Source organism: Pholis gunnellus, assembly GCF_910591455.1.
Source record: "Pholis gunnellus genome assembly, chromosome: 3".
Classification (NCBI taxonomy): Eukaryota; Metazoa; Chordata; class Actinopteri; order Perciformes; family Pholidae; genus Pholis; species Pholis gunnellus.
Genome location: NC_136529.1, coordinates 11,068,473 through 11,139,765, shown reverse-complemented (window position 1 = coordinate 11,139,765; position 71,293 = coordinate 11,068,473). Strand labels below are relative to the sequence as shown.

Here is a 71,293-nt window from a genome sequence, read left to right as displayed (position 1 = left end):
GTGTCAACGACAACCAAAAAATGAGAACGACAATTAAAATGACTATTTATGTAAACCCTCTAACTATTGTATTAAAACAGCAGCCACAGCCATTTTGGCAATGTCCCAGAAGTCTTTCTAGTCTCAGCTTGTGCATCACTTTGTCTTTATTGGGGACTTTCTGCCTCTCTGACCAACATGTAGCCTTCCAAATCTTTGAACTCTATAGAGCAGAGGACCGTGACCGCAATAAAGCAAAACCTCTATCTATTCTGAAATGATCATGTCTCATTTCAAACTAAATTAATGTTGAAGGATGACGCTGCGATCCTAATAAGGGATGTATTGTTTTCAAAACCCAGCTGCAACAAGGGGCGCTCCCTGAAATCACAGAGGAATGTTTAAAACTGTTTGAAATGTAATGCTGTTTTAATCAGCCATAGAGATAGAGACACGCGATGACGTTACAGACAGAGATTTCATGAGAACAAAACATTGTGTTGTGTGTATATGTGTTGTGTGCGTGTATGTGTGTGAGTGAGTGCTATAAGAAGACGTCCGCAGACTGTTTGCGTCTCCGGGTGTTTTGCTGTAGGCTCCAACATATCGATAGAGGAATAAGAGGAAAAACTGTTGTACATTTGTTTCCAGGTGTGTGCAGCGCAAACTATTTGTAAATCCAAGTTTGTGTGTACCTATAGCTATCAAACTGGTGATTGACAAAAGCTGACTGAAACTAAAGGCCTTTAAATAGAGAGCTGCAGGAATGAGTCCTAAAACCAAATGGTTCCCACGTCTCAAAGGCAACGTGTTTTTTTAATGTATTTTTGATTAGATGCCTGAAGCTGAAGATATTAAATCTTGCTCAACTCTTGGCGGTGAAAAGCTGATGATCAACTTCTGTGCTGTGTGTGTGGACATAAAACGATTCATTCGCACATGAAAGGCAATTAAAGGTAAATGCTGGAAAAATGGGCAGAGAAACTTAATGAATGCAAGTGCTTCCATACAGGTGATGAGGGGTCACTGAATGGTTTCATGTAAATGAAAATGAAATATTGGCTGATACCATTCACAATCATTTCAACTCAACCCAACAATTTTAGAACAACGTGTTAGACGGCTCAATATTCTTATCTTGAAGAGTAAAGGTCATCCCTTTAGAAGAGTTTAGAGACTCTGTGGCAAAAAAAGCACTGAAGCTGATCTGGTAGGTCATAGTGATGCTGCGAAGACATGTTGTTTTTGCCTTTCAATTCTCACCCATTTGGGATCTATACGGGTCAAAATGACACTCTAGATACAACTGTAATATGTATGTATATCTTCATTTTCTACATTGTGAAATATGTACATTTTACATTCTATACACTGACATGTACATCTTATATTTGTGCAACATGAGACAATCATGCTTGTGCTTATGCAGTGATGTAGTGACTCCCCCTCAACGTGTTTCGGTGTGTGATGACCTGGTTTGTGTATCAAGTATAACGAGGAGTCAACTCAAAAGTGGAAGTCTCTTTATTTAGAAAAGGTCAGTGGCAACATCAGTTCTGTGGAACAGCTGCAAATATTTCTCACTTCCATTTTCAGAGCAATCCGTCGTCTTGTGACACAACAGTGGCTTTTACAACACCCGACCACTGGATGATTGGAGTAATGTAGGCTCACATTTATCCAAACAAAAGAACTGCCGTGGGTTTGATGGGTGCCCGGAAAATCACAACATTTACAAATGAAGTTGTCAGCACTCACAAATAAGTCTGTCCACTTTTTATGATGTACAGCAGCAGAAGTAACCTGAAGCGTTTCAGCCTTCCTCAGTGCTCACACTCAACCCATCAGGTTTCAATTAGAGTACAGTTGATTAAGAGAGGAGCGATAAAAGACTGATCCAAATCATTTCACAAGACCACAAGAACATGAGCCATCCATGACGGGCCCTGGGGCTTATGTGGATCTTGAGGATAAACGCGGTTATGGTTTTGAACCATTGTGACCTGTTGAATTTTGTGAATCTGGGTCACCTCGAGTTTCACAGCAACATTTATGTCATCCCCGTCTGAATTTACAGGGACAGATAGGTCCCCCTCAGACACACACACACACACACACACACACACACACACACACACACACACACACACACACACACACACACACACACTATGCAGGACTCACCTAACACCTGGAGGACATTATATAACATCTGAAATCCTCCTCCTGCCACTCAGGCTTTTCGAAAACAAATGTCAAATTGCATGACCTCGTACGATCTTTTACAAAAAAAATGTGTCCATGTATTTATCTTCTGTAGCCTTGACTACTGTAACAGTGTCTTTACATGTCTTCTGAAAAACATCGACCAGAGAGCTGCAGCTCATTCAGAACTCTGCAGCTCAAGTCCTCACATAAGACCAAAGAGAGTGGATCACAAATCTTCAGTTCTGAGGTCTTTACACTGGCTTCCTGTCTGTCAAAGATTTGATTTTCAATATATTACAAGCACTGAATGGTTTAGAGCCAAAATACATTTCTGATCTGCTGCCATTATGAATCATCCAGACCATTCCGTTTATCTGGGACAGTTCTGCTTTCTTTCCCCGGAATAAAAACACGGAGGAGCAGCGTTCACTGTTTATGCACCACATATCTGGAAGAAACTCACAGGTGCGCTGCGACTTTAAAAGATCAAGGCTGAAGACTTTAGTTTACCGCTTTTAATATATAAAATAACTATGAATTTATTCCACTGTAATGTAACTTTCATTCTTGTATTTCATACTTGTCTTATTCTATTATAGCTTGTTTTAATCTGTTGATTCTTTAGTGTTTGTTTTAAATTGTATTTGAATGTCCTTTTGTGGTGCGTTACTTTTGCAAATGGTCACCATGTTTCTAATGTTTTAAGTTAAGCACTTTGAATACCCTTGTTGCTTTGACGTGCTACATAAATAAACTCGTCAAAATCATTTGCTGAGCCAGACCAATTGTTGTGACCCAGTTTCTCTGAGCGGCAGAAGCAGGTGACCAAATGTTACTGAAGGTGTCAGTTCACCCACTTTATCCAATGAACACAATCTGCTCTTCATTAACCCATTTGAGGTTGTGTAGTTATTATAGTCGTCAGCAGTACGACAATCTGAACACACATTATAATTACCCGTCCTGTAGGGCAACTGTTGGGCACACAAAGAATCAGAAGTGCTGAATAAAATATAGTCCAAAGATTTATATGCATGGAAGTGCATCTTCTTCTCCATTCATGTATAAATCGAAAGAAGAAAAAAGAAAAGCCACACAAACACACGCTTTCTTTCCATCTCGTATTTTATTCTGAGCATATAGAACATCTGACCATAGAATATATTAAGCAATATGTGTAGGAGGACTTATCAAAGGTAATACATTCTATGACAGTGATAGGTGGAATGGGTGTTGAGTATATGTATGTGCCATCTCCAGCCGGCGGTAGAGAGCAGCGTTATGCGCAGGCTGAGATTAGGTGGCTGAGGCCGTTGAAGTAAGACTTTTCACGATCGCTCATCACGTCAAAGTGCAGCGGCTGCTGGCAGAAGGTGCACTCTGCTGACGAGTGGGGCTTCAGCTCCAGGCCCACCTCCTTCCAAGTGTGCACCAGCTTCTCTGTGGAGGAAAAAACAAGTCAATGGTTAGTACGGAGAGAACGCCAATGTCAGCTCCCACATGCATGACAATCCGGTAACGCAAACCAACGCAAATGAGGCCAAGTATCATGTCCGACGGGGTGAACTTACATTTTAACTGTAATACATTAACAAGATTACTGTATGCTCTTACCAACAAAGTATTTCATCATCTCAGGGGTGTGGTGAGGCGTTGGGGCGATACGCAGGAGCTCTTCCCCCCTGGCAACGGTGGGATAGTTGATGGCCTGGACGTAGATGTTGTGGCGACTCATCATGATGTCACACACCTCCGTGTTTTTCTCTGCGTCGGATACCTACAAAAGAGACCCACGTGATGATTAGAATGGAGCTATATCTGAGACACACTGAGGACTACTTAAGTGTGTTTTTTTATTTTAACGTGTCAAAACGTTTTAATGCTACATTACCCGGACTGGGATGATGTGGCTGGGGCAGTGCACCACCGGCAGCCCGGTGTCCATCAGCATTTGTCTGAGCAGCTTGACGTTGCGCTGGTGTTTACGTCTCAGAGTGCGGCCCTCCTCCCCTTTAAGGACCTGGATGGAGTTCCTGGCTCCGTGCAGCAGCATTGGCGGCAGAGAGGTGGTGAAGATGAAACCCGCCGCGTAGGAACGCACCGTGTCCACCAGTGCGGCGGTGCTCGCGATGTAGCCGCCCACACAGCCGAAAGCCTTGCCTGGAAGAGGACATGGCACATTGGGGGGGGGGGGGTATTCGTTAATCTAGGTCGTTGCCACAGTTTTGGAGACATCATTTAGCTTTCTTTAATAAAAAGTCACAACATTATGCTCAGTGGTCTATGCGACCTCCTCCCACTGTAATCTCACAAAGTAGATCACTCTGAAAGGGCAGCTGCAGCCGTACAGGGGCTGAAAAGCTCCGAGTTAGAAATAATTGTCCTCTCAGCTTGACAGCGACACACAGACGCAGGGAGTAATTCAATGAGAGCCCACAGTCTCCTAGCAACAACAGAGCTGCTCCGGCTCCTTTAAGCCCTCTGGCATATTGTGTGACACAGATGAGGCCTGATCGTCAGAACAACAACAAAACAGATAGTGACACAACTCGCCATTCATTTAATGGCTCAGGAACATGTTGGCATGACTTCAAAAAATCAAGATGCTCAGTTAGATCGTCAGTATTTTGTTCTACTAGAGATTACATGCTGACCTAATGTCCCCGTGACGATATCGATCTTGTGCATGATCCCATCCCTGTCTCCGATGCCCCCTCCTCTGGCGCCGTACAGGCCCACAGCGTGAACCTCGTCCACGAAGGTGATGGCACCGAACTCGTGGGCCAAGTCGCACATCTCCTCCAGCGGACACACGGCACCTGCGTCACACAAAGACAAGTTTAGCCGTTAGCCAAACCACGGCCACAAAGTACCTCATTTTAGTCTGACACCACATTATAGACTACATTCATGATGCTAGACAACTTTTAAACGTTCTTGTGCGAGTAAATGTGGAGCTGTAATCAACATTCATGTCAACTTAGTGATCCCTAACATTTATGTCACTATAAATGAGCAAGCCGATGTAAAGACAAATGAATCCCAAACTAACCATCCATGGAATGGACGGTCTCAAAGGCCACGATCTTCGGCTTTGTGGGGTCTCCCTTCTGAAGGACCTCTCGGAGATGGGCGACATCGTTGTGGCGGAACACAAACTTCTTAGCCCCACTGTTCCTGATACCCATGATCATTGAGGCGTGGTTGCCCGCATCAGAGTAGATCTCACAACCTAAAATAGTTCAGGAGAAAGTGAGAATGAGAGTTTGCATCACACATTTATTAATGACAAAAAATGTACATAAACGGTGGATTTATCGTAAACATATATATATATTTTTTAAAATGTTGTACCAGGTAGCATCTTGGCGAGGGTGAAGAGGGTGGAGTCATTGGCGACAAAGCAGGAGGTGAAGAGCAGTGCAGCGTCCTTCTTGTGAAGGTCAGCCAGTTCTTGTTCAAGTTCCACGTGGAACTTACTGGTCCCAGCGATGTTCCTGGTGCCTCCCGCCCCTGACCCATGCTTTTGTAAAGTTTCCCTAGAAACAGAGAAAAAAAATAACGTTTTATCCTGTTATGTTTTTTTTAAGCTTCATAGCAAAAATGTTACACATATATTTGCCAGGTGGACGCTTAAGGAACGGTAAGACTAAAAGAAATGGAAAGCTGTAAATCATTAAAGCAGAAGAGTTGCTTAGTAGTAAGTCACACCTTGTTTCAAGGTGTGACTGCTACACAGGGGATAATTGAGCTGGGCAAACTCAAACAAGCTGAAAAGGAAAACACCCCATCTCTTTGGTCTCCATGAGTTTCACGTGTAAACTATAGCCAACTAACACCTGCACAATCAATGGACTGGAACGCCCATGTGTCAGGTAAGGTGTTGATGGGCCGCGTCTCACCTTTTTCTTTCTCTCGCCAACTAAAGCGTCAACATGAGACGTGAACAGGCAAGAAAAATATTTGTCTAATTACATGTGAAACACATCTAGACCCAATGGACTGAGTGTTTTGTTTTTCCTACACCACACACACACACACACACACATACACAAACTCCTCCAGTACTCACATAATGGACTGCACGACCCGTGGGTGTCGACTCATGCCCAGGTAGTCGTTGCTGCACCAAACGGACACATCCCTCTTTTCATCCAAAGAGCTGGTGAAGTTGTCGGCCATCGGGAACTCCTTGGCCAGACGATTCACAGTCTTGAACACACGATATGTGTGGTCACTCTTCTTCTCTTCGATCTTCTTCTCGAAAAACTCATCGTATTGGTAGCGGGACACTGCAACAGAACAGGAAGGCAACACTTGCTCAATGTGGCTTGCATTGTGACGGGTGAAGCAATGCCTAACGTGATGAAAGTCTACGCTCACCTTACTCAAAAACACACAGACTTCAACATGCAAATTAGTATGTAAACTACAATATGAGAGTGAAACTGTTGCTAGCATGATACTAATGTGGGAGGACAATGTGGAGCTAAACAACTCTGCAGTTCTGCATCAGTACGTTTCCTTATAAATAGGTTGTCAGAGCACCCAAATAAAACTTACAACTGCCTGGCATGTTGTCCTGCAGCAAGTGGGAGACGCTTTTAGGTCTCTGCTTCAGGAGGGTCTTCATTAGGTTAGTTTTCTCCCCTCCGCTTCCCTTGATGATGCTGACCAGGGACGGCATCAGCTGGGCAGGGGACACTTCTGCAAAGAAATGGTATCAACATATGAACTATAAGAGATGGGGCCCAATCAGGCTCACCAAAAGCCTAATCGATTTCTTAACGCTTCTTACCTTTCTTGACTGTGCGGACTTCCTGAACATCCTCTTGGGACTCCATGCTGACCTGGCGGACCACACTGCTGTTCTTTTGGCCCATCTCAGCAGCCAGGAAAGGGCATTTGGAGGTCGACGCCTGGCCTGAGGATGGCATAGGGTGGCCACACGGCAGCTTGGGCTCCCCTTCCTGCTTAGGGGCTACAGGTGGACAAAAGAGGTTTTAAAAACGTTAGATATATATATCATTACTAAGCACCTTTAAAACAATACCACACACACCGCAATGATTCAGTCAGTCATCGCATCAACTGGTTCACTTGATATAATGTAATTACTGCATTAACTAGACTAAAAATCGAGCATCTACTCCTCCTTTGGCACCCTCACCTTCGCTAGCAGACATGATGTCCTCACTCTTCTGGTGGGAAGAGGAGGAGGAGCAGAGGGCCCGAGCCATTGATGGAGCCATTGGTTTAGCGGCCAGCTCCATCATGATGGGGCACCGCTGGGCGTACACCACCATAGACTTTTTGGGCTGCTGGAAGAAGGCCTGAGGCACACGAGCCAGGAATGGACAGCGACGCACGATCACATCCATGTCAGCAGTGTTGATGATTGTCCAGAGGTCTAAAGGAGACAGTAGAAACTGAATTGAAACGTATGCTGTGGACCGTTCAGATTCTCCTATGTACTGCAAAAACCTGTTTAGAAAGGTGTTAGCTGAAAAGGCAGTACACACAAGTACATACAAGTACACACACAAAAAACAAAGGATTTTCCCCCCTCTTATTTACCTAAAATTCACACCGTTTCAGTGTAATTTACAGAAATGCACTCAATAATAAGCACACATTGAAGTTAAAGGTTCCTTCTCTCTGTGCAGGAAAGACAGTTGTTGGTAGTAAATAGTTCCCTATGAAAGTATCCACCACAAGGTCTGTGGATTAGTAGAACTGTCATTTCATTGCTGAGGAGATGTTGCCTTTTCTCTTTTGGAGCGCAGAGCAAATGTCATTGGGCTCAAATGTTTTCAGACCAAAACTATTCGAAAGGAATAGATTTGGGGAAATGAGGGCGGGAATAATCAACTTTCAGTGTCACTGCAACAGGTGTCCGATCATGGCATTAAAGAGTGTTTTTGTTTTATTTTAAGTCCCATTGCGTAAAAGTGGAAAGTATACGCGTCATGACCGTTCCCCGAGTTGAAGTCAGGTCTACACATTCCTCGACAGAGTAATCACTCCCAGACTCTCTCCGCCCACTTCAAGTTCGAGGGAAAGAGATACGAGCCGGTAAAAAAGCGCACACTAAATTAAGTGCAACTAATTTAACTTTAGAAAAGCAATACACTACCAAAATAGCTCGTGTTGATGATGATTTTTGATCACAGTCCGTGTTTTTACACGTCTGCACTGTCTGTGTAACACTGCAGACTGTATTCCGGCAGCCACTGTAACCGGATTCCCGGTGTCCTTACTTGCACCGCATGCATTCACCGATAAGATGACAACATTGCCATTGACACGAGCCTCAGCTCAAACTACTATTATTATGAGCGGGATAATTTTACAAACATTGAATCGTTTCCAAGTGTCCTCAAGCCCTTTAAAGTGGTGTTACGTGGTGACTCCCAAGGCGTTATAACACATGAAGAGAGCTAGAGTCACGACTTGTCTGTCAATAACGTTACTATTACAATTGTCAATTTCGATTACAGCGTTGTTATAACCCGTAGCTAATGTCAGATAGACTAAGTCTTAACATTAGCCCGTCCGCTCGTGATCCCTGCCGGTTGACCGTGCTTTACGTTAGCTATGCTACTAACATTAGCCAAGAGGCTACATCCAGAAGTCAAGATGGTGACAGGCAAATAAGAAACTTACCTCCTGAAAACTTTGCGCTTAATGGCGTAGTCCTGTTCAACGGTCGCGTAGTGGTCAGGATGACAGCAGCGGAGCCGATCTAAAGTTAGACTGACTAAAACGCCTGGTTTTAGGATACGGTAGAGAGGAGACAGCTTCGTTATCCTACACTGAGGACGAACGAAAAGGACGTGGTTGTGCAAGTGCTTATAAGAGCTTACGCTATGGCGGAAGTCTCGCGAGATCTAATTCGTTTTACGTCAAAGGTCATTCCAGTAAATCAGCTGTGTGACTCGTGCATGGGATCAAACTGTCACCTCGCCAGGGTACTTTACATCTGTGGATGTTTGAAGTTATAAATATACTTGATATGCTTTTTACTACACACGTTGTATCATTATTATAATCACACAATTTCTAAGGACTGCAGATTCAGAAAAGACATTGATTCAAGTCTGTCAACTTTTTGTCAACAGTGCCGTCTCAAACTGCTCCTTCAAATGTTGTGTGCCTAACTCTGATACACAGCAGTGTTTTTGAATAAACATACAGGACATGAATTATATATTTCAGCTCAAGATTTACATGGATTAGTTGAAGTGGTGGTATTGAGCGATTTTCTGTGCACAAGTGACCTCTGGTGTTCAAAAAGAGAACCTGGACTACAGGCTATCTAGCTTAAGGTCTACAGTGAACAGGTGAAGTTGTGTTGTTGAGAAATGTTTGCGGAACTAAATAGAGGAACTAAACGTGAAGTTCACACCTACATTGCGTCTAAAACATTTGAACAATAGGATACAAACGGAAGTTAAACTCAACATGCATAAACAGTTTGCACCCAGTTGCAAGTTTATTAGGTACAATGATATCAGCTATCAACCCTGCAATAATTCCTTCCTTTATGATCAGTTATTGTTATAAGTGTTATTGATTTGTATTTTCATACTGGCTTGTGGTCTACCCTTACTGATATAATTGGTGGGGGCAATATATAACAAATATGAACAAAGACAACACCAATTAACCAATTTAAATCTCACACCCTTAGAGAGTGTTTCCTAATTTATTTGTTATCTTTTAGTAAAGAAGCAAATAACTTTGACTGCAAACTTCATGTATAAAATGTATTTCTGTGGTATCTTAGTTTTAATGTTTGCTCCTCAGCAAAGGCAGTCACGGTGTTTTGCTGCCCCCTACTGATTGATTTAGGCTTTGACACTGGCTGTTATAAAGTTTTACCCGCTGGACTTTCAAGGATGGAGGTTGCAGGCTCGAGAACATTTTTTTTCTTCTCTGAAAAGAGCTACAGATAAAGATCAATTCATATATATATATATATATATATACAAAAAATGATCAAGACCTTGATCAGCTAGAAAATATATTTTTTACTTTTGATCCTTTGCTGTTAAGGCTTACTTTTAACTCAAGTAACATTTTAAAATCAGGGTTTTGACTGAAATCTGAATACTCCTTCCACCACTGTACCCTAGAGGTCAGACAAACTCTAGACAAACTCTAACAGAATGAGAGTGGGGGTGCTTTTGATCTCTCAACCACAAATACAGCAGACTGCCAAATCTTGCTTTCAGCAGCCAGATGCACATCCGGTCTATCTATTGCACACACTTCAGAGGGTGCAGCTCACCAACCACAAAAGGCATAATGGATGTGGTGGGCGAGTCTTATACGGAGTCTACATGAGACATTAAAAAAACTAAGATGTACTCTCATTATTTCCTGAATATCATACTGCAGTTTGACTGTGCTCTTTCCCGTATTGCCATTTTGTTTTCACTTTGTCATGTTAAATTAATAAGTCAATCCACAGGAAATGTATTTTTGATAACCAATTAGTTAATTTCCAAACATAATTGGTTAATCCGGCTAATAAAGCTGATTCTGATTCTGATTCTGAATCTGGCTCTTGGAAATATGATGGACATTTCTGTTATACAGGCTAAATGATTAGTTGATCAACAGAAAAGTAAATAGAGACTAAAGATTCATCTATAATAGCATTGCAGGGAATGTGGGAATATGCATTTCTAAAGCACAGCTTTTTACAACATTGTAAGTGCCATATGGTGGGTCCCAGACCTGATTTGAAGACGTGTCTTGACGAGGGGCCCTGCATCAGAATAAGACCATGATTATATCTGCTGATACTGTAATTGTGGATATTGCTCCACATTGACAAACTAAAACATTAACATGATCTTATATTTAAAACTGAATAAAGAGATATTGTATATTCTAGGAGCCATTAGCATGATAAGAAGGGGTACGCGCAATAATTTGCTGTAAATTACAAAATTGTGCTGTATCATTAAAAAGTGCATATCTACAGATAGGGCCCATTTGTGCCAATAAAACAAGCCTATTGTGTCCATTACTCATACATTAGCTAACTCTGATATGATTGTGTCACACAGCAATAAGTTCATTATTTCTAAGTTGAAGTGCTTACTGAAAGTCAGCTTTAGACGGGTACGTTTAAATATCTGGATTTATTAGGACTATGCCTCGCTACTGCTCATTTGAGAGCTTAAGATCAATTAATAAAATGTCGGCTATGCTGTTTAATCCTAATGCAATTTGAATAAAATCACCATCTGTTTGAAGGTATACGGTATGAACATGAAATAACATTGGAATTTACAACGCAAAAAAGAACAACCCACATACCCTGTCCTACTATGCCAAGTCCCTAATCCTCCAGCTCATATCAATTCAATATGCTGTCTTTAGAATCAAAACAGTTTATTTACCAGAGTATGTTGCACATACAAGGAATTTGACATGGTGGATAGTACATAACATTAAACAATCAACACAGTGCAAAAAATAGAAACACATTAAAATTCACAATAAACTATCAAATATAGTGCACAGACAAACAGATAACAGTACTTTAAACAAGTATAATGTAAGTGTAATGTAAATGTGTCAAGTGTATTTAAATACAGAAACATAGAAGGGATGTGCAGGGGAGTGTATCGGTAGGACATTTTCCTGGGGATGTCAGAGTCAGCGGGGGTCCCGGGCTTTGTTGATGAGCCCGACTGCAAGAGGGAAAAAACTGTTCATGTGGCGTGAGGTCTTGGTCCTGATGGACCGCAGCCTCCTGCCAGATGGAAGGGGCACTAACAGTTTGTGTCCAGGGTGAGCGGGGTCGGCTACAATCCTTCTTGCTCGCTTCAGGGTCCTTGAAGTGAACAAGTCCTGGAGGCACGGCAGATTGCAGCCAATCACCCTCTTGGCAGAGCGAATGATGCGCTGCAGCCTGCCCTTGTCAGTGGCTGCAGCTCACCAAACTGTGATGGAGGAGCAGAGGATGGACTCAACGATGGCTGTGTAGAAGTGCACCATCATTGTCTTTGGCAGGTTGAATCTCTTCAGCTGCCTCAGGAAGTACATCCTCTGCTGAGCCTTCTTAGTGATCCAGGACCACTTGAGGTCCTGGATTACGGTGGAGCCCAGGAAGCGGAAGGACTCCACAGCGTCGACGGGGAAGTCACACAGGGGTGATAGAGACAGGTGCGTTCTTGCGGGAAATCCACAACCATCTCCACTGTCTTTAGAGCGTTGAGCTCTAGGTTGTTCAGATGGTCAACCTCCCACCTGTAGGTGGACTCATCCCCGCCAGAGATGAGTCCAATGAGGGTGGTGTCACCCGCGTACTTCAAGAGCTTGACAGACTAGTGACTGGAGGTGCAGCTGTTGGTGTACAGGGAGAAGAGCAGAGGGGAAAGAACGCAGCCTTGGGGGGAACCGGTGCTGATGGTCCGGGAGGCTGAGATGTGGTTTCCCAGCTTCACATGCTGCTTCCTGTCAGACAGGAAGTCTGATATCCACTTGCAGGTGGAGTCGAGCACGTGCAGCTGAGAGAGCTTGTCATGCACCAATGATGGTGTTGAAAGCAGAGCTGAAGTCCACAAACCTGAGGAGTCCAGATGCTGGAGGATGAAATAAAGGGCCATGTTGAGCCAACAGGCTCTGTAATATGTTGATGGAGCCATGGGGGATGGGGTTCAGGACTGTCCCATTGTCTTTCAAAATGACAGTAGAACTCGTTCAGCTCGTCTGCCAGGCGTAGCTCATTCATGGGCTGGGGGGCTTTAGGCTTGTAGTTGTTTGTTATCTGTCTGAGACCTCTCCAGACAGAAGGCAGAGTCACTTGCGGAGAGCTGATGTTGCAGTTTCTCAGAGTACTGTCGTTTAGCGTCTCTCACCGCCTTACTAAACCTGTATTTTGCCTCTTTATACATGTCCTTGTCCCACTCCTAAATGCCTGATCCTTGTTTACAAACTCATCTAAACCAGTCAAAGTGTCTACATGTTTTCCTTTCCTCCACAAACTAGGCTAACTCCTTTGACTGCAGTACAATTACATTTTCCATTAGTCCTATAACTGTTTTTTTGGAACAAACAAAATTCCTCTCAGATGATATTGACGCTCTCTTTACCTACATTACATTCCACCACTGTGGGCCTTCTTCACTCAGATTAGTCTGCTTTCCCGGCACAATGTTTATTATCGAGTTTAAACCTTCATAAAACATCTACTAACATACAGTAAATGACACAAAGGCACGAGGGATAAAAGCATTGCCCAGGAACAGGGGCGGAACCTCGACTGAGTGACGCAACCGTGTGCACAGACGATCTCTGCGGCGGCCGCTGGGTTCAGTCTGTCGGAGAGGAGCCCGCACGGAGTCCTTCCTCAATCCGGGAGTCTTGAAGCAGCCATGGCGTCAGGCCTGTTCGGTGTTGTTGTGTTGGCTTTAACAGTGGTGCTGGCACCGCCTGTGTCTGGTGAGTTTTCATTGTTTCAACTTTAAATGGTCGTTATTTTGTCTTCTTTGTCTCTCGCGTTGTTTTCATGTTGTACACGTTATTGCAACGGTCGCTAGAAACCGGGGCTCAACCGACCGAAGATCCGGGGCGATGTCAGCGACCGATAAGCTGGGTTGTGTGTTAAAGTTACCGTCTGTTGTTCAAACACTGGTTAAACAATGGGACGTTAGTGTCGCTACTTCCAACTGGCTATTTAACCGGATCTGATCCATCTTATATTAGGATTTGAGGGTCAGTACACCGATAGATGTAAAACGTTAATCAACCGGTTGATTTTATTTTTTGTGTGTGTGCTATTTCCTATAACGTTATCCTAGCTGCTGCTGCTTCTGTCTAATATAATATGATTATTTTAAATACTATAAATATATATAATGTTCTGTCTTACCATTACAAATCCATTATTTACAGCAGTATTTGTGAAGATGAATAAATAAAGGTGGACCACCTGTCTAACCTACACAGTTTCAACAAAGACATGAGCATTGTAACGTTCATGAATGTAGGATTCGTTACAGAACTGTTGTATTACACTGCATCACCAATATTAAATAGATTGTAAAGCTGTATTCTCCTCATTACCAAATGATTATGTCTATAAAATGGTGTAAAAACGGCCATTAAAATGATCACAAGGCCGAAGACAACGTATTGACATTTCCTTTTCTGTTTTGTTTGAGCAACAGTCCAAAACCAAAAGACATTCAGCTCACAACATAAGAGAGATAAACAGAAAATAGAAAAGATAGAAGTAGAGAATATTTGACAATTTTGCTTGAAAAATTAACAAAACAATTAGTCAGTTGGAAAAAAAAAGCTTACACTAAAAGTTTCTTTCCATTAATTAATCGATTAATGGAGTCACTGTTTCAGTTGTTTTGGGACTGTTCTGGTCCCAGACCACCAAAACCAATATATGAACTCTGGTTTGAGACATGCATGCGTTTCATTACATTACCACGATTTACCATTCTCGTTCAGTTCATCTCCACTACAGATTTGTTTTCAGTTGTATTGAGGCTAACCTTTCCTGCCCCTCTCTGCTTTCTGTCTCTCTGCTGTTGCAGGAGGGAGCGGAGACTGCCTGTCCTACTATGACCAACCATTCAAAAGTTGCGCTGGGAAAGGATTTTGCTGTGGTTCCTGCATGGACAGAACATGCTGTAGGAACAGTTTCGATCGGTTTTCTGAGGATGACCAAGAAGACTGGTATTGTGTTTTATTCTGTAATAGATGATAAATGGCCTCTGACTTAAGTTTCCTTTTTTCCCTGTGTAACTTCAGCGGAGATGTGTCATTGCACTGCAGCCTAATATGCAATGATTATTCAGGCAAGCAACAGGAAGTAGCGTCTTCCTGTGCGCGACCACCAGCATGAAAGTAAAGTTACAGCAACATACATACTGTTTTGCTTGATGTTTTCTTTGTTTCTCTTTTAGTATTCATCGCTTTGGCTATCATACCTCACCATTGCCCATGATCCTTGGTATTGGATGCGTCGTCGTCACTTTCCTCATCTTCATCTGCTGCTGTGTCTGTCCCTGCTGCTGCCTGTACAAGATGTGCCGCAAGCCAAGACGTAAGTAGCCCTTTACCACTAGCAATTCAATCTAATAAATCTATTGTTCAGGGATTCACCGATCTGACCTTTTCAGTCCTGATACCGATACCACGGCTTTGGTTGTCTGCCGATGGCAAGTACTGATCTGATACCAGTGACTGAATTATAAACTGTAGGCCTCACTGTCTGGGAGAGACTGGGATCGTTCTTATAGTGTAAGGCAACATCAGGCTTGACTTGGCCAAAGATTTTGACTGCCAACGTCGCTGCTGAAGGAACTACCAGGTTACAAAAGCAATCTTAAAGAGGAAGCTTTTTTTTAATGTTTAGTTCAAGATTCAATAATGTACCACCATGCCAATGAAACATTGATTGGGATTAGTCTCGGTCTGTGCTACACATCAACACTACAAGACAAGCGCACGTCAGCATAGGTGGCACGAGGTACTCACTGGTTGCAGCATTGTGCGATATTACAATATAAGAGCAGACGATATAAATTTTGTATTGTTTACTTGAAGTTCACTTCCTGAAACTACCCGGTCAGGGGAACATAGGTGCAAAAGGAACGTGAATGTGATTGCATCGGTGCTCTGAAGTACCTTGATCTGTAAGGCATTTAACTCCCCCCATCAGCCAAAACACAGATGTTCCCATCTGGTTATTTTAACCATAAACAGTTTCTCTTTTGATTTAACAGACAATGTACCATAGGACGCTTTTAGGACACTAAATAAATGTTAAATAATTTTGACGGTATTATGCAAATCACCCTAAACTTAGTTGCACTTCGTCTTTTTAGTTAGTAATTCGTGGTATCTTCATCATTCTAAAGCTGTGAGCTGAACAGCAATCAGGTGTTAGTATAAGTTAGGAAATATTTCATTTAAAGGACAGAGTAACAAGTAACACACACAGTTAGTATTGTATTCGCAGCATGTGGCCATGTGCTGCTGCTGCTTCTGCAACATGTTGCTGCATGTTTCCTGCACACAGCCAACAAGGAGCACATTGTTGCGCTTCTCATTCTAGGTAAAATGCAGTGTCAGATTGTTTGGGGTTTGTTTTAATGAAGAAGCCAGACTCTTAGTTTCCAGTGTGTTGGAGTATTTACCAGAGTACTTTTGAAAACGGATCAGGGGACTCTTCTGAGGTCTGTTTGCCCACCCACCACTTGACTTTCATTACTGGAGTGACTTAGTCTTACTAATAGCCACGGACGTTGAGAGACAGAACATTCCCAAAATCACATGACACCGCCAACAGTTACAAAGAGGTACTTTTATCTGTGTTTGTCATCATTCGGCATGCTGTGCAGGGATCTTCTGTTGTGAGCCGTGTTGATGACCCAGATGTGCCAGACTTGAACACTACTGTCGTTCCACTAAGGAAAGATCACGCCCTCATTTAATTTACACTTTTTAAACATCTTAATTTACACAAGTTAGGGCCCGTTCATTTTCAGTGCTCCAAATTGGGGCAAACTATCTTTGATGAATACCAGCTGTTCAAAAACAGCTTTATAGGAATCTATGGTTGAGTAAAATGTTTATTAAAGGATAAGTCTAATGACATTCTATATGTTTGTTATTGTCAACAAATCCTATGAAAAGAGTAAGTCCAAAACCAACAATGGAGTCTGTTTAGCCAGAGCCTGATGTATCTTACTCCTGTGTGATAAACACACATGCATGCACCACAGCATTGCAAGAACATGGACACCACAGTTTATTTTGAGTCAGGAAACAATTATAATTATAATTGATGATAACGGAAATACAGAGTGTAATCAGCCTCATTCCTAAAATCGTAATAGAATTGACCTTAATTTATCTTTTTGTTGTTGTCTCTACTGTTACCACAATAACTCTTTAAGTACTTTGTATTCCTTCATTTACCTAACTTCCACTACAGTAATCAGCATCACAGACACATTGCTGCAGTTGTGTTGTTCCCACAATTCCACAAGGTTTTTGAGACACAACGTCATAATCATACTCAACCAGTCTTCATGTGCAAAAGCCCCCCATCATTAACTTCTCAAACGTAAGTCAGCTTACAGTACATTTTAACACCTTGGAAACACTCCAACAGAGGTTGCAACCCAGTCTCTGTCTTGCATAGTTTCATCTACATCTCAAATCAAGATCAAAACAAAATGTAATGAATTCTCTCTTTGCCTCTGTCCATCAAATGTCCTTCATTACTAGGAGTCTGTGTATTCTCGCCGATAGACAGACAGACAAACGAAGACAGTGGGCCTCATGCATGAACATTTTCGTATCCGAAACCTTTCCTACAGTTTTCTATGAGGTGTGCACGTACAATTATCCAGAGTCGGACTAACTAATCTTTCTTAACTGGACAAACTTGTCGTAAATCGCTCATTTCAGCGTAAGTGGTGCCATTTGTTCATAAAGAGATGCGCATCTGTGAGATTGAATCATTAGGAAAATCTGCGCCCCTAAAATCTCCATATAAATTTTGTTTTAAGTTTCATTGACAAAAATGTTAGTAAAGAGTAAAAACAAAGTTTTGACACTGCAGACTTTTCAGGTCCTGCTGTTGGAAATTAGCAGACACAAAGTTAACAAGTTCAGCAGAGTCATTGGGGGTGTAAAGAATTACAAAATATAAATAGTGCATCTGTTAAACATGAGGTGTCACCAGAGCAGAGCTGTACTGTGACAGAAATAAAGTCGGAATGGTTGAACATGAAGTTAAATTATTTTTTTAAAGAAAAAGCAGGCAGGCATTAATATGAGAGGGGGATGTGTCATGACGATGTAACGAGACAATACTTTAGTCTACTATCGGTGATGTTTCTCTGTCGGTCTGGACAGCGGCCTGCACACCGAATCGTATTGTTGCTGTGTGAAAATACGCAAACTAAAATCTGATAAACTATAATCTAAATTGGCAAGCTGTGATGATGATTATATGATACACAGAATATTATTTTTGCAAAACCTTTGTCTTGGTTGTATATTTTATTTTAGTAAGTTTTGGTATGACATTTTAACTCTAGATTCCTTCAGAATATGGGTTATGATTTCAGGTCAAGTCAGTGTTTTTTTTCCCTCGTTGGTCACGAGTCATACGACACTAATTTATAGCTTTTTATAAGTACAAGAAAATGTGTTCATACTGAGACAACCATATTGGGGGAAAAAAAGGAAATGGAACTCCGATCCAAATATAAATTGGGCTGAATATTTTTGATATTTTCAGGACAGACATCTCTACACACTGTTGGCATGTGAATTTCCACACCTTATTTTTTTTACGGGCTTTGTGCCTTCACAGACATCCTGCATCCTCTGTTGTTTTCCATTACAACAGGGTGTTTTTTTTTATCTCCTGTCTCTTTTGTCCGCCAACTCAACATTTTTGCTGCTAGATTTCTTCTTTTCTCCTCTTCCCAGTGCTTAGACTGGATTTTTACTACACATACTTGTCTTTAACTCGTGGAGGAAAGTACCTGAGTACTGTGTGTATTTGTGCTGGCACTCGAGCTCGTGCAACGTTCAAAGTACACACTCTTGCGCTGCCTGTCAGTTTGGTCTCTTCAGCCAGCGTGTTCAGGTTTTGCCATGCAGCAGCGAAGCTCTGGCACGGAGAGAGCGGGAGGCTGAAACACAAGTGAGAATGTGGACTCCCAGACTCGGGCTGTTGCATGTCGGGATCACATTCAGGAATGTCAGAGCTCCACCCCGTGTGACTCATTGTTTCCACGACAACCACAGCGGGGAAAACTCAAGACCATCCCACGTCATTTACAGGAAGTGGTCATGATGACTCCCCACTCTGTTAGGCGAAAATGATCATGGTGGGGGAGTGACTGACACACACACACACAGCTATCTTCCCTCAGGGCCGCTGTTGTTTTAAACACTGCTGTCTTTCAATTTCACTTACACAGAGATGGGTTTACTTACAACCAGGGTGGCGGTTTGATTCTGTATTTATGTACATTTATAGCCTTCCTAACTAGTGCCTTTTGTTCAATTCTAGTCTCATTTTATGAGAATATGTAGTATGAATAAACTTATTGAGAATTAGGATTTGTGTAACCTGAAAAAAATGCACAGGAAGTGTGATTTGTTTTTTTTTTGTTTTTTTTTGCTGCTCATGTGACAATGTGATCACTAAAGTTGACTCAGATGAAACATCTCTCCTCCGGATTTTGGCAGCTGGGCAGTCAGAAGAACCTGCTAGAGAGATTTTAGTAAATGAAACTGTTCTAAAACACCGGTTTAAAAAAACATGTTTGTACTAAAAATTGAAATTACACCCTGGAGTTCATGTATCCCCTCATGTGTTATATTCAATATTTTTGTGACACCAAATTAAGTATCATTCATACAATTATAGGATTTGTTTTTCACTGCCTGGTTTGTGCAGTTGGATAAATGCAGAAGTGATGGTCTGATGGTTATCGTCAGTCTTTTTGCATATTTGTAATTCACATGAATGTCTCCTTTGTATGTTCCTGTTTTTAATGTTGTAATGCCTTGCTCTTACTATTATGTAAGTATTTTTCTCAGTCTGTGTGGTGTTGGTGGTTATGCTCTGAAAATGATTTCTGGTTAACCTTGTGACTTATCATGCATGTGTTTTGGGCAGTTTCATGCTGCTGTTAGTTTGTATGTCAGCCTCGGTGATCTCATTTACCACATTAACCAGCATAAGATCAAACGAAGAGTTCAGACCAGACTACTTTTGTTGGTCAAAGCTACTTTTATTTCAGTACTTTACGTTTTCATTGTTCAGCATGGTTGTACCCCTCCACTTCCACTGAAACTGTGATTTACCCCCTGGCTAGCTTATATTAACTGTATTTGTCATCTGCTTGCTTACAGCTGTGATAGCTACCAGCACCCACACCACAGTGGTCACCACCACTCCTCGGCAGTACCCGCAGCAGCCAACCGCAACACCTGGGCAGCCTCAGTCCTACCAGGGAGGCCAGTATCAAATCTACCACCCCGTACCAGTGCAGCCGGGCTACGGAGCTCAGCCAGGGCCCCAGGGCTACGGAGCTCAGCCAGGGCCCCAGGGCTACGGAGCTCAGCCAGGGCCCCAGGGCTACGGAGCTCAGCCAGGGCCCCAAGGCTACGGAGCACAGCCAGGGCCCCAGGGCTACGGAGCTCAGCCCATGCCAACACCACCCTACCATGGACAAGTAATCGTAGCAGGACCGCCACCCACATATCAGGAAGCCAGTGAGTGTGAACTCTATAAAACGTAGCCAAATAATTACATGTCTAATTGTGATTACTGCCTGTTGTCATATCAAAGACAAATTCGATCTGAAGGGAAAGGACAGGAATGAAGATGACTTTTTTTAATAACCTTCAACATGGGATAATGACACATTACAGCTTTAAAAATAACACATTATGCAATTTTGTTGCTTCAGAATAGCTGCAGTCGGAAGTGGAGGTGGAATAACCGCTGCTGCTGGGAAGTTGGCTCATGTCTGGGTTTTGTAAAATAGGAAATGCAACATTTATGTTGACTTTGTTGGACGGAGCTGAAGTTGTGGTTACTGTAAAATTATTTTCTGCCCTTTCATCGTCATGCCCTGTTATCTTTCTGTCTGCAGCCGGTCCTGGCTTCCCTCCCCAGCCGATGCCCTATAGCCAGGCTGCATTCAGCCCCGGCCAGCCAGCCTACCCTCTGCAGCCTCCTGTCCAGCCGCAGCCCAAAGCTCCGAACCCAAACTACCTGGCCCAGCCAGCCTACAACCCGGATTATACTGGATAATAAACCACGGTGCTACGCTCTTAGCCACTCTAAAAACATGCTGCAGCATTTTCGAACTTGGCAGAACTGAAGATGTGTAATTTGTCATTTTGGTGGTTAAATATGGAAATGTTATGACACATTAATAGTTGTTGTAGTGCATCTGTTCTGTCGAAAAGAGTTGCCAAGTGAAAATGTTGAAACCTCTCGACTCGCATTGCATGGACTTACAATATACAAGTGGTGAGATTGTTTTCTATATATATATATATGTGTATATATATATATATTTCTTAGTGACTCCATCTTGATCATCTTGTAAATTACACGTAAAACCACTCTGAGTGTGATTCTGAAAAGTAGATGAAGTGCTTTGACATTTTCCAGCCTTCTTAACATGCCTCAACACCTGCCTCCTGGTCCCCGTGGATACTGTGCTCCGGCCGAACAGGCCTGACGTCTTCATTCATCATCTACAGTGATTGCAGTCAGACTCGGTGGTAAAACTTTGGAGCAGTCACGGCCGTAATCTCATTACTTTCTGCCGGTTTATTTCAGAACGGTGAAGGGCTTTGAACCTTTTCCCTCTACTTTATGATGCTTTGCACGTGTTACTTGGGAACAAATCAACTCCAAAGTATGTAATACGTCTCACTAGAGTTATCATAGAAAATGTCAGTCAGTTGACTAACGGTTTTCGGGAAAAAGGGTCTTCTTTTGACCCTCCAGCTAAAGGGACAAAATAAGCCTCGCTCACAGGGAAAGGTTTTTTTATTGTGTTCATATGCAAGGGGGAGTTTGTTTGTCCTTTCTCCTCAGCTTGTTTTCCTTCATTGTTTCCGTCTTGCATCTGTTATGACCTGAAATGCATCGGCAGCTTTGAATGAAAAACCCAAAGGTGATTTCTATTTTATTTTTTTCTGTTCAATCAACCAAACATCCACACAAATTTCAAATGTTGTTACAAAATGCAAAAAAACAATTGTGCCTTCTCAGCCACACCATTTTTTTTTATCCAACTAAAGTGTGCATATTATTCACAGCAGTATAATATCTCATTTTCTAGTTATTCATGCACGTGTTTCACATCGTGTTGTGTTACATTATTTTGCAACTTTAGTTCCAAACTGCGTGTTACAAATTTTTGAAGGTCATCTTTTTCTATTATTCAGTATTCTGTTATTTGCTTGTGGAAATTGTCATCTCAAGAGCCTTAATTAGACTGCACCAACATAGCAGTCAGGTTTGAACAGGTAGTCTGTTGTGATTCTGTTTTTATCTAAAAACTAAACTAATACACCTTCCTTGCTCTGCTCTGTCACTTCTGCTTTCTGCTGACTGAAATGACTTGAAAACAGTTTTGCTCAAGTGACCTTTTTTCTTATGAACTTGCAGACGTACAGTCACAGCTCATATGACGAGCCAGACCGTGAGCCTTTTTTTAGCCACCCTGCTTTTTCAGCTTCCTCTTTTTAGACTTTGGTTGCGGTCAAAGAACAGAGTACCTAATATATTCTATTTCAGTGTTTTATTACATGCAAGTATCAGGGGTACAGGTTTCAGAATGACGTTCAGTCGCGTCCATGCTGTGGCTCATTTCATTTTAACCAGCTGACATGAGACATGCCGGCTAATGAAAGGGGCCTCATGTACTCGCATATCTTTGTCTTTTGCAAAGCAGTTCATTTGTGGGGAATGTGCATTTGTTTCATACATCAACTAAGCGATTTGTCAGTGTGCTTTCTTGTAGGATTGCCATTTGTGTGAAGTCTGTCTTTATAAATGTATTCTTCCTGTGATTTCAGTCCTTTGGCCAGTGTTGTTTCTTCAAGAAGACTGTAGTTGGAGTGTTTTTATTTGCGTGTGGATTACAGCCATTTGTTTTCTATATGAGCGAAATACCAGCAGAGATTTATTCTTGTTCCAGCTGTTTCTCATACAAGAATAATTGGCATTGATGCTACTTTGAAAATATATGTACATTCATTTTATTTTGTTAAAAACCCACCACTTCTTCTGCACAGTTAAATAAAATATGTATTTTGGTTTCCCCAACTTATGAATTTTCAGTATAGAAGATGAACTCAAAGTGCACTTTTTTTCTGTGCTAGTGGCTGTACAATATGTTACACAATCTAATGCGAGCGTTAATATTTTTAAGTTTCAATATTAATATTTAACTGAGTATAATGTGTACTATGTTAGATGTAGTGTGTGCATGCGCATGCTACCATCTGCTATATAGCACCAAACACAACTGAGGCTGAAAGCAAGTCATAAACCAAAGTATTGGACAAATTCAAATGTGGACCTGATGATGGTGCTAAATGAAAAGTTAGAGGATCACGAGAGTTATTACAATTGATCCTGAGGGGGACATGAAAGTCTTTGTCCAGCAGCCTTTGAGATACTTCAGTCTGGACTAGCATGGCTAAAAAGAAGTTAGTGAAGAGGGTGCATTTAATCAAGCCATGCAGTATCAGACAAAACCCCTGAGAATTGACTCATCTATAATAAGAAAAGAGTACACAAATATAATTTTTGTTTTTTACAAATATTGGTGAGCTAATGTCAATAACAGCTAAATGTGTAGGTGGCTTTTTTGGCCTGCTAGTCCATGTTGAGGTAACCACAAAAACATGATGTTTTGATGAAAATATATTTAGATGTACATTCATTGAGGGTGTGGAGGAGGACGTTGGGTAATATGGAAAGTTCAACGGAGGCAGATAATACTAGTTCAAAGCAAATTTGGGGGGAGTTATACTTTGTTGCATCTACGAATTGCTTAATTGCACAGAAAATGATACGAGAAATGTTGTTATGCTGTAGACCTACTTGTGGCCTCAAAGGGTTTCCTTTTTTAACATACAGGGGATTTCATGTAAAAAGTAATTATATTATATAATTAATTTGTGCAGCCAAATGGAGGTGAAGTATAGCCAGTGTGCAAAAACAGAATCCAAAAAGTTTTCTTGGCTTATTTGTCTTCATGCTGCCGTCTTGGCCATCTCACATAACGAACAAACGTAGCAGCACTAAGACTCACTACAAAACAACCTGTTGATAAATGAATGAGAGTTAACCCAGTGGCAAGTCTCTCTCATGATGTGAGGAATGCTGTCGGGCTACTTGCTACAGGGTGGGACAGACAGACAGACAGGTTGAAACAGTCCACTGCAGTCATTTCCTTATTTCACTAAGTCATTGCAGTTATGGCTACAGGTGTCTTGTCCAGTCTTGTGTGTGTTCTGTGTTTGATCCTGCTCCCAGCTGTATGGGGTGAGTTTTATTTTGGTGTTTTTTTTTTCCCCACAAGTAGGATATCTCAGTCATATGCAGACAGTCACAAAATGAAAACAGTATGAGTCAATCAAGTGAAATCAGATGCCACAGTTTCATTACTACAACTTTGATTTGACCTCTTAGTGGCAGTGACTTTTGTTTTCGAGCTTGTATGTATGTGTCTGTTTAAATAGTTTAGCTGTTAATCTCTCGCACTCACTGCTCTTCACCATGACTCTGTGTTTTATATGTTACAGCTGATTACTGTAGCAGCTACGTGGACACAAATGCTTACCAACACCAGGCTCAGCAATGCTCTCGGTACTGCTGTGGAAACTGCGAGAGGAAATATTGCTGCAGTGACAGAGAATACCGTTTTACTCAAGAAAGACAACAACTCTGTTTCGGAAGGTGTGCTAAACCTGTGTTTAAAAAAGAAAAGTAAAAAAAGACAGCTACAGCATAAGAAACAATATCAGCATTTTAAGAAATGAAAATATCTCTTCTCTGTCTCTTCCCCAGTTCTTCTGACCATGGGAAGAAAAGCCGCATTGCTCTGCTTCTGGGAAGCATTTTAGGGACTATTATTCCGGTTATGTTCTGTGTGTGTCTCATCATCTGCTGTGTGGCTCCGTGCTGTTTGTGCTACAAGAAGTGTCGAAAAGGACGCAACCGAAGTCCCCAAAGTACGACACATTTTTTGTTTGAGTTCAGTTTTTGCAGGCAACCAAGTATAAAACGTTGTACTGTATTGTAGGTGCAAGCAATTACAGCAAAGTTTGACGTTTTGGGAAATACGCTTATTCAATTTCTTGCAGAGAGTTAGATGAGAAGATTGATTTGATTTTTGCATGCTAAGCGAAGCTAAATATTAAGTTACCGCCAGCAGCCGGCTAACTTAGCTTAGCAGACTGCTGGCTGGATACAGATGGAAACAGTTAGTCTGTCTAAACTGCCAACCAGATCTTCTAAAGCTCACTAATTAACACGTTGTATCTTGTTTGTTTAATCTTTACACGTATGGTGTATGTGCCAGATATTTGCTGGTCTGCACCAGTTGCCAGGCAGCTAGTGGGAGCAGTAACTTCCTACTACATTCCCCGCTGGTTGCCTGTCAAATGGACCAAGAAATATCAGGCACACAACCACCAATAAAATGGTGATTTGATGTTTTAACACACAGATTAAAAACAAACAAATGCAATGTGTTTAATAAGTGAGCCTTAGAGGAGCCAACCAACTCTCAGTAAGAAGGCCAATAGTGAATTTCCCATTGTCGAACCTTTCCTTCTGTCAAAAACCTGATCTTATTTCACAATAGTGTCACAATTTCTTTCGGTCACAGTATTGGTGTGTCCTACCTTATTTTCAAACCAAACTCAGTCTATGACTTTTCCTCTAGTTGGGACAAACACCGCTGTCGTAGTCAACTTGCCCCAGCAGCCCCTCTCTCCCCCCGCCGGACATCAGCCGACCTACCCCGGCTACCAGCCCGTACCTGCCCTGCCTGAATATGGAAGCCTGCCCATCCCTACAGCACCACCACCATACATGGAAACTAGTGAGTTATTTCATGACATTTATAAACTAATGAGTATATAGCGGGTACATTTAAGACAGAAAACTGAGTCCACTAATCCACCGGGATATATGTATCAGATTGTTCTGTGATTTACTATCTAAAGGGCGATCATCTGGTTCTTATTAACAAATCAGTGTTGCTTCCTAGTTTTACTGACAACAATAAGATGTTTTAAACAACAAGCCTATTGATATTCTTTATTATTCTTTTATTGTCCACAAGTCAGATGAAAACCCAAACCAACAATGAATTGAACTTGATAACAAGTATTATGTAAAGCCTTATATGTGCTATTCCTCTGTGCTATGGAGCTCCATTGTTGTCCAAAACCAGCAGAGTTGCAAAGCAAGAGTTATTTCAGGCGCCCGTTGTTACAGAGGTAAAAGTCATTTAACCATAGAAAATGTTACCTGACTCACAGTTTGAGCACTTATACAGCTTGGCTCGGCATGCAACTTTAAATTAAAGGAACAGTTCACCCCAAAATCAAAAATACATATTTTTCCACTTTCCTGTATGGTATTTATATAAAAAAACACTTTTGGAACTATCAGTCTGACCCATTTAAAAACAATCAAGGAGCAACACCTTTGCACTGGGTGACATGTTCCTCATGAACATTTGAGTCAATCCCACATAAACAGTTCTGCTGCTGTAAAAACTCTTAAAAAAGCTTAAAATGTGTATTAAACCACATCTAAAAACAGCTGCCAACGCAGTCCTTTTAAGTCCTGATGGAGTAATGTTTGCTAAAAGTACAGTGCCGAGGTATTTGAAGAAATTATTTAGACTTGAAAAAAAAAGAGATATTATATATTTTTGATGTGTTTATGAATCACTACTCTATGATAAGCTGAGAGCAACAGACAGGATAGGGAAGTGTTGTCATTGGATATGTTGATAATAAAATTAAAATAAAGAACAACTCCAGCATTATCCTTTCATGATTGTTACAGGATAACATCGTATTTAAATAAAGAATAATTGGGAAAACAACACCTTTTTTAGCAGCAAGAAACCAAATATGTGTGTTTTTGTCTTTTTAGACGATCCAGCTCACTTTCCAGGTGCATTCCCTGCCGGGCTGCCGATGATGCCCTTCCCTGGTCAGCCTTATGCACCGCCACCACATTCAGGTGCACCGATGCCCTACAACCCCGCTTATGTGCCAAACCTTTAAACCAGATAGCTAACTAGACCAAAGTGCTGCCCGTTTGCAACACCATTCTCACGGGAATAAGAAATGTGTGGATAACATTGTGTTGTTACAATAGAAACCCCCTTTGCAGGATGTCAAATTGAAATATATCTTGGGGAAACTACATTTTTCTACTAAATCACATTGCTATATCTTGCTGCTGCTTTCTATGGGTAAACCTTTTTGAATAAAAGCTTCAGTAATGGACATTTGTTTAGCAATATTCAATTTTTAAATATGGCCACTTTTAAATGGAAGAGTTGAATGTTGAATAATGATGCATTTCAGAAGAAGTACCAAAACACACATTTCAAGTCATGAGAGAAAAAAGAAATAAAAACAATTATATGTCAACAAATCTACAGATGCTTAAGGTATTTGTAGTTTTTTTTTAAATTGTTGATGAATTCAGATGAATTCACAATTTTTCAATATTACTTGAGTAGTTGCACTCAGTCTTTGTTTATTAGGATTTTCTTATGTAAGAGGCACGTTAATCTGTGGTGCCATTAGAACAGTTGAAATCATGATGAAACACTGTTGAAAATGCTTATTTATTTTAATAAACTTCAACTGCCTCTAGAGGTCGCTACTGCCTCGCTTTTAATTTGTATAGAAAAGGGGAAACAGAGGGATACTTCATGCTGCATGTTCTTGTCGTCTAACATATTGTTTCAAATACACAACAATAAACCTATGAATCTCTTTTGTCCCATTATGATCAAGCATACTTCTTTCAGATGAAGATTTAAAATCACAGGTGCTGTATTTCAACCACTTGATGCACATGATGCATGTTTGGTTGTCCTTTTGCATTTTTAGGGATAATTGAGGACTATTAGTCTGATGGGTGCAATAGAGAAACACTGGGTCATCCTCTGTTGCCTTTAATTACTGTAATATTACTAGTATATTACTATTTATTTGTATTCTTACTTGCACTAAGTGTGTCTATAGTACCACAGTAATGCAATTCTTTATTTTATTTATCTAAACTTAATTTAACCAGGATAATATTCCCATTTAGAGTTTAAATCTCTCTTACAACGGGACCATAAATGAAGTGAGCCTCTTGTTGGCTCATCCTCTTGGTGAGAATATACAGAGGTACAGAGTTTATAACCAGTTTGAAGCTTGTTTTGTTACAAATTAAACAAGCACAGCTGAAACGATTATTTGAGCAATCAATTAACCAATTGTCAGAAAATGATCTTGAATCGTTTAAGTCATTTTTCATGCAAATATTTTAGTAGATCTAGCTTCCCAAATGTGAGGGTTTCATGTTAATAAATGTAATAATTTTAGTTTGTAATCAATCATTTTGTGAAGTCCCCACTTTGGGCTCTGAGAACTTGTGATTGGTCATTTATACATTTTTATAAACCACATGATCAATCTATTATAAGTAAAAAATCATCCAAACATTGTTGTAATAATGTATTAGAAATAATAGTCTAACAGTCACGGGGGGGGGGGGGGGGGGGGCGTTTTCCTGCACTGAATACTTAAGTACATTCTCCTGGTTATTGCATACTTTTACTTAAATTGCATTTAGCAGTATTTCAACACAGTATTAGTACTGTTACTGAAGTAAAGGATCTGAATACTTCCTCCACGACTGGCACGTTAGAACTGATGGTTTGATGCACTGCGTTGAAAAGAGTGAGGAGGTATCTGCTGCGTATGTGATGATGACGGTTGTAAGAGGAGTTTTCAGAACACAACATCTTTTGGAGCTTTGCAGTAATGCGTCAAAGCAATGGAGATATTTACTGCTGCAGCTTGCTACTTAAACCCTCTTACAATGAAATCAGAGTTTGTTGGAAAAATCCATAATGTTGTAGCTTATGTTATTCCCTTCAGTCTGACAAAACCACTGGGTTCAGTTTAGCCTCTTCCGTTGGGATCATGTGCCGTTAAATAACCAGAGTGGGCGTGCTTGCATTTAATCCCATAATAACCAGCACCACTCCCCATAGTTTCCCACACCATCCATTAATCAATACAGTAATAGTGCTGACTGTCTCAGTGACGAGGGCTATATGAGCTGCTCCTTGCTTGCTGTCTAAAATAAGATCTCTCCTTGAAGTGTGGCTCAGACTGCTAATGAGCACTCGTGTAGGGATGCCAGTGTCATGGACGATGTGGCAGATAATCTTTCGAGACAGCACTAATGTTCTCCTTCTCCTCTCCATCCATTTCCTCTTCTTCTTCTCCTCTCTTTCCCTTTCTTCTGTCCTTTGTTCTGTCTGAAGGCATTCTTGTCTGGCCTCCTGCCCGAGCTGCTATTAAGATGTTTTCAGCATTTTCTCGACATCCCACACCATTCCTTTCTTTTGTCTCCTTTTCTTCTGCTCTGCAGAATCCCTCTGGTATTTATATCTCGAGTCGAAGCTGCCCCGGCACATGGAGAGCAGACAGGGGGACACACTATGTTATTGGATATCAGAAATCAAACTGCTAATCAGGTTTTAGATATTTATTCAGGAAACTGAATCAGTAAACTGTGTGGGAGCAATTACGGACAAACTCCCCATTGCGTGCTCGCTCAGGCCAAGATGCTCCAAAGAGATACAGGCATGAACTTTCCCACATGCTTGGAAACACAAACAGACTTGACAGCATTATTTATGTTCAAATTATCTGTTTTTACACATGTTCCATTTCCAAAGATAAGTGATAACAAGTTACCAACATCATTTATATTTTGATATTTTTCCATCTTCTCCATCACTACAGATAAGTGTTAACAGATCCCCTGTCTTGTCATTTAACACCACCAGGAAGTCAAACTTCAAATGTTTCCAAAACTTTAAGACCAATTATATATTCCCATCAGTCTTAGCTGTGCTTTGTGTTTAGTGCTAATTAGCAAATGTAAGATGCTAACACGCAAAACTAAGATGGTAAACCTGATACCAGCTAAATTCAAGCATTGTCATTGTGTGCATGTTAGCATGCAGACATTAGCGTTTAGCTCGAAGTACAGCCTCTCAGAGTTGCTAGCATGGCTGTAGACACTATAGTCTTGTTATCAGAATATATCCTGTGTTGTTAGAAGCTAAGTACACAGGAGATTGGAGCCAACAAATCGTATAATAAAAAGTGCATTAGCTGCAGTCAACTACAACTGTCCTGCACTGTGGATGGAGCTTGTGGTGCTGTTGAACTGTATTTCACTGTGCAGAGAGATGTTCCTGTGATTCAGGCTGTTCTCATTGATGTAAATAGGATGAACAAAATATTAAAACACAGAAAAACACAATACAATTCAGCAGCACCACAAACTGCAGCCTCCAAAATAACCAAAGAGGTGAACCACTTACTGCAGGACTGTTGCATTAGACTGCATTAGTTTTACCTTGGTGTACTTAAGAGGTAGCAGTGTGTAGTGAAAGCTCATCAGCTCTTTTTTTTAAAATACCACATAGGGGCAGCAGGGGGCAGAGAGTGTTTGACACCAGTAGCTGGTTCATGATGCCAAACGGATCACATGAGAGGAACTCACCCTCTTCCTTCCAGTAACCTGGTGTGTTGTTGACATTGATGGTAGTGCCCTGAGACACTAATCTTGGTCAGTTTTAATCCTCCTCAATGTGCAAGTTTTGTTAAGAAGCTTTGCTGCCTCTTTGTCAACGCTCAAAGCTAATTTCTCAGCTGAATCTTCAGGCAGTAAAACCACAGCAACCAAGTCCATCACATGTTTTAGTCACTGGAGACTCTGCAAGAAAACAAAACATTTAGAATTGAGAATATTGTTAATAATTACAATAACCCGGGAGGGATGTTGGACTGCATTAGATTGTACAAGTGTACCTAATAAAGTGGCCACTGAGTTGATATTACGCAGTCGAAAAGCTCCACTTAAACTCTAGGAAAGTGTATTTACACATGCTCCTGTAATCAATTTAAAATCTTTGCGTCCACACTTTGATATTCCTATCATCTTAAAATGTTTAACATTTGATTGGAAATATCAATACCTTTAAAACCTCACTGGCTGAATTTCATTTTAAGTCACTTCCCTCTTCAAAAAATGCTGTCTATCCCAAAATCAGGTCAACCCATCCTAACTGGGAAGGTGGCGCACCAAAGTATCTCATTTTCTCACGTCATTGGAGTGTGTGTGTGAGGTTTATTGTGTAGAACAGTTGAGGTGACACACTGACAGCTGCCCACTGGTTGACTTGAGACAAACAGAAATCAGCTGGTTTAATCAGCAGCTGTGGGTAAGAGGACATAACTGAAGTAGGCTGGCCTTATGCTGTGTGTTTGAGCTACTTGTATGGAAAGTCATTGGAGGTTAAAACACTTATAATTCATATTAGTGAATGAATAAAATCACACAACGTGCTTTGTTGGAGTCCTGCAATTTTCCTGATTATGTCTCATTGCTCTGTCACAGCACCACTCTCCCTTTTCCAGAGGAGCTAAAGGTCTGTAATAAAGTTTCGTGGGTCACTGTGCACATTTCGGGCCCCTTTTGTCCCCCATTGATTGCAGATTGAGTCAGACGCCGGGGCTTTTAAGCTTAGAGTAAAGATTTTGGCTTGGCTTTTAACTTTCAAGACTGTACCTCAAGTTTTCCCCTTCTTATGCTCCTCAGATCTACAAGCACCTGAAGCAACGAGGGACCACAGAAAGAAACACCTTGGACCGTGTGAACTTGAACTGATAAACCAGGCTGCTGTCTTTTCACCCTCTCTCTCTCTCTCTCTCTCTCTCGCTCTCTCTCTCTCTCTCTCTCTCTTTCTCTATTCAATAGCCTCCAAGTATCTTGACAACCTTGCCTGGTATTTTGGCAGCAGTCCCTTGAGTGTTGATGTCAGCTGAGGGAGAGGAGGGAGGGACAGAGAGAGAGAGAGAGAGAGAGAGGGAGAGAGAGAGGGAGAGAGGGGAGGGGGAGGAGTGAGCGGGCTATTCAAGGCACTTGTCCTCTGTCTCCCTCTGAGCATAGAGGAGGGGGAGGCGCACATGCATTGAGAGAAACACACACACACATAGTGGCAGCCACATTTTCACAGCCTGCTCTTCAGACTGACAGCAGCAAACGGAGTTGAGAGGCAGCACGATAGAGCGAGGGAGGAAGAGAAAGAGGATTGGAAACAATTGAGGCATCCACAGAGGAGAGGAGACTACGCAGGATTTGCCCCCTTTTTTTTCCTCTTTTATCTCTCTGGGAGCCATAAAAGGATTCTCCCCTGTGCTCCTCTTGAACTGAACTTGCTCTGCTGCTTCAAGGACCCTGCACCCTGCAATGGCAGCCCCGGTGGGACATGGGAACACCGTCTCCCTCTCATCTTGCTCCTCTCATCGTTGGACTTCCCTCCTCTGGACTCTGTTGACCCTTTCAAGCCAAGTGTGGGGCTTTAATGTGGATACTACTCACACACTGCATAAGTTGGGAGACCATGGCACCTTTTTTGGTTTCTCTCTAGCACTCCACCAGCAGCTTACCCCCGAGCCTCAGAGCTGGTGAGTGGGTGAATGCAGCACTGAGCTTTGTGCCCTGTTAACTTTTTGTTGCACCTCACATACTCAGTTTAAATGTGCGTTATCTCATAAACCTGCACCTGTTCCTTGTGCTACATGTTCAACATACCATGGATTTTCATTTTCAGGGCGGTTAAAAGGTGACATTTAAGGTTGTGTGGCTGCTGCAGTCATCACTTCTATGCTGCACCAATGCCGTGATTTGCTAAATCATTGTTGCACTCATAACTCTGAACTGGGTGCAGGAGTTCTAGCATGTGAATGTGCGGCATGTTCAGCAAGAGCAGCCTGAGCTCTGAGTAAGTAGACGATGATTTACAGTAAGTGGAGAGTGGATGAGAGCAGGTTTTTGCTGAATCAGCTGGCAGGCAGTGATTCCGGAGGAAAAAAGGTTTTTGAAGTGATTTCATCCAGAGCACTTCAGGTCTGATGCGGACTTCCCTCGAGGGATGGGATGAGATACTGACTTGTCCTATAGTATGTAGGGTGTGTGTGTGTGTGTATATGTGTTCATGGATGAGATGTGTGTTAGCTTGTCTTTGTGACTAAGATGATCTGCTGTTTGCCAACAGCTGTTTTGTTGTGTCTTTCAGTGTGACTGGAACACTCATAAGTCCTATTCCCGTCCTCCAGTAATCATGAATAAATTATATCAGCATAGCTGCTCGTAAATCTTTAGAAATGGTTACTGCATGACAGTTAACAAGAGATGGCCTTAATTTACCTCTCCTTGAGTGAGAGGTTGTGTTTATTATTTCATCTGATGAGGTGTTTGGGTGAACAGTGTTGTAATATATCTATAGAACATAGGTCTGATAGAGGTCTGTACTGTATTTTCCACTGCAAATCCAGTTGGCACAGTTATATCCATCCTAAACCTTCCTTAAAGGTTACAACTTCAAAGGTTTTTGTAAAACATTTACTTTCAAGGCTGCAGCTTAAGAGCAACAGGAGTAAGACTTGAACACAATGTACAGAAATGTGATGCATGAATATATTAGAAGCAGCGTTCAGATCCTGTCCTCAAGTATAAAGTACTACAGTGTATTAATACTCAATTACAAGTTCATTAAAATCCTACTTAGAAAGTAAAAGTAAAGAGACAGCTGTTACGACTGTTATACTGTACAATACTATTATAGTATTAGAGAGATAATGCAATTGGTTGTGGTAGAACTACTTTTCATGTCAATACACTTTTGGTTAATTTAATCTATGGCGCATCATATTTTATAAAATCATCATGCAGTGGCCGGCGTTATGCAAAGTAAATAAATGTTAGTGGTGTAAAAGTACAATGTTCCCCTCTGAAATGTATAGTTAAAGTATAAAGTTATATAAAATGGATATACATGAGTAAAGAACAGGTAGCACAAACTGAATACTACACTTAATCATATACCAGGTCCCTGTTTTGGAGCTCTATATATATATTTTACCGTTGGCTCCTCAGTTTACTCGTGCTGGAGTCACCCTGTCGCCTGGTAAGACCAGGGCATTCATGCAGACACATAGACCGTCAGAGTGAGAGTCGTGTCACCCCTCTGAATCCTGCTCACTGTCCAGCAGCATTCCTGGAACTTATTTTAAAAACTGACTGAGTCTAAAGTATTGTATCGCTTACTACTGTGGCCCGAGTCAAACTGTAACAGAGGACAGGCTCCTGAGAAAATGCAAATGCTGCACCAGTGCAGTTAGTGCCAGGAGGGGACAGTCAGTAAACTAACCTGATGTGCTGATGTGATGCACCTACTGGAATAGAGTGGGATGAATAACTGTGTTGCCAGTATGCTGTGACATCACATCTACTGTCTGCATAGATGACTTTATAATGATTACATCTACTGTGTCTTTATGACTTGCAGGGCTGTAGTCATGATTTCAGAAATTCTGAGGTCATTTTCCCAAGATGAAGGTTTTTGTTGTCTGAAAACCACAAAACCTCCAAAGACGTCAGCTTTTCATGAGCTAATACAAGTAGTTATGTTTTCAGCTTTGTGACATGCATTTTTTCAGATAATTTTATGTCCTTTTAAGTGGTTTAGAGTAAGAGGTAGGAGAACTTTCTTAATACCTCTTCTTGTTTAGAGAAGTAGTAGTGGGGGAAAGGGGATGTTCAGCAGTAGTTAATAAAAGTCAACAGTGTGTGCCACATAGAAGTGGTGAACATCATCAGAAAACTAGGAACCTGAAGATTAATTTGAGATGCAGCTCAGCACGGTGTGTCAAGTTGATATAGCAATAAATCAGAAATAAAAATGTATCAATATTATAATTGAAAATACATTTTAAAAGTGTCAAAGGGCAAAGAACATTATGATGTGATGGCCATTCTCATGCTCTATTATGTCTGATAAGTCGAAATTGGTGCAGCAATTTCTGGGTTGATGCCTCCTATTACACAGATTTGGTGCACAATTTAACCATTGTTGATCACTCAAGAATTGATCAAAATCATCAGAAATGCCTATAAAATACCACATTTAGACACCAAGACTTCGAGAAACACCATAGATAAATGTATATTGTGATTTGGCATCTAAAACTTTGGCTTTTGGAGATTTCTGTAAGAATTGCATTTTTTTCAGCGATTTTTGTCACGATTTGATGATGTGCACTGTTGTTCTGGAAACGGCTCAGATACCCCCCTTATTGTCCATAAACATAGGAACGCCATACATCCTCTGAATACCATACGTCTCTAGTTTGTGGTTGTAAAGTTTCATGAGGCTGTGATCATCCTAGAGGTCACCACAGGTCATTTAATGTTACATTTTAAAAAGCTTGTCTCACTACAATGAGATGGCTACTTTGGAGACTAACATCAAACATGAATGCAGTTCATTGGGCTCATTGGATCCACAAGAATCTCAGTTTTCCAGGCATGCCCAACTTATGCAATTCCAAGACTGTTGTATACAGAAATATTCAAATACACAAATTCTATAGCTGAACAACAACATATTTATACTGTATGCTTGTTTTTGGCCCCAAACTAAATTCCATTATCATAAAGTGGGCATGTCTGTAAAGGGGAGACTTGTAGGTATCCATAAAAACAATTTTCACTCGCATATCTTGAGGTCAAGGTGACGGTGGTGACGGTGAGAATGAACCAAAACAGCTAAGCTAGCTAAACAGTGAGCTGAAACTCGCTGTAAAACCTCTATAAAGTTGAAAGAAGATTCAAAATATCTGTACTGTAGGTTCGTCAATACAAGCAACCTCTTTCTTGTCACATCGTTTTGACTTTGTCATTCGATACACTGTTATTACAAAGATATTTTATAACTTTTAGTTTTTATCTGCACGACTAGTGTCCAGTATTTATGTATTTCTTTTGGCAAAAAAGACAGAAAAATGAAATATGAGTGTAAAAAATAATCAAATCAGACTATTTAATATCCATCACTGTAAAGTGCAATTTTGCTAGCTCCTAAAACCTGCAAATTCCCAGAAAAGATTTAGTAATCATGTACTTGAGTCCTCACTGGTACATCCCTGATGGCTTGATGATTTCACTTGCACGTTGGGACTGTACGAGTTCAAAACACTCTGACTTGATGTTATTGCACCCTCAGTTAGATAAATGTATTATTCAGAAAGCAACAGAGCAATTTACTTTCCTGTCTGAATAGTACATTAGCTTTATAATAGTGCCCACTCTGTGTTATTGCAGTTCAGAACTGGGAGTTCAGTTTCCAAGGTGCTCCCATCGTCTCTGCTCTTCTGATATTCTGTTTTATCACAACAATTTGCCTCCAACTTACTGTAATTAGATTCCAATGACTCATTTTCTCTTTATATTATGAAGATTTGGGTTACTGTCCCCTGCGGCCACACTGTGTCGTCCTCATTGTGTGTTGTGCCGCTGGATTCAATGGAAAATGATATTACTGCTTTGATGCTCTGTTTGGTGCTTACTCATCGCTGTATCACACAACCCGAAACGTTAAAGTGCTAAATAGAAATCAGCTTAGTCATACTGTCACACTTTTAGAGTTTCACCCTCTCTGGTTTTAGAGTCGCACAGGTTTTTGGAGTTTGTTTCCTTAAAAGCATCAGAGGAGTTTTTCATATTTCTTCAAAGGCAAGATCATACAATGTCGGGGCACAGCCATTCAGCTTCAGACACAGCTGGAAGGTTTATGGAATGAATGTCTTTTTGTTCAGTTTTACAGTTTCTTTTCAGTGCCCTCAAACCCCTCAGCTCCTATTCAGTATGGCAGCAAAGGTCAACCCCATGTGACACAATGATCTCATATTGACCAATGTGCTGTAGTGAGATCCTGTTCAGGGACGTGTACATGGAAGGAAATTGAAGTGTGCCATAAGAGCCTCCTCTAAACTTTCTATATTATCTATACTGATTGGTGTTGTTGTCCTGAAGGCCTCAATCTGAGTTAATGGAGCTTCTTCTCCCGCTGCTGATGCCAGACAGAGGATGAGATGGGTGGGTATTTCAGTCTGAGTTATGTGTGCGTCTGCTATTTATACGGCAATGAGATGTGCTTCCGCTAATAGTTCACTGCCTGGTGAAGACAAGAAGCCCCCTGAGCTTTATCCCACCACTGTCAATCTCTCTGAAATCAGGCACTGCATGTTTTCATAGTAATTCTGCCAAACAGAATATAAAATAAAATACATCCAAGTCTATTATATCGTACGCAAACATACATTTTAAGAATATTTAAAAGAATAGGTTGTAAAGGCTAAACAGCAGTTAGCACCCTCACGTTTAGCAGGTCAAATGTTAGCGCATGAGCAAGCTATAATTGGCATAAAAACAAAGTACAGGTGAGGCTGACGGTAACGTCAGTGGTTTTGCATGTATTTTGATGATGGCACTTGATAGAAGGTCAAGGGATCACAATGCCGCACTACTGATAGTCTATATTCAGGATCAGCTGATTCTAAATACTGCAAGCTTTTAATGTCACACACGTTAATATACTTATAACAACCCCATGACAACATGATACAGCTTATAGCGTTCTGAACATATAAATGCTTAGCTCACTGCCAACGACTTGTAAATCATACTGTTCCCAACATGTATGCTGGAAAGCGTCGAGACCGTTTCTTGTCATTTCCTCACATTGATCTCGGCCTCTTGATTTAGTGTAAAGGTTTTTCTCTTTCTTTTAGAGGGCTTTGACAAAGATGGGGGAAGGCAGTTCTGATGTAGGTCACAAATCATATGTGATGGATCTCTATCTGGCCTTGACAGAAATCTATTGTGTTCTGTCTGACCCAGTTGTTAGTCTTCCTTTTGTGTTATGTTTTTAATTGAAGCAGTAATTTCCTCTTCCTGGACTTCATTGGCAAACTAATTAACAATGTCTTTTCCCAGAACCATGTCAGCTTGCTTTCGGGTGCAGCAAAGCCACACATTGACAACATTGTTAGAGTGGGATTGATCAGACTGTCAGGTTGTTGATGTCAGAAGAAGTAGGGTTGACTGTGTTGCATTGCCGTCAGAAGGAAAGTAGAAAGTCTCAGGTTGCAGCGAGGTTCATGTTTACCATGGAGCTGCTTTGGTGCCTTTCTGAGGAGAGTCTCAGGGCCAGCGGGGCCTCAGGTAGCCGATATAATCCCAGACATATAGTCTGCAGTTTAGTTTCTCTGGCTGAGTAAGAATCTAAGACTTTCTGAAGTTGAACAAATCCTCTTATTGAACTGGAGGCTTGATTAGCACAGCTTAAAAAAACAGTGGCGTGGAGTGTGGAAGTGATTTTTGGAAGACCTTCAAAAGGTTGCAGAGATTACAAGAGTCAGTTCGGCTGCAAAAGATAAGAAACTCAGCACTGTGCAGGTTTAAGTCAGTAGAAGGCAACATTTATTTGTATTAAAGGGATGGTTTGACATTTTGGAAAAAGCACACATTTGTCTTTTTGTGGGGTGTTAGATGAGATAATCGATACCACGCTCGATCTAACTCTCAGCAAGGCAAAAAACTAAACGTTAAGTATTTTTTATGGTTGCTTACTTTTATTTTTCTGTTGAATTGCATTTGGCTTTTGCCTCCACGAGTCAAACACAATGCCCTCTGTACCTTCCAGTACCATTCATTTTGTTCAACCCATGTATAAATGTGTGTAAATGGGGCACAGCATAACTGCCTCACACATTCATAACACAATAAAGAATTTCTGACGGCTAATTTGCATTAAAATAGCCAAATAAAAGCTGCTTTTTCAGCCTCAGCTTAGGAGTTGAGAATGCACCCCCTTTTCCCTCCTTAATTCAATTCATGATTTTTCTCTTGCTCCCTTGCTCTCTTGTTGCTAAATCTTCTAGAGGCCATTCATGTGAAAGCCTCGTAAATGTAGGAACCCGCGTTGTTGCGGTGCTTATTCGTTTGAGAGATCAGAAGGAGCAAAGGGTATATAAGATGGGCTTTGCAGTCGAGCATGCGCACACACACACACACACACACACACACACACACACACACACACACACACACACACACACACACACACCTACGCTTTCACACACACACACACACACACACACACACACACACACACACACACACACACACACACACACACACACACACACACACACACATACAATTAATGCTCTTTACTAGCTCCCACTTACTCTCTGTCCATTTAACATTCTCCCATTCCTCCATGCTGGGCTGCCTGGACAAAAGCTCGGTGGGAAGCAGCGCTGCCTGGCCGAGAGCTTTCAGGAATATTACTCTGCGGACCACGTGCTCACTGAAAGCAGAGCGACAATCTGCAGAGTCAGGAAGGAAACATGCAACTTAGATCGGATGGAGGTGCACATAAAATGTTGGCAGTGTAGCGGGAACAGAAGCTGATTCTGCATCTGCACTTCAGAGATAGTTGGCAAATAAAGTCCTGAGAAGGTTTCTGGTATTTTGTTGCATTATAGTAAACATTATTATTATCATCTTTGGTGTTAATTACTCAGTTTGACTTTGCTGTCAAAGGTTTACTTTCCAATTTATTTAGATTTCTTTTTTTAAACTCAGTGGTTAAAGCATTGCCTGAGTTGGCTATGAATATGGTATGATCTGTGTGTGGGGGAGGGGCTGAGGGTCTGATGGGGACGGGAGCTGCAGGAGGGATGAATAAATCAAGGAAGACCTTCCTTTTGATTAAATATGTGTGTGTGTGCGGTGTGTGTGCGTGTGTCCATTCAGGTTGACTCTGGTAAAGATGCAGTTTAATCAATCAGCTGATGGCGGCTCTACTGGCAACTGATACTGAGCTGTGATCTGATAGAAGCCGTGAAAAGCAGACAGGAAGAGGAAATTAATATAGATGTGGCTTTTTGTTTGAATTTATTAAAAGGGATTTGCTGATTGATTACACAGTAAAGTCTTTTGGTTAAAATGGTCAAATTACTTTAACGTTGAAAGAAGTCTTTATGTAGATGCCCGTTGCGTTATCACAGTCACCTGCTTATCTTTCCTAATTTCCTCAAACATTTATGGGTTAAAGCTATTGTTAGCATGTGTTGTCATTGTTGGTATCTTGTATCGGGTTCAGGTGAATTTGTGTATCTTGCACAAGATCTTTGTAAATTCAAACTTAACCCACTTATGTGCGTGGAGATTTACACACCACTAACTTAAAGCAAGCCGCACCACACAAACTAGTTCTTCAGTATAGATTAGTTTTTATTAAAAATGTACATGCTGTAACCGCCAGATGTAACTGTTGCACAGCGAACTTTAACTGGACTGACAAAACGTGAGCTTGCTAAACTGAGTATAAAAGCTAATTTAAAATATGATCTGACAAAGTGATGTTAACTAATATTGCAAACTGAGAGGATTTCATATTACATTTCACAAAAATAAAACAATAAACCTCAAATTATAATACATTAAGATGATACGATAAAATGCTAAATGCTGGTCACACTAAATTACACCATTGGTTAAATTAGCATACTTTTTATTTTACACAACACTTAATCTGAAACACATATTTCTCCATGTAGGAACATATACAGTTTAAATTGAATGACCTCACAGTTATCTTATTAATGTAGAAAGAAAGCAGAACAGAAGTTGATATGACTATGTGGCAAAGCAGTAAATAGTACTAGCCACTCACTTAATTCTTTATTTTGTATTGATGTGGAAAATGAAGCCCTCTCTTTGTTAAATATCCTCCTCTATTTGTTGTTGGCTGTTTCCTCTTCTTAACTCTATTTTACATCTGTGTCTCTTTTTCTCTCTCTGCATCTGAGTCTTGCATTATTACACGATCACACACATTGTGATCATGATTAGTTCCTTCCAGGACAAGACGTGCAGGTCAGATGTGACGAGGAAACTCTAAACTGATCTCAGGTGTGACTTATTGAATGTGTTTGTCTGTTTGTGTGATAGACCTGTCCAGGGTGTGTCTCTGCTTTTCACCCTTTGCATGCTGCTTGTCCCAGCCCTCCCAATAAGATGGATGGACAGTAAAGGAAAGAAAGAGCAATTAAAATAGAGTCAAAGTATTAGAACCAGATCTAGATAGACAGATCAATAGATGGACGAATGGATTAGGGGACGAGAAGAAAAGGAGGAGATAAAAAGGAACAGAGGAGGGATGGTGTAAGGGTTATGTCCTCTTTACACTTTGGACCTAAGGGCCAATCATTACACCATCTATGCCTGGAAATGTTCCCTTATTGATCAGTAGTGGAGCAGGTGGTAAGCTTGTCAAAGAAGCATGTGGAGTGAGGATGAGGTTACCATTGTCCTCTGAAGGCATAGTGATTGGACCATTCTCCTTCCTGAAATATACTTTCAGTGTATAGAAGTTCCTGTGTTTTTTGTTTGTTTTAAACTGCGATAAACTGCCCTTGCGATTGTCCTTGAACAAATCTTTTAAGCAGGAAGTTGAGTCACGTCCGTGGGCAGTGAACCACAATATCCCAAAGGGGTTTCTGACATGGCCTAGCAGCTGTTTCTGTCTCTCTTTTTGCCCTTTATTGTGCAATACCCAACCCCTTTTCCTCCTCTGCCCCGAGTGGGTGAGAGAGTTGAGATGTTAAAAAACATGATGATTCACAGCTCGGTCACCTCATTCTCAGCTGTCATTTTCTCATCAGCAACAGTCAGGTGTGAAAGCGGGCATTTTCTGTAACAGCTTTGTTTTATGAGACTGATTGTCACAGCCGACTTTGTTGGACAGGCTGCAGTCAGTGTGCTGATCCATAGTTTACACAGTTGTTGCACAGCCTTCCGTTGTCTGGCGTGTACCTGCACATGTGCGTACGCGTGTGTGAGTTTATGAACAAATATTTAGGTCCGTTTGTACACTCATGCCTCGGTTAAAGTATGCATGCTTGCACATGTTTTCCTTTGCATGTATATAGCATGTGTGTTGGTGTGTCCAGGTCAGAGGTCACAGTCTTGCCTGAGGGTAACAGAAGGCCTAAAGAGCCCCTGGCCCCCATGCTGATCCCGTAGAGCCACTGTCTATACAGCAACAGCCTCTCGCTGCTCTCCGACGGACAGATTTCAAAGTGTGTGAGCAGGCAGATTAGGAGGGATCAACTGAAATGGTCCTGAACTTAAATATTAGAAATGTTCAGGGTGTATTTGATTCAACATTTTGCAAACCTTATTAGCCTTCAAGGGCCCACGCCTGGAAAATTCCAGGGAAGGGTTGGGTTTAAAAAAAGTTTGTATCCATTGTTTCAGTTGCTTCTTAAATGTAAGTGTGCAGAAGCTTCTGCCCCTTAAGCACATTGTTTGAATGATCTGCAGTCACTTTGAGGCCCTTTACAAATTGAGCTTGTGTGGTCATCACATTAATCTCTGATCTGCCTCCCAGTTTTTTATCTCTCTCACACATCGCTCCTTTTTTTAGTGAAAGTCCTCTCTTTTCATAAACATACAAAACAGGATATCAGGAGTTCTATTTGGATAACTAATGACCTTTCGGCACATGTTTCTGTGTCTTGTTTGACTGCGTGTTGGTGTGTTTACATGCTGCTTTTGCTGGGTGTTTTCAGTAACAAAGAAAAGGCAGCCTTATTTTCAGCTTAACGTCAGAGGACTTTTTAGTATAAAAATAAATTTTGAAAAGGCACAAGAGTTGGGGAATTTGGGAACCCGTCAAGGAGCATGCATCCTGCAATAACACACATGCAAATTGACAACATGGGATTTTACAAGCTGCAAGTGCAAGGGCACGAGTAAAGGCTGAACATTGCTGGACTTAATCATGTTTCAAGGTAATTTATTAAAAAGAGACGGATCAACATTCTTGGGCGTAGCTGTTTGTCTTTTGGCACTGTTTCTTTCTTGATGTTTAGAGAAAGGATGCTGCTCTGAATATTGGTTACATATGTGTGATGTATTGTTGTCCAGTCTGTCTCTCACTCTCAATCTGCCTGTATGAGAAGCTGAACACAGGGATGTGACTCCTGAGAGAGGGGGAGGAGTGAAGGAGGATGGGATTGTGTGTATGGATGCAGTTGAGATGGGGGAGGGGTGGACAGGATCGTGGAGAGTGTCGGGGTCACTGCACATGCTCCCCTCAATGAACACATGGGTCCAAGTGTAGTGTAATGAGGGTCCTGGGTGTGACTGTCTTGTGTCCGTGATGATTAGCTGGAGAAAAAAAAAACAGGAGATGGTTTATTTGACAGTGGAGAATGGGGGTTATAAATCACTTTTCTTCCGGTTTTGACAATGTTATTGTTTGCTAATTGTGCCGTGGCTCTGTGGACGCTAATGTCATCAGCCTCAGTGCCAATTAGCAAATGTTAGCATGCACGCACGCTAAACAAAGACTGTGTACATGGTCAACATTATACCAATTTAACATCAGCATCTTAGCGGTATCATTGTGAGCATATTTGCATGAAGATGTTAGCATTTAGCTCAAAGCACCGCTGTGTAGGCCTGCAGCCTCATGGAGCCACTATCATGGTTGTTTTTTATACTCACGTGAGGCAACGTGGCACAAGCATTTTCACAGATGCACAAAGGCGCTTATGCTCAACGCGCTGGTTGTTGCAGTATGCTCCGAAATGCTAGCAGGCTTTCAAACAAAACACACTGTGAAGAAGCAAGAAGGAAACAAGTGTTAGGGCATAAACCAACCTCCTCAATGCCAAGGAGGAATTGTAATTCACTGTAAACTCCTATGTCTCATGGAAATACTTTATCGCCTTTATAAAAGTATCTGTAATGACAAAGTCAAGTATTCTGATGAAACAAAGGTAGAATATCCTGCAGACAGATTGATTTGGGTGTCAAAATATTTACTCAATGTAGATTTTTAAGACGTCCAGTTTCTAAACCATTTAAAAACAAATGTTCCTTCTTTGTGAAATCCTCTCACATGTTAATAATGTCTAATAGTACATTTTTTGTGACAGTCATCCCTGATAAACCCCAATTAAAAATTCAGAGGTGCACGACCGTGCGATGTGACAACTTGCGGAGCCTTCGTGCTCGACATGAAACCAGGCTTCACTATGTCAAGCATAAACCAAGCGTTATTAGCCTTGTTTTAATCTGTTTGTCAGGTTAGGTGCTGATGCAGGCGGCGCCCAGGTGCTTTATCTAATCTGTGCATACAGTACAACCTGGCAATATAAATAACACAATCACACACACACACACACACACATACACACACACACACACACACACTCAAGTTATGCTTTGATGTCTGGGTCCATGTGGGTATTTCACTAGACACCATCACGCTCATCCCTGATATCTCCCAAAAAGGCCCAGAATGCAGTGGCAAAACGTACCCACAACCACTCATATTGCACACGGACACATGCACGCACACACACACACACACACACACACACACACACACACACACACACACACACACACACACACACACTCACCATGTCAAATGTGGGTTTCCTCAAAGATGAGCTTGGCCGTGGAGAGCATGATCAGACTGTCTGACTCAATCCTGAACAATGAAGTGAGCCGAGCAGCGGGTAAAGGGCAAACAAATTAAAGTATTACTCTGTCATGACATTTCATCTGTGTGAAATTTGGGACATGTGTGCCTGTCTGTATGCTGGGGATTATTCAGCTCTGACTATCACTGAATCACTGAACTTCCTACAAACAGATTCACACTTAAAAATGTTCAGGGCTGTGCCGGTTTGTTGAGGACACCCAGACAACATTTCCTTGTTTTCTTGTGTCTTGTTAACTATTTTTAAATGATAGATTACATTTTTCAAACAAAGATGCTTTTCATTTTAGGGAAAGATGAAGGGAATGAAGGGAATGAATAATTAAATAAATAAAAAGTGCTGCAACTAATAATTATTTTCCAAACGTTAGAAAATAGGGAAACATTTCTACCACAATTTCCATAAGCCCGAGGTGACAAATGTTTTGTTTAGTCCAACCAATAGTCCGAATTAAAAGATATTCAATTAACTGTACAGTTTTTATTGCATGAAAGAAGTAAAAGCAGCACATCCTTATAATGAGAAGCTGGAGCTGGCAATCATTAAAATGATCGAAATCGAATATCAAAACAGTTGCCAATTATTTTTCTGTCGACTTACTGTTGAGTCGACAAAAGATTTTAGCTTTTTTCTCATATTTGAGACTGTGGAGGCCTAGTATTATATAGGATATAGGAAATATGATCTTATATGACAATGAGGTCGCCATCTGCACCGACTGAAGTTAGATAAACATGAACAGGTACAGACGTTTCTGACTCTCAGCCATATTTCAAAGTTGTGTGTATGGTGTGACTGGTTAGTAGTAGGAGACTTCTTGGTAAAAGATGGCCGGGGGCCCCTGATCGTTTTGTTTCATCGCTGCATATACTTTATGTGTTGTGAGGTGTTTTCTCCCTGAAGAATCCCTTGAATCCGTCTAAGTTGGCTGAGTATAATGTTGAGGCACATGGGCAGGTTGGGAGCCGTCCAACTCTCTCTTGGCGGTATAACAGCTTCACAGACCTCCCACCTTACACCCCGACACCTGCCAGTGTGTCTGCACATGTATGGGGGGGCTGATGGGTATCACCTCAACTTCTCAACATAAACCAGAGCCGCCCAGGAATGTCGAGCTATAAGAGGGATCAGATCTTATCAGGGTTTTTAGTTTTTTTCTCCGCGATACGTTCTTTCCACTTAAATCTCCTTTTGTTTAACATATGTTTGCGTTAGCTTAACACCGTTATTTCACATGAGATGTCTTGGCTTTTGGGGGCTTTTCATTCATTAAGGTGAGGGGGATCATGCCTGAGGCAACGCACGGCTGCACCTCAACAGAAGCTCTTGTCAGGGAAGAGAAGAAAATAGAAAGTACAGCTGTCTGGCAGTCTGGGTGGTATGAGTTGGTAGTTTTAGTGTCAGTGTGTCATGAAACCCACGATGAAAGTGAGGACAAAGGTTTTTTCTTACACTGGGAGAAGACGAGACGTTGAGTCTGGGCGATTGCTATTGTCATGGCGTAAAATGAGTAAGACGTTGGGACGTGCCAAACTATCTAAACTGTATCAAGAAACAATCTCAATTGTTATCGAAAATGAGTATGATGTGTTGCTGCTGTTATGGCCTGTTGATGAGTGTCTGTGTCTACTTCTCTTGCTTCTCATGCAGCGCTATCAACTTGCTACACTGTATTTATAGTCGAAATGCTTCCCAGCCTCAGAGATAACTCTAATTTAAGTGTGTACATAACAAGGTAGATATGAGGGCGGCTGGGGATGGGATCCTTTCAAACAGGCATTGCTGCTAGTTTTTATTCCCACGTCATTGTTATAATTGCTGTATATATAAGCAGCTATTGTTGTGGCACCCAGTTTAAAGTATATCCCACTCACTTTCATTTCTCCGCCTTACAATCTGCTCTTTATTCTTCGATCTCTCTCCTCTGTCTCTGCTTCCCCCCAGGTCTCGCTTCCATGCATATGCCATGGCTGACAGTGTTGGGTGGAATGTGGCTCAACGTTCGGTTTTTAAATAGCATCCTAGCCTGAATCAGCCGCTCCTAATAAGGCAGAGGGCAGTGACACTGGCCCCAAAATATCATCACCCACCTCACTGAGAATAAAACTTTTCCTTGCTTTGATAGTGAAGGATGGTCTGTGATAAGCTGTTAGTACAAACAATCTGCAGTACATGCAGATGCCACAGAGCTGCTTTGAATCAACTTAAAGTCAAGATAACATGTTTGACTGTCGGTGGTCTCAGCAGGATTTATATAGCTTGAGCTGCAGGTGTTTGTACTTTGCAGTTACGATGGCTTAGGTCAGCTGAGGCTGAAATGTGCCCCCAGTAACATGTGCAATAATAGTGTTAATAATAGCGTTTAATCACTGCAACTACAGCTAACCTATAAGCAGTAGTACTAAGGGGGCTTTCACACCTTGGGCCCAGACCAAGCGGAAACAAATTACACTTTGTTGCATTTTAGCTTTGGTTTTGGTTCCTTTTTTACAAACGAACCAGAGGAGCAAACAAGAAGTTATACAGACTGACAGGTAACTCGTTGATTGGACAGTTTCGGCGGTTGTCCTCCTGCCTCATCAGTTCATCAGGACCGGTGGGGAAATCCAGTTCCGTTAACTGACAGAAGTTTATGCAGCACTTTGTATATATATTTATACATACTGTATATATTAATGTTAATGCTCATGTTGATTTGCATAAGGTAGGTTATAGTGATGGCCTTATACAGATCAATTATAGGATCGCTTCCTGAACAGATTTCCCAGTCAGCAGATTGATTTATTAGTGCTTCATTCATGCTGAAATCCCAGAAACATCTCGTTGGTTCGTTTGCTTTCACGCCACAAATGAAAAGCAACAGAATCCGGAGGGAAGCGGTGTCGGTTCGGTTGTTTGTTAGGCAACATGGGTTCGATTCACGGCTTTCACACCAGCCCAAACAAACCGTAGTAACCGGGAAAATGGACCTGGGTTTGTTTTAACGGAACCAAACGAGTTAGGTGTGAAAGCACCCTGAGACTCACATGAGATGTTTAGTTTCTGTCATGAACCTCATGACACACACTACTGTGAGATCAGCAATAAGTATTTTATTATATCATATGCATTACAATTAAATGTTCATTGTTATGTCTCTTTAGGATCCTGGTGGGGGCGCCGCAGGCAGCGGGGCAGGGCCTGTTGAGGGGCATCCGTCCCGGAGCCTTGTTCAAGTGTCCAATCACACCGGAGGAGTACGACTGTGAGAGGGTGGATATTGATGGAGAAGGTGAGTAAAGTTGAGCTAAAAGAATAAGTAAGCAACAATTCTCATGGCAGCTTCTCAATTGTGAATATTTGCTTGATTTCTTGTAAGTATTATGTACTATTTTCCGACCTTTTGACACCTAAATGATTAATTAATTAATTCAGAACATAATCGGCAGATTAATGGATAATGAAAAAAAGGTTTCTTTAGTCAATTAGACTTTTATAGAGATTATCCTTGACTTTATTTTGACTATTTTGTTACATCAGAATAAGCTTTTCTAGATTCATTCACTTACCTACTGTGAATGCCGTTGTACCTTTTTATTCAAAAGCTTCTAAAGAATGTTGCCATTAAAATGTAGTGACTCTACATTTGAATTATGTTTTGTGATTCAACAGCATCTATAATTTGAACGTTGATAACTCCATTGAATAACACAGTGCTGTATGCTTCCTGTAGGCTCAGGTCCTAATTGCATTACAATATGGAAACAGCTATGGTTGCCATTTCCTTCTTTGTTTTCCTGCAGTGAATCCGGAAAGAGAGAGCAAAGACAACCAGTGGCTGGGAGTCACTGTCAAGAGTCAGGGGATTGGAGGAAAGGTGGTGGTGAGTGAAGATCACATCCTGTAAATGCATCAGCACAGGAAGCAAGCTCCGTCTGGTGTTTGAAAACAAAAATGTTGGTCTGCTTCTAACGCAATGACTTGTCACCATAGAATGGATATTTTCATGTTTGGTTCATGTTGTACTAACATTTAGACCTTCATGTATAAGGATGAATACTAGATGTTCTGCAAAGTCAGCAGTAACAGGTCAGCAAATCCCAATAATACATTCTCTAATGCCATTTCCTGTCCCTCACCAGACCTGTGCTCACCTGTATGAGCTCAGGCAACGCATGAATCAACCGTCAGAGACTCGCGACCCCATCGGACGCTGCTACGTCCTGAGTGATGATCTGACCGAGAGAGACGACCTGGACGGAGGGGAGTGGAAGTTCTGCGAGGGCCGGCCGCAGGGACACGAGCAGTTTGGCTTCTGTCAGCAGGGACTCTCCGTCAGTTTCAGCCCAGACAACAACTTCATACTGTTCGGGGCTCCGGGAACTTACAACTGGAAAGGTAAGGTAGAGGGCTAGATGACGGAAACAAAGGCTGTGAAAAGGAAAACATGTTACTTCCTGCTTTATTTTTGGGGCACTAGGTGGCAGCAACAACAAGACAAGGAGACAAGTAAAGTTTTCTTTTATACTGTTGCAGCTAATATAAGCAAGAGAAGAGAGCCAACCCATGTAAGCCGACTAAATAAAACAGTATAATAAACAGGACAATACAGTTTGGGATTTAAAAAAATCGAATTGATTTATAAAACAATCTCGTGATTGGACACTATGCAGAGCTGCGACATGCACTTAATCACAGAAAGCACTGAGAGTTATCTGGTGCAGTTATCAGCGCTACTGGATTGATTCATTTTGTCTGCCACATGAGATCAATGCTTATGTTTATCTTAACTTTTACAATTCACATTCTAAAACATAAAAATATTACTCTATTACTCTTTTTCTGCTAGATGTGTAAGAACTGGGTCCCTCATACAAAACATGAATTTAGATGGAAAAGAGTGTAATTATGTGTGTGTGTGCCCCACATTTACATAGATGTGTTATCACATTTTTGAGTGTGCTGTCAATGAACACTACTCACTTGTAATGCAAAACCTAAAAGAAATGGAGGAGCTGCTTATAGCTCATAACAAAGTAAATTAATTGGGAATGGTGGTGAAATCGCTCCATAAAAAATCTTCGAAAACTCTCTGCTGTCTATTTTTGAAGTTTAACTTTGAGAGTTGTCCTGCAAAGTCTCTGTTTTATGAAGTCCAACGTTGCATGTGCATTGTATAATTTCCTGTTAACATGAAATGGTAAAGTATGTTGACTTTCCACTCTACAAACAGTATACTCTGACAAGTGTCCATAGAGTACATAGAAGTAGTAAGTAGTAGTGATTGTATGCAGCAGGTAATACGAGTGTTTGTATTCTGATGACAGCTGTGTGTGCTTGTTGCCTTGCTGTGCCCTCACCTGTTTCCATTCCAGGTGAGATGCGCGTCCAGCTCTTAAACCAGACTCTGCTTGACCTCGGTTTTTATGACGACGGGCCCTACGAGGTGGCAGATCAGAAACAACTTAATGCCCAGCTCATCCCTGTGCCCTACAACAGTTACCTGGGTAGGATTCGCCCTCCCTGCTCACTGCTGCCTGTGCACAGGAGAGAAAGAGAGGGCCGGTGGAGGCTGACATCAGGGCTCAGGCTGGACTCCAACATGGCTGCCAAAACCACAGGAGCTAGTAACAGTAGCAGCTGCCAAAATGCCTCAAACTGCTTATTCCCTGTGGATTGTTTCTGGATGAGCCTATCTGTGTGTGACTCACAGAGCCTCGAATGTTGCTCCACCTCATTTTTTTAACGCATTCCCACGTGAATCTGGGTGGACATGTGAAAAATTTCCAGAGCTTTTTGTGGCCTGGCACGAATTCTTATGCCAGCCTTTGACCTTTCTCCCTTTCTTGAGCAAACAAGGGAAATATTTACCAAAAATAAATGAACCCAACAACAATGACGTTATCCTCATTCCATTTACCGCCCTCTCCCTAAAACAAAGTACAGGAAAACATGTCAAAACTTTAAAGAGGGTGGTGCACAGCCAGTCAACGTGCAGTCTGAGCCTGAAACGTCGTCCCTCCACCAGGTACCCAGTGGTTTTGTTGGACCGCTGTGGCACCACAAAGACAAAACATCAATCAATCACAGCCTGTCTCACCTGCACCTCCCTCTCCCTCTCTTTTCACTCTGCCCCTCCCCTCACCATTTCACCACCCCATCACTTCCCTCCTACACTCGTACCTCTGTCTCTCTTTCTCTCTCTTCTCTTTTCCTGTCTTGGGCCATAGGGCTCTTGTTCATGGCTAGCCCCATTGAAGATGCACTGCTGTACAAAACTCTGGAGCCCTCCAGCCGGCCCACACCGTTTGAGGATGTAGCTCATAATAGCTACTTAGGTTTGTAGGCGTGAGGTGTTTTTGTTCGGACCGGACTGGGCTTGTAGTTGAAGTAGTCCCACCTTCCTCCTCCGTCTTCGTCTTAATCGTTTCTGCTAATTCCAGATAGATTTGTAGTGTGTAATCCATGTACTAAATGGGGCCGTATCACCTGCACTGTTAAAAAGAGACAGCCATTCAACATTTTAATTTAATTAAATAGATTTTTATTTAATTTTTATTTAATTTTTATTTAATTAAATGTTATAACATTTTATAACATTTTTTGTTTATGATTATTTGTCACTTTCGGCTTCTAGCTGCTGATTTGATGATGGCGAGGAGATGGTTGTCTCTTTGAGTAGCAGCGGGGTGTTTGTCTGTTCTGTCTGTAGATTTCTGTCGCCTGTAGTGTGTTGAGTCAGTCTGCATGTGTGTGTGTTGGTACAAAGCTTCCCAGGTGGTGGTGGTTTTCTCGTCAGTTGCCATAGTTTTACGAAATCGATTTATTGATAAAAAGGTTTTATTAACAATGAAGACAAAGAGTCTACATCCCTTCTAGCGGCTCTGTGAGGCTGTACTTAGTACTTTGAGCTAAATGCTAACGTCAGCATGCTAATATGCTTACAATGCGAACATGCTGATGTTTAGCAGGTATCATGTTTACCACGTTCACCATCTTAGTTTAGTATATTAGCATGCTAACATTTGCTAGATAGCTCTAAAAACAAAAGGAAGGTTAGGTCATACACCAAAGTAATGGACACGTTACCATCTCAACCTCATGTTGGCGCTAGATGAAAAGTTTAGGGATCACTAAATTTGATACAATTCATCCTGAGGGGATCATGAATGTGTGTATCAAATTTCATTGTAATCCATGTGATAGTGGTCGACACATTCTATTCAAAACCACAAATGTGAAACTCATGGTAGCGCCAGAGGAAAAGTAAGGAGATCACTAAAGCTATAATAGGATTCATCCTCTGGGGATCATGAATGTTTAATGTCTCTACAGAATTGTACACCAATCCATCTATAGATTTAGAGATATTTCATTGAGAAGTTGACCTGCTGGTGGCGCTATATAGAGAGAAATTCAGGAGAATACCAAAGTCAATAGGATTCATCCTCTGGGGATCATGAGGTAGTTTTTGAGCCTGTTCTGTCTGGACCGAAGTGGTGGTTTGTTTTTGTAATGAATCTCTTGGTATTTAGTGTCCATGTGTAACGACTCCTCGTCTGCTTAACACAACCTGTTTTTGTGATTGTTCCAGTCATTACTTTTCACTAAGTGTGTGGATCTGCCATAAATCTCTTTATTCACAAACCTCCAAGCTTGCTTACCCTCCCGCTCTCCACATTGAGCCGTCTCCTTGACAACACTAATTTCCACATGACCTTTTTGGCCTTCATTTATAAGTCACATGCTTCCATTGATCCTAACCAGATGATATGCCACACCTTTGCATGCTTAATAAAAATGACAGAGACAGTGTTGCAGTTATTTCAGTCATTACATGCAAAATGTCACAGAGTTCTAGTTGTCATATTATGGTACATACATAAATGACATACCAAAGAGCAGTGTGTTGCTGAATAAACACATACTGTACGTCCTTTTCACCTCCATCAAGGCCAAATAGAAATCCTGCAGAGAATAGAAAGAATCTCTTTATTATCCGGTTAAATGGAGTGTTATGATAAACCCAGGTTTTCTGGAGGCTTGATGGTTGTTTAGGTTTTCATTTAAAAAAAGAAAGTGAGGAACTCGTGTCTGTTATTTCATATACTGCTTGAGTCAAAACAATATGCTCATCATCTTGACAGAATCTAGTCTTGACATTTTTCTGTTGCTTCATTTATTTATTTGTGTATCTAGTTGATGGGATAAAACAGAATAAATGAGATACAACACCAATGGGCAGTACAGTAGTAGTAGCACCGAAGAGAGTAATAACAGTACAACAATCAATATCCCTGCAAGTTATAGTGCAAAGACTTGAATGAGGGTAGTGCAGAATCATTACCGTTGTTGAAGGGCCCCTTTAATAACCTTTCTGCTGCCTTAAGCTTTCACTCTCCATTTAGCTTTATAGAGACAACCTTGTAGCGAGCCTGTGTGTTAAAAGGCTCCCTGTGTGGAAAAAGTAGCACCATTTGTCTCCCTCCGTTGGCTTTTACAGGACTTGCGATGCAGTCTGTTGCATTCCTCACCTGCCACCCTGGAGCTGCTCACTGTTTGTCTCTGTTGTGTCTCCCCCTGCATGTTTACTCAGCACTAACAGATCATGTCCTGATTGATCATTTCACACCCTCACATCTGCATGTTTTGGAACCAGTGAAGCAAATGCATGTGGTTGCTTCTGTTCAGGTGAAATGTTTGATGTGACGTGCTATTTTTCACATCTCGATAACATTTCAACACACATCTTGTCATGAAGCAAACACACACACACACACACACACACACACACACACACACACACACACACACACACACACACACACACACACACACACTCACTCACACACACACCCTCCCCCTTCCACTTGTTCAATCCTTTGCGCTGCCTGATTTATATTCAAGCACACATTCCTTTACACACACACACACACACACACACACGCACACACACGCACACAAACATACACTTCCACACAAAAGAAGGGTTTGCTCTAGGTTATAAATCTGATTAACGTCCACCCCCTATGTTTACATCCTGCCTTCACTGGAGACAGCTGATACAGAGCAGCAGCATCATGAATCTCACGGGACATTAGGTGAAGCCCCATACATCTTCTGCTAACGTGACTACTCACAGCCAGCCTTTCCTGCTCTTCCCAGTGGACACGTATCCATTCGCCAGCCTCCAGCAGTCTTCAAACACATGCACACAGGACATTTACACCCATCATGGGTTTGGCATAAAATCAATGGTCACTTAAGGCACACATTTCATTAGTAAGAAGATGAGCGGGACATGCTACACAGAGAGGAGATGAGTCTCCGAGCCCCACGGTCAATACTAACCCCTGACCCTTTCCTCCATCTTGCTCCACTTCTTCCCCTCCATCCTGCCTTCCGTCTTTACAGGGTTTTCTGTGGACTCGGCCATGGGGATCATGAGCCTCGGTGAGCTGACGTTTGTGGCGGGTGCACCTCGGGCCAATCACACAGGGGCAGTGGTGCTGCTGAGGAAGGACAACGTGTACCGACTGGTGCCACAGCACATCTTCTGGGGGAAGGAGCTGGCGTCCTCATTTGGGTACTCGGTAGCTACGGCGGATCTAAACAGGGACGGGTGAGGAAATGCTGGATGAGGAGTCAGTCTGGATGATCATCATTAAATAGACAAGAATGACCAGTGGTGGAAGGAGTATTCAGTATTTTTTTTAGAAAAATATATGTAAGTGTAAAAACTAAAAGTGCTCATTTGGCAAAATGGGCCCAGTTATACTTCTATATCACTGGAGAATTATTATGTATGACACTGACATACGACAGTATTATACTGTAGCTGTCTTTTTTAGAGCTAATTAAACTGCTTTATATTATTTTACATAGTTTAATCTATGACAAAGCATCATATTTTATAAATGGATGCACATGTTTTGTGCGTAAAGTCCTATACTGAAAAGTAACTTATAACCATAGCTGTGATATAAATAAAGTGGAGTGAAATAAGCACAGTATCATGTATTACATGCATTTGAATTTAATGAGGAACAGAAATATTAAGTAGCAATGAAAATACACAAGTAAAGTACCTCAAAAGTACAGTACAGTATGAGTAAATGTACTTAGTTGCATTGTATGTGACTGTTGGTGAGAGGGGGTGTGCTTAAATAAACTCAACAATAAGTTCAGGGTGCACTAAAATAAAAAGTATATTCATTTGTAATTCTCTGTTTCTGTCCCCAGCTGGACTGATCTGATTGTTGGAGCTCCTAATTTCTTTGACCGTAAGGCAGAGATTGGTGGAGCTGTGTATGTGTACCTAAACCCATTCGGTCACTGGGACGATCAGGCTCGGCCCATCCGTCTCAACGGGACCTACGACTCCATGTTTGGAATGACGGTCAGCAATATAGGAGATCTGGACCAGGACGGATACGGAGGTGAGATCAGAGGTTTTTATTATAGTACAATAATGTAAAGGGAGAGATTCTGTTCAATTTCTACTGCTGCTGTTTAAAACAGATGGGGATTTAAATGGTTTTAATCCAGTTAACGTTCCTAAAGTTTTACTTCCACTTTCGACCAACACTAGTTGAGCAGCAGCACGTTTCCCAATTGTCCTTTTCATACTGTGGTTCTTCTTTTAGACTATTCAAACATGAATTTGTGTTTGTGCACTTAAAAGAGTTTTGAATTATTTCCGTACTTCTGTTCAGATATTGCTGTTGGGGCACCGTTTGATGGAGATGGCAAAGTTTTTATCTACAGAGGCTCAGATGCTGGAATTGAAACAAAACCGGCTCAGGTGAGTTTCATACGACAGTTTTGAAATGAACCAAACGATGAAAAGAATGATGAAAATAGTCCAAAGGAAGAATAAGAGAGTGGCTGAGTGAATGATGACTGACCAGTGTTTCTAATCCCATCAGGTGCTGGACGGTCGTGACTTTGATGTGAGACGTTTTGGATACTCCATCTCAGGTGGTTTGGATATTGATAACAACCACTACCCTGATATTGCGGTGGGCTCTCTTAATGACTCAGTGGTTCTCTTCAGGTGAGAAAATATTTATTCAAAAACCCAAATGAGATCCTCAATACAATAACTGCATGCATTTGACGAACAAAAAGGCCCAATGTTTGATTTGTATTGTTGGATAAATCATGATTAAATCTAAGCAAACATTAAAGACACACATAAAATCCAAGTTTTATCGTAAATCTTACATATTTACCTTGCATACAATTGGTTCTATCTGACTCTTTGTGTTTTTTGTGTGTACCCAAGGGCTCGCCCAGTAATCCATGTGATCAGAGATATATCTATCGACCCTCAGTTCATTGATCTGGAACAGTACAACTGCAAGGGCAGAGAAGGAGTCTGGTAAGAACTGACAATTTGACAGAGACAGCTGCTAATGTATTTTGCCCTGTGATTGTTTTTCAAAATAATGTTTCATTTCAATCTAAGCAAGTGTTGTAACAGATAATTCTTTTTTTGCTCTCCACCATCTGCCTTTTTTAGCATGGAGGTCAAGGCCTGCTTCACCTTCACAGCCCACCCAGAACACTACTCCCCACACATTAGTAAGTCACACTTTGCTTTTCAAGACCATTTCTGTTCTTCTCTCATGTGGGACAAGAGTCATTTCTCATTTCTATTTACAGTGGAAAGTAACCTTATCTGTGGGGTAGCATCACACTTTATTTTGATTGAATCACAGCTGTGTAATACTGTATTCCCTCAGATGGGGGTTTCATATCTGTTTGGCCCCCAGTGGGCTCTTTAAGTGCTCTCTGGGTGCGTTCTGACATTTTTCAATACCTCCATCTCTTGACATGCATCGCTCCTGTTTTTACCTCCTTCAAGCACTTGTGGTGCACTTTGAAGCTGACACAGAGCGCAGGAAGTTGGGCCTCCCCCACCGCGTTAACTTCCTGGGCCGCAGTTCCCTGGAGCCGGAGTATACTCAGATAGAAGAAGTGGAGCTGCATCGGCAGCGTCACCCTGTGTGCACCACCGCTACCTTCCAGCTCCATGTCAGTAACTTAGCTTAGACAATAACTGGTGGCTTTTGGTCTTGTTTTTTTGTATTTTATTTAGTCTTGTAGCAAAAGATAATTGTATAGATGTATCGTTGTGTGTTTTGTTACTATCCACTTTTTGAGTTTCAGGGCATTAAACAGTTTGTTTGAGAAATTAACACACAGGTTACATATACAGTTACACACACAACACTTTAATAGACGTACAAAACAGATTTAAAACAGTTATGATAATTAAACATATTACATTATATCCTCTGGATCTCATTCAGCAGCACTCTGATTTTTGGTGTGCGTTTAAATGAAGGGACTCTAAATCGCCTACTGGAGGGCAGAAGTTGATAATCTCCGTTTAAAGCATGCCAGGATTCAGAAGAGATACTTTCTGTGAATGCTCTTGTTGCTATTTACTTGAAAGGAGAATGCCACAGGTTGGCTCATATTTGTCACATTATATTGGATTTGATTATATATACATATAGTTTTAAGTTTTAACTGCTGAGCCAGGCCTGCAGGAATTTATAAAACAGAGAAATAGTCTGGCTATTGGGTCTATCTTATTCTACGAAGAAGGTAGATGCCCAGCTGATACATTCTATATGAGGAGTCCATGATACAGTGGCATCTATCAGAGCACTCAAACATGTGTATGAAGAGACTTGTTTATTTTCTACATGGTGAATTACATCTGGAAACAGATGAAAATCAGGAGGAAGCTAAAAATATTTTAGTCTGTCTTATTCATTTTATTATGCGCCACAAACAAACTCTTTGACCAAATCTGTTGTTGTCCATTAATCTTTCAAATCTGTCCATGCAGGAGAACATCCGGGACAAACTGCGTCCGATCTCATTGGCGATAACCCACACTATCAAGCCTGTGCCACCACGCAGACACTCAGGTGCCAAGAGGCTGGAGAAGCTGGCTCCTGTACTGAGTGTTTCCCCCTCAAACACGCTGCACTCTGAGGTCTGTAACCAAAAGGAAGTATTTTATGGCCGGGATTAACTTTAATGGGCCACACTTGCCTGCAAATTACTGCATAAAGAAGTGGAGATTTATGAAACACATTCCAATCTACGAACTTTTCTGCAGTAACTCAGGCTTGTCAAGACGAGTTAAAGCATATTTAGTTGGGAATTTGATTCTATTAACAACATAAACATGCAGAATAATTTGTAGAAAAAGACCCTGCTTGGTTGGATTTTGTTGTTAAAAAAAGATAATTACCTTACATGTACCTCAGTACTGCTGCAGTGAAGATCCTTTACACTTACGTTATGATTTGCATAAAGCACAATTACCCAAGATGTTTTTGAGGTAGCATCCTTTCTTCAAGCTTTATGTCGAATCATCTTTTTACCTCCTCACACACATGAATCCATGTTTTTTCCTCCTATGCAGTATTTCTCCCTTGCACCCCAAATATCCGGTGCTTATTTACCAGTTCAAGCTTCATAATGCAGAAGTGTAAGGCAATAGGGCTACACAATTAATTGGTTGATTAGTTTCTTGATTAATGGTTGATCAAGAAATTCAGCTTTCTATCGTGCACAACAACATTTCAGATGCTGGAACTTCAAAAATAACTGAGTTGATGATAAAACTATCTAATTGCAGCACTTACCATGCTACTTGATTCAATCTTGTATTAAACACACTTTAACTAGATGTTGAATGTGCTTTGTGATTTAATAAACAACTTAACGTCTGTCTCGTTGCCCCTGTGAAGGTGAACTTCCTTCGAGAAGGATGCGGCAGCGACAAAATCTGCCAGAGCAACCTGAAGCTGAGCTACCAGTTCGGAACGCGGCCCCTGACCTCCGACCTCTTCACCCCTCTGCCAAAGTTAGTATCTGATGAGCCCACTCTGTGTGAGTCGGTGGGAATGATCATGCGAACTGTTCCCTGAGAGACTGTTGCCTACCTATACCCCAACACAAACAATTATGTGTATGTGGTCAGAAAATAATTAGTTTTACTGTCATATTTCTTAAATTCATCTTTTGGTGCAAGCTGAGATTAAGGTACGCCTTCTGAAGGGTCTATAAATTGAATCTGATGGATTTATTAGTGGTTGATACATTATTTTATACTGCTTTAAGGGGTCTCCTTGATGAACCAAGGAGATAGAAGTCTCTGAGGGATTTTACAATTTAGAAAATCTCAATAATAAACTCGTACGAATACTTCAGCGTGCAATGATTTGTCATTTGTGTATTTACTCAGCAGCTGTAAATATGTGTTTTTTCCCCACTCTCTTCCTGTAGAGATGAGGATAATGTGCAGGTGTTCTCCCTGTCGGACCAGCGGTTGGTGGTGCTGGAGATCAGCGTCACCAATATGCCCTCCGACCCGCTGCACCCTGAGGAGGACGGAGATGACGCCCACGCTGCTCAGCTGCTTATCTCCCTTCCAAACACTCTGTCGTACGCCGGCTCCAGGATCCCACCACAGGTTGAGACAAAAAAATATTTTTGGAGGTGAATTCATATACTAGAAACTTGTATGTTTGGATTCCTGTTTTTGCTGATAGTAGTTGTTTGATATCCTGATTATAGATGAGATGTCAAGCGAACCAGAATGGCTCGCAAGTTGAATGTGACCTGGGAAACCCTGTGAAACGAGATACTAAGGTACTTAAACAAAGCTTTGAAGACTGTCAGGATAAAAAGAAGCAACTTATGGTTGTAAAAAAATATATATATTGTATATTTGATATTTTGTTTCTACAGTGTGAAACAAAATCAACATGATTTCAGCATTAAGTGTAATTATGGGTAATGAAATATCAGCTTATGTGTTGCTTCTTCAGCTGAAATTCTCCATCAACTTGAGCACATCTAACATCACAATTGAGACCACTGAGTTGACAGCAGATCTCTTATTGACAACGTAAGCCCTCTACATCTCTTATGTGCAGATTTTTGACTTGTTCATCCCAAATCAACGTTGTTCACAGTGTCTGTTTGTGGTTGTGTCCTCAGTATCAGTGAGCAGCCTGAACTGGCACCAGTTACAGCTTTTGCTAAAGTTGTGATAGAGCTCCCTCTGTCTGTCAGTGGGTGAGTTGATCCTTTTAAAACAGTTTCTCATCAATGTTAAACACTCTGTGTGGCTTGGAAAGGGTGCTTTATCTTAGGTTATCTCATTTACACCCTTAACAAACACATTTCCTTTGGGTTCCCCTTCCGCTTTAAGCTTGTTGTGTCTGACAGTGTCACATATATTATTTATCAGCATGTTCCAACTCTTCATTGATGCTACGCTAAGATATCCAAGATAAACTGAGCATCATGTGATACACATTTCCACAAAACTTGGCCTCACATATTTTTGAGAATTGGAAATAAGATTCTGTGAGGTTTAGCAATGTACATGCATGAGTTTGAGTAAAATGAAGTGAACCTTGCTCTCCTCCAGTAGTTATGAGAGACATGCTATAATCCCAGGCTTGCTTGTGGTCTTGAACTGTACCGCTACTGCGACTAGTAAACAGATAAATGCTTTATAAAGCTGTGTGAGTGTGTATGCAGCTGTCCGACCCATTGATGTGATCCTGTTTTACTGCAGGTTTGCTCGTCCTCACCAGCTGTTCTTCAGCGGCAAAGTGAAGGGAGAGAGTGCCATGACCAGTCTGGAGGACATCGGCAGCCCTGTGGATTTTGAGTTTGTGGTGAGGAACGAGTGTGTGTGTGTGCAGGACGCCTGTATGTGTGTTTAGATTCCTGTCTTGGCTACAGTAAGACACACATGTTATTATAATCTGTATGATATTCTTTTTTCTGTCAGGTTACTAATCCCGGACAAGCTCTGCAGACACTCGGCTCGGCCTTCCTCAACATCATGTTTCCTCACGAGCTGTCCAATGAGAAATGGCTTCTGTATCCCGCCAGCTTGAAGTTTGAGGGCCACCCAGACACACAGTGCACCTCAGCAGGGGCCTTCAATACTCTGAAGCTGCACAGCTCCTCACCTGCAGAACCTCCACAGCTCGGCAATCACAGGGTAAGCATATCAAAGCTCATTTTTGCACCATGCCAGGATTATTATATATTATTTTAACACCACCAATAGAGTCGACACTCATTGAACACAGCTTACTCTTAATTGTAATATTAGTTTGCTTTAGAAAATATATAATGCAATAGAAAACCTCTTCATTAGGGCAACACTCTCGTATCTTATATCTAGAATTTGTGCTGGAAATGTTACACATGTTAACAAAATGTGGAAATATTATACATGACAAAATGACAAAAACACTCCTTTTCCTTCTTAAATATATTTTACATCCAGTTCAAAGAAAAGTGGTTAGAAAAGGAGAGCATTTTTGGACACAGCTGCATGTAAACTAACGTGGAGACTTTGACTTCAACATCATCCTCCGTTACATCATGTTCACGCTGACAATTTCTTGTTTTTGTCAAGCATAACTCAATCCTTTATTCGAGACTGATCTGTCTCATCCTGTATGAATGTGTCACCACCACCAGGCTGGGCGAACGCGTCGTTCCCACCCAGAGGAGGAAGGTCAAGTGACGACAAAAGGCAGCGTGAGACGAACCACCCCAGCCGTGGCAGCCTCTGAGAGACGCAAGTCGCTCAAACTGGTAAGAGGGAAAGGAAAATACAAATCGCACAAAACAAAAGATGCAGGCTTTGTTGCTTCTGCCTTTCACTGCTGTTCCAACTGCAGTCTCCAGTTCATTTGAAAATCAGCTCAGCTGTCATTTCTTTCTTCCAGGATTGTCTCTTGGGGTCGGCACGCTGTGTCCTGTTTCAGTGTCCCCTCCACAGCTTCTCCGGTCAAGCTGTCCTCAAGATCCATGCCAGGCTGTGGAACAGCAGCTTCATAGAGGTAAAAACAACAACACTGTCATCATGACATCAGCACCTCCCTGCACATTACTCTCCATCTCAGCTTCAGTCCAGCTGTTACAGCTGCTGCTGACAGCTCACATTGACTGTGAATGAATGATAACTACAGTTAACAAGAGAGCTTTGATGTTAAAACGGCAGTCAGCAAACTGTGAACACAGCTGTCAGCTTTGACCACTGATTCACCTGCAACTGCTGTTTAACATGCAGATCCAAGAGTGACTATAAAATATAATATAAATAATATTAATATAAATATAAAGCCAATACGATGTTTGCCTTGAGCATCCAATAAAATATTTTTTCTTCTGTGGTTTGACTTTTTTACACATGAATCTTAGTTCAGTTAATATCAGAGTGAAGTGTGCATTGCATTAGCTCAAATCAAATAAAAAAGCTTTATTAAAAGAAAAAGGGTTTTGATTTTAATCTAATTTAATTTCAGAACTTTAAGAGCTGCATCTGAATGAACAAAGCACAATGTAACTCTGGACAGTTTGTGTTTGAATGTTAATGTTCCCCCTTTCTCTGTCTGTCAGGAGTTTCCATCAGTCAGTGCTCTGGAGCTGCTGGTCAGAGCCAACATCACTGTGAAGTCCAGCATCAAACACCTGATCCTCAAGGATGCTGCCGCTCAGGTACTTGGCAGAACATGAAACATGTATCCTAACAAAAAAAAAACTGCATTACGTTTTCTTCATTAAATGTTTGTTGGTGTCACCTTTTACACATTGCTATCAGCGGTATCTAACATATAAGATTCATTCGCAATCTGCACATTTCTGAACCTCATATAAATACACATATTATCATTACAGGCACGAGTGACTGACTCACTGATTAATCCCTATAAGGTGTATAGATATATATCTACTATTTTTTCTCTTAATTTTACATTTCGATTGCATTCTCCCTTCCTCTCCAGGTGCCAGTGATGATCTATCCTGAGCCTGGTCTCGCTGACCAGTACTTGATCCCCTGGTGGATCATCCTCATAGCCGTCCTGGCGGGCATCCTGCTGCTGACTCTGTTGGTCTGCATACTGTGGAAGGTAACGCACGCACAAAGGATAACCAACTGTCACTGCATTTCGTAACACTCAATAGACCTTCTTGTTCTATGTTTCAAAGCCCCTCAAACAATGTAAAAAGATGTTCTCGATTAGATTTAGATTCAGCCTATACATAAGAGGTTCTTATAGTTTAGTTGACTTCTTCCCTGTCACCCCACTGGCCATTACTCTGGCATTATGTCACCACTTTCCATGGTAGTCCAATTATTTCTATCTGCTTTGTTCTGTCCTATAATCATTTTATTCCTTCCAGCTCACTCTCATCTGTTCCTTTCCTTCCTTCCTTTGTTTGTCCTCTGTGTGTCATCCCTCTTGTTTTGTCTCCTCTCACTTCCACCTGGGGACTCTCTATCCTTAAATCCCCTTCCTTTTTCATTTCCCATTGTATCTCCCATGTTTCAATTTCCCCGTGGTGATCTGTTGCCCAGTGCGGGTTCTTCAAACGCAGTGAGCGGCGCCGGCACTATGAGACGGAGTACTACCGCGCCCATTTGGGGGTCCAACCCTCGGAGGCGGAGAAGCAGGCATCAGAACTATAATATAAAAGATATTTCACTCTGGCCTGCTCTCCCCTCCTCCTCTCCCTCCAAGCGGTAAAAATGCTCACCCACAACTGCTTTGTTCCTGGATGCACTCTGGTGTGGCTGGTGGTGTTCATTACAGTGTGAAATATCACCACAATTTGGCACAATTAATAAAAAACAAAAAGGTGTGATGTTGTAGCTGCGAGAGGGGTTTAGTGAATGGTATCAATGAAGCCAGCTGAACTTATGGATATTATTACATTTGTATACCATCAGGCACTTGGTAGAATCAACCTGTACACTTTTGCTAGTGTGGTGGTCTCTGTTATGAGATCATGCATGGCAAAAATGTGCTGTTTTATTGTATGAAAAAAACTGATTCCAATTATTTAGCGTTGTCTTGTCTTTGTAATCTGTGCCCATTGAACACCAACCAGCCATCTCTCCCTCAGGACTTTTCAGCTGCCTGCTGTGCTGTTTGTTGTGCCTCTGCTGTTGACGTCACAGTTTCATCAACTACACTTTGTTCATTCTGGCACCAGTCTGTGGGAACGTTTCATTTTCGTGATGTGCTTGTCTTCTATTAACACTCCTATTTGACTTACATCCCATGGCCACCTGGCTCATTCAGTTGCCAGAATCAACTTGTCATTAATATCAGCAGGGGATTTTGTTCACATTAATGTGTGCACTTTTTCTTAATAGCACTTTGGCAGCGTGTTGGTGTTTGAATCAAGGACACAAACTGATGAAATGTGCAGCATGTGGATGTGCTTCTTTGGGTGGATGTACCTTTTTATTAAAATGCCACTTTGACTGATCAGATAATCACATTATCTTTTTGTCTGTCATTGAGGAACTATAAGATACTAACTATTTATTAGTTTATTACAAGGCATGATATGGGAAAGTAGACAATCTGCTGAAAGAAGGGCAAACCATTGCAGGTGATTGGCTATTACATCATTATATATGACATCACTTAATTCTTTGTATTTTTCCTTCCTTCCTGCCTCTGCATCCCTCTCTCTGCTATTCTTCCTCTATCTGCACTCCAACCGTCTTTCCTCTTTCCTGTGCCAACAGTGTGGCTTCTTCCAACGGGCCCACTACAAAGACAAATTGCCTCAGTACAACGCGGTGAAGATTCCGCGCGAGGACCGGCCACAGTTCCAGACTGAGAAGTCAGGAGTTGTCCATAAAAAGGAATGGGCCACGCACTGGAGTGACGGGACCTCGTAACTCGCTTTGAAGCACTGACTGACTGAATTAATTCAAATCACCATGTGTGGCACTCATTCTGTCTTTGCATTGGAACTAACTGACTAAAAAAAAGTGCACATAGACTGAGATCATGACATCTTGTGCACTCTGTACTGTGTCAGTACTTGCATATTGGTGGCCCGTTACACTGTGACTGGATCTCTACTGTAGCCTGCTGATGGCTGGCCTTGCATAGTCTATTTATACTGTGCATCTATATCAGCGTGTTAAAGTTAATACCGAAGGCCAACAACAACTTTGGAATCAGTCTAGCTGCTCAATATGCTTTACAGCCTGCAGACGGAGCGTTGATGCTCACATGGACTTCACCGTCTGTCATCAGAACAAAGGAGGACAGAACACCACAACTCAAAGACATGCATGAATGCACAAACGCACAGTATAATCTCAGATGCATACAGAGACACTGGACATTTTTGACAAAGAAGCCACTGCCCGTGACAAAAACTACTTTTTGCCTTAACTACTGTAAGACTGACGACTGATATGGCAATGAAAAAAATGCATTTTTTTATATAAATAATGTTTTGGGATTTTCTTTTAGTTAGCACTGGAAAACATTTGGGAAAATGTCTAAGGTATCAGTTTAATAATATGTTGCCTATTACTAAATGTGTTGTTTTCTGAGCTTGCTGTTTGCTCTGGAAATAAGTTCACCTGATGTTTTTTGTAAATCCTTATTCAAGGAAAAGAAATGCCCTTTTGTGTTAATATGTCAGTTAAATGTCCTGTACATCAATAGTTTACCACCTGAGTAAACTTGAATAAGAACTTGAAAAAAACACACAATACAACCTATGACAGCCAAGGCCATAGCGTTGCAGTCGCATGAAAACCAAATATCTAAGAAAAGCGACGCAATATTTAAAATACGGTCTGCACATTTGCAGTGTCAGCATTTACATTTTTAAAAGGATTATGTGTGAAAACATGGTCTCAAATTAAAACCTATAATAATATGTATGACTGAATTAGATCATTATGAGGTTTTCAACAACAACATCTTTATTTTTTTCCTTTCCTTACTGCCAGACACCATGACCTTTGTATAAATAGGTTTAAAACGTTTTATTTGGAATATATTAACCTGCTTGTTGCGCTTTTTCCTGGTACTGTAATCCGGTCACACCAGCCAGGGTAAGATAGTACATTCATGTCAGTACTGACATTTCTAACTGCATACAAGTGCCTTATGGTAAAAGTGGCAGATTGTGAACTACTGGTAAAGAACACAAGGCAACTTACAAACGAGATCAGGAAGCTGCCCTGAAGCATCTGTTGGAGACGTGTGGACAAATAAACAAAATGAAGACAGGAGAGAAGATTTCTAGAAGAGCAGAACATGTCGGCAAGGAACCATAATTTGGGTCGATGAAGTGGCTGTAAAGCATGAAGAGCTTGTTTTTTAGGTATTGCTGGACAATCTTGTATTAGCTGCATGAAGCTCCTGTTGCTGTTCTGACCTTCCCCTATTTTTTTTTTTTGATGTTGTCATAACTCAGTGTTTTATTTATTCTCTGTTTGGCTGCACCATTTTAACATTGTAAATAAAATTAAAGGAAACAAAATAAACCCATCCGATGACGTATAAGTTGTGTCGTTCTCCGTCGAATTTGTAGCCAGTTGTGACCAGTTACTGATTAACCTGCAGTTCACTCTGGAAACACCAGGTGGAGGCAAAAGTCTGAAAACTGAAATACACATTTGGTCTCTACTATTTGAGATTTCTTTGTAAAAACACAACTGTTTATGTGATACACAAAATACATTAATAGTTGGTTTTGAATGTGAGTTTTGAACAAAACTATTTCAGGACAATAACAGGGCCTGCATTATTTCATTCCTTATTTGCATGGTAATGTTGCCCATAACCTTGTAGCGTGACATGAATGCATCAACGAGAGGAGAGACATGCTGCAGTACAAAGACAGATATTAGTGGCACATAAAAAAAAAGACGTGGAGACTTGTAGAATGCAACATGTAGATCTTATAAATTGGTGGATAAGAAACAGGTTTTGTCATATGATAATAACAGTCATCATCAGTATGTCACAGGCCAGGGCCCCAGCCTGTGCTCTGGTTCATAAAAGAACATACAGGTCAGCCATATATATAGCTCAAGGTTACATTGACCTGAGCTTTAAATCCTCGGCTCTTTTCCTGTTATAACTAACCAGCAGGTAGAGATTACACTTGTCATACATGGTCTTTTCCTTAAGGCCCAGTTAAAATCCTAGCAGCTACATTCAGCTGAACCAGCGGGAGGCGTTAGAGAGAGATGTAAGCATAGCTGACCATCTCCAGATAGAAGTGAATATATTTCACAACTGGACAATGGAAGCATATGAAACTCTAACCTCCAGTTTTATGTCCGAAGACACCATTTCCACTGTTTAGTAATAGGTGACTGATATTTGATTGAACCTGAGCCAAATCAATACGCACCTACTATGTGATCACACTTATCATGTAAAACTGAATGACTAACAGTAGTTATGTTGCCCATAAGCGCTTGTACCATACTCTCTGTTACCTGTACAATCGATTGCAATCCAATATAATCGATCCGCCATAAGTTCCACCTTGGTGAAAGGTTCGTTTTTTGTTGGCATTGTTGGAAATGTGTGAACTCAATTATGTGTTTATCATTGAGGTCATAGTTAAATGTGTTGTTGTGGTGGACTATTTTATATTGAGTCTCAAATCATATAATTAAATTATTCATGACCATGTCAACAACAGCAAAATATTAAAGGCGTCATAAGAGTAGAAGGGCTGTTGTATTTGACTGCAAGGTGTACAGGTGCCCCTAATCAAGTGTTTATTCCTGTTCAAAAAATAACTTCATCTTAAGCAAAACAACAAAGACTAAACATACACGTACCTCTTATTATCTCGTCAGTGTGAGCGAATTCGATTTTTCTCTAATCTTGTGATCTTATAATAGAATGAAAACTAATTCCCCTCAGAATCCTTCAAATGTCATCCTGGTTGCCATGGCAGTTAAACAGGGACAGTTAGACTGTGTGCGTGTTTGTGTGTTTCAGTCTAAGCGGATTGTCACCCATTAGGCACTTTGATGAGCTAAATCTGTTGATGTCTCACCCAGTATTGGGGAAGTGACTAATTATTACACAAACACACACAATCTGTACATGCACACACACACACACACACACACACACACACACACACACAGCCAAAGACAGAGACAAAGAACCTATACGGCACTAATAAAGCCCGTGTCACTCTCACAAATCAAGCAGTCGACATTTGAAAATTAAAAAAATGAAGGAAGCTATTCAGCAAATGAAGGGTTCCTTTGGGAGAAGCTTCTTTCTAAAAATCCCTTCATCAGCATGTTTAAAGAAAAAAAAACCTCATGAAGCCATCTCTTTTACTGTGTCAGCAAAGGTTTTGCTGATCCATAACGTTTCTCTGGAATCATAGTGTGCTTTACATTCCTGCCAGTAACCATTTGGAGAGAGCATGTGTGAAGCATCTTTCATGAACATTTTACATGCTCCCAATAATCAAACCTAAAAAAACAAACTATTTGCATCTAACTAACACTAACATTAAGTTTGCATACTAACTAAAAACTAAAAAGCAGAAAATGTGTAGATCTCGTGTTTGTTTCTTTTGTTTCTATTTTTTGTTCTGCTGTATTAGGTTCACTACTTTGTTCCCTAAGGTCAATTAGGTTGTGCAGACGAGTTGGTTTAATATTGGCGTATGATTAAGTGGGTGATGAGTGTTCTCCCATATTGTTTGTCCACACATGCGGTGAGGACTACTGGGCAACAGGGACTGGTGGATCAGAGTCCATTTGGTGGGATTTATCTGTTTAATAACTGTGAGAGTTGTGTTTCACTACCCTAAGGGCTACATAATAACGCACTCTGGCTCTCAGGCGTTACTAATGCTCTGATCCTGCTAAATGGACCCAGTTAAGTCTTATATTAGGGGGCTGGTTCATCCTCCATCCTGTCCCTTGTTCCCCTTTGTACAGGAGCATCTTTCTCCCAGCTCTCCTGGGGGTTTTCAGCCTGTGACCGTGAGGTGTATATAAGACCCGATAAGGATGTTACCACCATTGAAGTTAGCCAGGACCCTGCACAAAGAGGAGACGTAACGCTGACCAGCAAGAGTATTTCCTCTGTTCTCCAGGAGCCGAGCCTTTTGAAGTCAACAAGTGTAATTGGAAAACCTTTATCAGCCTTTGTCAACAGAATTCCTCTGACCTCCGCTTCGGTTTGAGACCATGGACACAGCTGCGATGGTGACTCTTCTGGCTCTGGTTGTGGCGATGGCTGGCGTCAGTCGGGCTCTTCACATCCAAGGCAGTCTGGGCAAAAATGACGTCCTGCCAGACTCAGAGGAGAACATGGTCGACCACCTGCTGGGGCTGGTGAGACAACAATCCACTCACACTTAGCATTCGCAGAATGTGTGTTATCTCCCATATCATTTATGTTACATCCAATTTGCCAAAATAACTTTGGCATCTGAAAATAAAAATCTAATTTTGAGATGTATCTCAGGCACTCATGGTTAAGGGGTAATATATACTGTGTCTACTAGGCAGGATGTAAATATGGACTGTCTGCTGAGCCCTATTAGACTAAATGAAAAACTCACACAACCTGAAGTCATGCCAATATTTTCAGAGAAGTCTGTCACTCCATGTGATGAAGTACATAAAGGGGATTTGAGCCCTTTTATCAAGCGAGACGAGCTAAATCACATAACTCATTTAGATTTCAGACAGTGTTCCTCGTCATGCAACAGAGTGAAATGCACAGTAATATATGCTGGAGGCAACAGAGAGTCAGAGCACGGCAGAGGAGGAGGATTCAGATCACGGGGAAAATTATACGATTTTCTTTGTGTGGCGTGCAGAGACAGATCTTGGTTTTACTTTGCATAAAGATGAGGGTGGATGGATATTTGAGTGGGCATGAGGTATAAATCGTTGCCTTTGTACACTTATATCTATATCTCAAGGTCCCTTTTCGCAGCAGGACTGAGAGTAACACCCCCTGGGGTTTGTGTTGCAACCCGAAATTGAATGCAGTTAGGGTTCTCGATGTTATCCCAACATATTCTTGTGCGGTGTTGAAAAACAGAACACATCCTTTTTGATGCAAGGCTTTGCATTTGTTTATGTGTGTCCTGCTGTGCTCCAGGAAAGTGAAGACACAGACGACAGCATTGATGATCGTCTGCTGACCGCGGTGCTGAAAGCTCTGCTGCTCGGATCTCAGAGAGAAACCAGGAACTCTGTCCTCCATCAGCCACAGAGGTCGGTCCACACACACACACACACACACACACACACACACACACACACACACACACACACACACACACACACACACACACATACACAGTACACAGTGCACAAAAAAACATCAAACTGGAAATAAGTTATCTACAACACTTTAGCATTTCATCTTCTGTATCGCATTTTCCTATCAACACTGAATTATAACCAAACATTTATCAATTCTAAAAAAAATGTAAAACAGCAATTGGCTCATGGCTCAATTCCATGTTAGACACAATTCATCATATATTATTGATACAGGCCTTGATTTGTATAATTATTGGTGTACTGCAAGAGCCATGCAGATAGAGCTGCAACTGATGATTATTTTCATCAGGAAATGATCGGCTGATTATTTTCTCGATTAATTGGTCTGTAAAACATCAACAAATGGTAAACAATGCCCATCCCAATTTACAAGAGTTCAATGTGATGTCATCAAATGTCTTGTTTTAATCAGTTGTGTGAATGATGTAGGACAAAAACAAAAAAGCCTGAACACAAGAATATTTGACGTTTTGGCTTGAAAATTGACCTAAATGTTTATCAAAATAGTTTGTCTGTCTACCAACTAATCAGCAACTGATTGAGTTCCGTTGATCCACATGCTGATAAAATGAAACCAATTTGCAACTATTTTCCATTTCTGAATGAACTAGAAACATATCTACCATTTTTAAACATCATGTAGTTTAGATTATTTGTTAAGATGTTTCAGGAGCCAGACAGTTATCTAAAGAAAAAGATTAGATCATGTTTTTTAACTAAAATTGTGGTCTCAACCTTAAGGGTTTAATCTTTTACCTTTAACTGCCTCCTTTGTATCAGTCCTTCGTGCTGTGATTAGATAAATACAGTTTGACAAACAGTGTGAATTGTCCATGCCTCATGGAAACGCTTGTGGTCGTTCCTGCTGAGGTCCATGATACAAACAAGTCTTTCATTTAAACCTATTACTTTGAATTACATCAGTTCCTGCCTTTGTCTCTCCTCCCTTGCAGGTTTGGCCGCGGCTCCAGAGGGCAGGTAGTGTCGGAGGATGAGATACATCCCCGTGACTGGGAGGCCGCCCCCGGTCAGATCTGGAGTATGGCCGTGCCCCAGAGATTCGGCAAGAAATAATCCACGCATCAATGTCCTGGCATGAGGCCAAGCAGCGGGCAGCTGTGGAGAGACACAATTTGAATGAATACATCTGAATAATATTACTAATAATAATAAACTTAGTTTTTCAAAATTGTCTCATCCCATTTTGCCTTGTTTGACACGTTTAGTTAAAGATGACATGAGCTTAATTTGACTGTTTTTCTTTCTAATTTCCAGCACAGCATGTTGATGGGTGCCTCTTGGGTTTTTGTGAGCAGACCTCATGTATCCCGACTAGAATGTTATTTAGGACCAAAAGTGTTTGCTGTTATTTGAACAGTACATTTTCTGTTGTTCTCTAGTTAAATAAAAGAGCTTTGAACTTGTAAAAGAATAAACTTGTGTGTATGTGTGTGTTCAAAATGACGTTGAAATTGTATGAAATCTCTGTTTCTGTCGGCATGAGACAAAAATATAACTTGAAAGAATATTTTAATATTTTATAAACTATTTAAATATTTTAAATTACAGATTGGGGTTGTAACTAAGGATCCTTTTTAGTATCAGTTCCTCCGTGGGTTT

General features: G+C 41.2%; 5 protein-coding genes across 7 annotated transcripts; 4 read left to right on the top strand and 1 right to left on the bottom strand.

Annotated features, from left to right (window-relative positions):
• Positions 1-3,303: 3,303 nt before the first annotated feature.
• alas1 (aminolevulinate, delta-, synthase 1) lies at positions 3,304-9,024 on the bottom strand. Its single transcript, XM_079185474.1, has 11 exons — positions 8,854-9,024; positions 7,358-7,597; positions 6,986-7,168; positions 6,751-6,894; positions 6,260-6,479; positions 5,542-5,726; positions 5,240-5,419; positions 4,842-5,006; positions 4,079-4,347; positions 3,802-3,964; positions 3,304-3,627 (listed from the first exon to the last, which is right to left on the bottom strand). Exons 2-11 carry the CDS (start codon positions 7,566-7,568, stop codon positions 3,467-3,469), a joined length of 1,881 nt encoding a protein of 626 aa, XP_079041600.1. The 5' UTR covers positions 7,569-7,597; positions 8,854-9,024; the 3' UTR covers positions 3,304-3,466.
• Positions 9,025-13,531: 4,507 nt separating this feature from the next.
• LOC306715559 (uncharacterized protein) lies at positions 13,532-22,805 on the top strand. Its single transcript, XM_079185961.1, has 5 exons — positions 13,532-13,650; positions 14,760-14,901; positions 15,132-15,271; positions 20,116-20,478; positions 20,862-22,805. The coding sequence occupies exons 1-5, from the start codon at positions 13,584-13,586 to the stop codon at positions 21,020-21,022; spliced, it is 873 nt and encodes a 290-aa protein (XP_079042087.1). The 5' UTR covers positions 13,532-13,583; the 3' UTR covers positions 21,023-22,805.
• A 1,402-nt stretch (positions 22,806-24,207) lies between these two features.
• Positions 24,208-27,654, top strand: LOC306714169 (protein shisa-5-like). Its single transcript, XM_079184124.1, has 5 exons — positions 24,208-24,283; positions 24,544-24,697; positions 24,809-24,972; positions 25,689-25,847; positions 26,915-27,654. Exons 1-5 carry the CDS (start codon positions 24,217-24,219, stop codon positions 27,046-27,048), a joined length of 678 nt encoding a protein of 225 aa, XP_079040250.1. The 5' UTR covers positions 24,208-24,216; the 3' UTR covers positions 27,049-27,654.
• A 4,411-nt stretch (positions 27,655-32,065) lies between these two features.
• itga7 (integrin, alpha 7) lies at positions 32,066-65,864 on the top strand. Of its 3 annotated transcripts, XR_013767642.1 has the most exons (26): positions 32,066-32,541; positions 47,652-47,779; positions 48,291-48,370; positions 48,630-48,885; positions 50,718-50,825; positions 53,902-54,109; positions 54,730-54,926; positions 55,203-55,291; positions 55,416-55,543; positions 55,775-55,870; positions 56,012-56,073; positions 56,357-56,526; positions 57,353-57,502; positions 58,266-58,381; positions 58,804-58,990; positions 59,095-59,169; positions 59,349-59,428; positions 59,521-59,598; positions 60,107-60,209; positions 60,326-60,541; positions 61,030-61,146; positions 61,281-61,394; positions 61,954-62,052; positions 62,340-62,465; positions 62,915-63,079; positions 64,097-64,236. XR_013767642.1 is itself a non-coding variant. In XM_079184931.1 (25 exons), exons 1-25 carry the CDS (start codon positions 32,324-32,326, stop codon positions 64,250-64,252), a joined length of 3,357 nt encoding a protein of 1,118 aa, XP_079041057.1. In that variant the 5' UTR covers positions 32,066-32,323; the 3' UTR covers positions 64,253-65,864. The 3 variants fall into 3 exon arrangements, 2 of the variants coding, with proteins under 2 accessions (XP_079041057.1, XP_079041058.1); XM_079184931.1 differs by lacking the exon at positions 62,915-63,079 and having other exon boundaries at positions 64,097-65,864; XM_079184932.1 differs by lacking the exon at positions 64,097-64,236 and having other exon boundaries at positions 62,915-63,592.
• Positions 65,865-68,560: 2,696 nt separating this feature from the next.
• On the top strand, positions 68,561-70,747 carry npffl (neuropeptide FF-amide peptide precursor like; the record flags this gene model as incomplete). The annotated part of the gene is made up of 3 exons (XM_079156689.1): positions 68,561-68,707; positions 69,486-69,601; positions 70,627-70,747. 3 exons carry the CDS (start codon positions 68,561-68,563, stop codon positions 70,745-70,747), a joined length of 384 nt encoding a protein of 127 aa, XP_079012815.1.
• Positions 70,748-71,293: the final 546 nt, after the last annotated feature.

Bases quoted from the DNA above. Each gene is read 5' to 3' on its own strand.
- alas1 (XM_079185474.1), bottom strand. From the start codon at position 7,568: ATGGATGTGATCGTGCGTCGCTGTCCATTCCTGGCTCGTGTGCCTCAG. The intron at 5,727-6,259 runs GTGAGTACTGGA...CTCTGTTTCTAG, and splicing joins CGGGTCGTGCAGTCCATTAT to GGAAACTTTACAAAAGCATG. The intron at 5,420-5,541 runs GTACAACATTTT...GAACTATTTTAG, and splicing joins CCTCGCCAAGATGCTACCTG to GTTGTGAGATCTACTCTGAT.
- LOC306715559 (XM_079185961.1), top strand. From the start codon at position 13,584: ATGGCGTCAGGCCTGTTCGGTGTTGTTGTGTTGGCTTTAACAGTGGTG. The intron at 13,651-14,759 runs GTGAGTTTTCAT...CTGCTGTTGCAG, and splicing joins GCTGGCACCGCCTGTGTCTG to GAGGGAGCGGAGACTGCCTG. The intron at 20,479-20,861 runs GTGAGTGTGAAC...TTCTGTCTGCAG, and splicing joins ACCCACATATCAGGAAGCCA to CCGGTCCTGGCTTCCCTCCC.
- LOC306714169 (XM_079184124.1), top strand. From the start codon at position 24,217: ATGGCTACAGGTGTCTTGTCCAGTCTTGTGTGTGTTCTGTGTTTGATC. The intron at 24,698-24,808 runs GTGTGCTAAACC...TCTCTTCCCCAG, and splicing joins CAACAACTCTGTTTCGGAAG to TTCTTCTGACCATGGGAAGA. The intron at 25,848-26,914 runs GTGAGTTATTTC...TTGTCTTTTTAG, and splicing joins ACCACCATACATGGAAACTA to ACGATCCAGCTCACTTTCCA.
- itga7 (XM_079184931.1), top strand. From the start codon at position 32,324: ATGGCAGCCCCGGTGGGACATGGGAACACCGTCTCCCTCTCATCTTGC. The intron at 56,527-57,352 runs GTCAGTAACTTA...CTGTCCATGCAG, and splicing joins CCGCTACCTTCCAGCTCCAT to GAGAACATCCGGGACAAACT. The intron at 62,466-64,096 runs GTAACGCACGCA...CTGTGCCAACAG, and splicing joins TGGTCTGCATACTGTGGAAG to TGTGGCTTCTTCCAACGGGC.